Source organism: Agelaius phoeniceus, chromosome 1, assembly GCF_051311805.1.
Source record: "Agelaius phoeniceus isolate bAgePho1 chromosome 1, bAgePho1.hap1, whole genome shotgun sequence".
Lineage (NCBI taxonomy): Eukaryota > Metazoa > Chordata > Aves > Passeriformes > Icteridae > Agelaius > Agelaius phoeniceus.
Genome location: NC_135265.1, coordinates 10,346,383 through 10,403,178, shown reverse-complemented (window position 1 = coordinate 10,403,178; position 56,796 = coordinate 10,346,383). Strand labels below are relative to the sequence as shown.

The 56,796-nt window shown below is 39.3% G+C and overlaps 1 long non-coding RNA gene across 1 annotated transcript; it reads left to right on the top strand.

Annotated features, from left to right (window-relative positions):
• Positions 1 to 17,948: 17,948 nt before the first annotated feature.
• On the top strand, positions 17,949 to 40,713 carry LOC143695697 (uncharacterized). Its single transcript, XR_013185197.1, has 3 exons — positions 17,949 to 18,167; positions 38,279 to 38,342; positions 40,152 to 40,713. It is a non-coding gene; the product is annotated as an uncharacterized LOC143695697 (long non-coding RNA).
• The last annotated feature ends 16,083 nt before the right edge of the window (positions 40,714 to 56,796 follow it).

Sequence of the window (56,796 nt, the reverse complement as noted above, 5' to 3'; positions counted from 1 at the left end):
GGTGAGGCTGCTTCTGGCTTCCTATTGACTTTTAGCATCTGCTGGGTTTACACGTGGATTAGTTAAGCCTTCTCAATATTACTTGGTTTGTCTCTCACCAAACTGAGATGAAAGGGAATCACGACCTTGCCTAGTTAACATGTGGTGAGCATTATTTATAGCTGAAACAGGCAAAGGATTTTTTGCTAAGCAAACCTTGGCAGTGATCACCATCCGCTCTTAAATGTTCCACCTGCTTGGCAGGAGGAGATGATGAGCAGATGTAGTATTTGCCAGTTTGATGAAAGCATTAAAAAAACCCAAATACTTTATTGATCCAAACCATTTTATGCATGCATTTGTATATACTGCACAGTACACAGGGAATAGTTTTGCTTTTGGTTTCCAGTTGCAGTTTGCCGTATTTCTAACGTCATTTAGGTCTTGATCAGTTTACAAAGCTTTTAGGGCTTTGATAATAGCTTTTCAAAATCACATCCTTTACTTAAAGTCTTGAAACTTTTTGAACACCCAGATTAGGGTATCACATTCTAACCCACCAGTCTTGCTTCATTCAAAGCCATTCCTATTTCTGCTACACCTCTTCAGACCATGCAAATTTTTTCCTAGCTGCACTTCCCCAGTTAATACATCTTTGCACTCTATATTGTTTTCCTTTTGATTTCTTGCAGACATTTCCTGTTTTCTAGCTGTAAGCTGTTTTTGTTGAACTGTCCAATTTTTGTTGGTCCCTTAGAGGAACCTAATTCCTTTCAGTCATTGACCTTGGAAGGACTTGACTCTTCCCATTGCCTGCACAGAGCAACCTAAAAATCAACTTGGCTTTTTAAAATCAACCTCTGACACCAACCACTGAACATTTAGGGACTGCAGTGCCTGCATTTGAAGTACATAATTTTTCAGGAGACTTCTTGCCCTTTATAAATACCTATGTAATTCTTAGGACATTTAAAATGCTAACATGTTTATAAAGTTAATGTGTTAATATTTACAAAGTGCTTGTAGATATTTCAGAATAAATACAGAGAAAGCTGCTATATAGGGTGAGAATTTTGCAGTAAATTATTTAGCATTAAAATATTATATTGAATAATCTAGGTCATGGAAAGTGGTCTCTGTACTGGAGAAAGTTATTATTTGAAATTGTATTTACCACCCTGAATAAAAGTTGCACAATTTTCACTGTTTACTTCAGACATTCAGTAAAGGAGGAAAAATCTGGAGATGGAGAGTTTACTACTAGTGTGAAACACTCTGAGGAGACAATTTCTTTTAGAAGCTAACTTAGTATACTTTTGCATGGTTTATATTTGGCTGGAGCAAGTAACAGAAGCCATTTAGTCCTGAGAAATGCACATATTGCTCTGTAACTATGCAGAAGTTTTAGTTATGGGGAAAGTTATGAGAAAAAGCAGCTGTCTGGCACATGATAGCTTATCTTAAAGTGGGTGAATCAAAGTAAAACTTGCAGTGTTTGACATGCAGATGTATTAAGCATGCTGTTATCCAAAGGTCAAAAATATATTTGTAGATTAACTGGTGTTGAAGAAAATATTAACCATTTGCTAATGTAGAGTATACTTGGGGAAAAACCCCACACTTCGGTAGCTTCTTTCTAAAGGCATTATTTAATCCTTTGTTTAATGACAGGACGTAAGTTTACTTTTCCCCTCTTTTGTTATTTTCAATCGAAAGAGAAACTATGCACTTACCCAGAATACTAGTGTTTATGCAAGGGTGAAATCCCCACACAGTGAGTCTTCAAATGCAGTATTTAAAAGCTACCATTTACTGCATTAACACTCCTTCAGCTTTGGCCAAAAGATGTATCAGATTTGTTTCTTGCTAATTAAGGAGAAAACTGTAGTAATTTGAATACCATTATACAGGAGTTCCAGAATGATTGTGATTTTAAATAATTATGGAATAAATAAAACAATAAAATTTTTTATCCCATTCAGGCCTTTACTAGAGAAGTAACAACTTGCAGAACCTTTTTGAGTCAGAAGCTAGACAGATAATTCTTTGTTTAACTAGTTGTAAAATGAAAAGGGCCTTTTTTTGAAGTAGCTCTGTTGTGTACATCTACCATTTGATATATTTTGTCAGTAGCATAATCACAGGGAGGTAGGACTAAGTATACTAATCTGAAACACCCATATTTAGAATGTATCCATAAACCAGTTCCTTAATCTCTTATGACCTCTAAAAAAAAGAGCATTTCTGGAGATTTGGATGGTGCCTGAGAAAAAGCAGAATTCAGGGTTCAGCTCCCGGACTTCCTTGCAAAAAACACCCAAAATATCACAGTCATCCCAAGAAGTGTTGTATTCCAATAATACAACTGAACAGAAAGGTATTTGGGGTTTTATTTTACTTTATGCTACTTGATTTTATTTTATTTAAAAACATCCACAGATTTTTAGATTGTTAAGGCCATGAAGGTATGGAGAAGGGTTTCAGATTTCAAGCTTCTTGCCAGACAGTTTTGAAGTGAGAAGGCAGCTCTCCCAGCTTGCTCCAGGTACCTGGGAGGCACAGCAGCATTTCTCACTCTCTCATCCTCTGCTGCTCTCCCAACAGCTGCTGCATTCCTGCACTTCAGTAATACCCACATGATGGCAGAAGAGAACAGACAGCTGCAGACACAATCTGACAGGCAATTTCACTTCTGGTATTTCTGTAAAGTACTTTCTATAAATACCTATAAAAATATATAAGCATCTGGAAGTATTTAAATATAAATATATAGAATAAATGGACACATATAAATATATATATATATTTTATATATATATATAATTTATATATATATAAATTTTATATATATATATAAAATGCATTTATAAATACAGATTTCTGATAAGTATGACGAAAATGTGATTTTAGTTTTGGATGGACCTTAATGTTCCTAGGAATCAGAAAATAGTAGAGATATAAAAATAGTTGACTTAGATCCTCTTCTTACTTGTTGTTAGTACTTGTTTTGTCTGTACTAAAGGTACATATATAGGTAAAAATCTATGATTAAATGAGACTGACATCAGACTGTGAAAGGGAGAAAAACATACAATTTTAAATACTTCCATTGTCAGTGAAACTCCAATTTTACTAACTTAGAGCATGCTGTGCTCGGTAACTGGAAAAAACAACAAGAAAAAAGATTGTTTTTACCAATCCACACAGTTTTATGCATACATTGTGCATGCCAATGTTTAAAATCTCTCAGCCTCACTAATCCAAAGCAATCTCAAAAATGCAATGTATTTTTATAGGCAGTCTTGTAAAAATAATTTTTCTTGGTTGTATGTCTGGAAAGTGTTGACTACATTACAGACACTGCATCAGCTAATAATAATTACTGGAGTCAAAAGATGGAAAATTTAGACCAAAATTAGCAAATTAATTATATGTAGAAAGTTATTAGAAATTATGATTTTAGCACAGGACTAAGATGGTCTGTCTTCCTCAGAAATTCTTCTCCCAAATCTGCCATCTGATTCTTTGTATACCCCCCAAATAAATCTAACCTTTGTGTTTCTTATTGTCATGAAGATTAATTAGGGTTAGATTGTACAACACTTGTAAAAAACAAACCAGAAAATGCTGAGCATTGTTATGATGAGGTTGAAGCTCCTTGATTTGACATGGGTGTACAAGTGGATGGCCTTTTAATTGCAAACTCTGTAAGTGATCCTTGCACAGTGGTTGATTTCTGATTGCAGTTGTGTATCTAAGATAGGTAAAAAATTGTAGTTAATTTTTAAAATTAAATTGTAATTAAATGTTATAGGCATGGGTTGTGCCATTCAGTCATCTTCTCTTGGTTTGTGGAGCATGCCACTGTTCCAGATGTGTTACTGCAGGGCAACTGCAACAGAGAGGGCACCAACCCATTCCTGAGTTTGAAACTCTGTGATACCCACTCTGAGGGGGAGAAACAGTGGCTGCATCACTACCAATGCTTAATTATGCAAAAGAAGGAGGAAGGGTGGGGTGTGAACATCACCACCTTGCTAGGCTGTGCTTTCTGCACTGCTGCTCCACAGAGAGGCCAGCATGACATGGCTGTGCCCACCCTTTTGGCCAGAGTGAGGTCCAAGGCTCCGTTCTGGAGGACGCACAGGGTCAGAGCTGTGGGCCAGCCTTGTGCCTCTTCTCATACCAGGAGAGGCACAACCAGGACTCCAGTCATGGCCAGGCCAGGAAACTGGGATTGCAGAGTGTGCCCTTAAGCACTCCCCACCCTGAACCTAAAAGTAATCTGCAGTATTCAAAGCAATCCATCAAACAATTTGCTTTGCCATTTTTTCTAAGTTTCACTCTTCCTCAGACAAACAAACAAAACATTGCTTGAGCCAGCTTTGCTGGGGACCAGTAACCTTATTTAGGAGATGAATTTCTTTCTCTCCTTCTTACTTTCTGCACCAAGCACTTTCATACACTCATTTACATGCTTTGGTACTGGGAACTTGTGCTATAATGCAATTGGGCATTTCTTTCTGACTGCCTGAGTCGGAATATAGAGACTGAGGGATTTGAGGGCAGTGCTGGAGCACTGAGCCTTCTTGCAGTGCCCAGACTGTGGCTGAAGGTGGGCAGCCCTTGCATCACCCTGGGTGCAGGATGGCCCTTGAGTACCAAAAGCTGACTGTTTAGAGCAGGGGAAGAGAGCAGCAGATGAATAAGGGGAAAATGACAGAAAAAGAGGATCAGATGTGTAGCATATGTTGACATGAAAGTTAGATTTTGAGAAATAAATCTGCCTTATCCTGAAAAGAAAAATGAGTACATTCAGTTGTATTCAAAATGGACTTCTTCTGAAAGATCCATATGTCAGTGAAATAGGAGCTAATGACAGAAACTATTTACATTACCTACAAAGAAGTTTTTTCCTCCTTAATGTCTCCAAACTACTCTCTATCAGAACCTTCCTTCATTTTCTAGTGCTGGCACATCACCACATCATCCCTGGCTAAGTAGAATTTGCTTTGGTGGAATCAGGAACAAGAGCTATGTTGTAATCTGGTTGTTTAACACTAGATGAAAAGGAGTTCCAGATGGGTTTTTCTTTTTAAAGAATCTGATTCCCAGGACAAATCTGTGACAGGCTGGGGGTGGGGAAAGGAGAGGGAGGTATGAGGGATATTGGGGAGTATGGAGAAGAGAGTATGTGGTTACATTTTTGTTGCATAGCATCTGTTATTTCAAATAGAAGCTGCCTGTAGCACCACTGACAAACTTGACATGGTTGTTCCTTTTGACAGATATTTTTTTCTGGAAGTCAGTCAGTAGGATTGACTTCTTTAATTGCAATTAAGAATTCTTACTAAAATAGATTTCTAACATTCAGCTTTAACAAGTTAATGAACACAGAATAAAGAAAGTGGGGTGCTGGAAGGCTGTTTTAATTGAAAGAACAACATAAATGATTCTGTGGTTTTATAATTCGAAGGAGCTTTAATCAATTCCCAAGGTAGCTGGAAATCTTAAAGTTGTGTGATGACTTAGCAGATGAAAGAATATAATTTGAGTTCTAGGTCTGATATAATTTCTACACTAGGAGACATATGGCAACATTGGGTGGGGAAGATTCGTTTGTAAAATTAATGAAAATTAATTAATTCATTAATTATTGAATCCTGGAAAGGAAATATGGTCTGACTTGTTTCTTTGCTTCTTTATTTAAAAAATAGCCATATTTCTTCTGAGGCTCTTCAGTACTGCAGTATTCTTAATTAAATTGCCATTCTGAATGCTTTGGCAGGTCATATGAATATATTGTGCACCTTGAGGAAAAATATGGAAAAAAAAAATCTCAACTTTGATGGAAGCAATCACATTTAACCTGGACAGCTGTTTCGTTGCTGCTAACATAGAACGTGTTAGATGGCATAAGATTAAAGAAAGTATTCACTATCACTGACCAAAATATTAAACTTGACAGCTTCTGTAAAGATCCCCTGTCAGAATCTCTCCATGTCCCAGGGCACAACCCAGTAAATGGAAGAAACATAAAAAGACAAAAAGTGCTAAACCTAAAGTTAAAGACAGGCTTAGTGCTGACATCCTGGAGACTTTGTCCCTTCTGGATGGTTTTAATGCAATTATGCCTGAGCACAGTTTATCTGCCTGATAAAGGCAGGCATTGGTTTTGGTATCAAAAACGATATTCAGATTAAGCTTTATTTTCTGCCCTTCCAAGGAATCATTTACCATATTAAGCTGTTTCTCAATGTTTCTATGTATTTATTTTCTTCTATTAGTAAATTGATACAGTCTTTAAATTTATTCTGATTTTATAGCTCTTTTAACTGTCAGCTAATGCTAGTATTTTTTTTTTCTAATAACTCCAAATGTGGCTTAGCAGAAAACATGTTTTGTTCTAAGTTGCTAAGTTTTATTTAAATATTCTGTGAAATTTAGTTTCCATCTACAAGGATTTGAAAGAACAATTTATGGTCATACTCTTGCTGGTTGAGTCCCAGCAAGAAAAAGCCAAAATGGAAACCATTTTCCAAACAATTTGGAAAAGCCAAATGGTCAAAATATCAGCTTTGGTAGGTATTTCTGGATATGTGCTTGACTCAGGAGGTTCACATGTTTCCCAAAGAGCCTGCACTTCTTGTTGCAGTGGGACTGGACCTTTGAAAGCATCCAGCAGTGAATACTGTCATGACCCTTTGCGTCTTTAAATACAATCAAGTTCAACTTTCCACATAGTCAGCCTATGAATCCAATGAGGAAAATAACAAAATAAGGCCCAGTCAGCTGATCCCCAAAGCTGATTCTCCCTTTCTCAGCCCTGCAAAGGCAGAGGGGATACTCCCAGAGGGGTCACTGACCTCCTGGAAAGCAGATCAGGAGGCTGTCCATGGTTTGGCCTTTACTGAGTTCTTCACTGATTGTGGGCCAAACGTTATCCCTGATTGCAATTAGGAATGAAGTAACCTGGCTTGTGAGGCCAGTGGAGTTATTCCCAATTCAGTTCATGAGGGAAACCAGAGGTCTCTGATTTTTAAAAGATTTAGCTTTTGTTCTTTTAAAAGTGATCAGGACAGAGTGATATTGGAAGAACAGTGTCATGAGAAGAATGATGGACTGAAATTAAGATGTACACTGCTAGACTGTAAGTTTGGGGGATATTTACTTTGTGTTACCTTTTGCTTGAATAAGCAGTTATGCATGATGGATTTTGACAGAATCAGGGAGGATATTCTGTAAGGCAAAAATTATTTACATTTCACAGCTGACTGACTAATGGTCTGTCTCTCTGTGCTGAATTCGGCAGTGTGAGCTTTGTCTCCAGTACCTCTCATCTAGCTAGGAATGAAAACAACAATGTGACTTTCCAGCCCAAGTGATTTGGGCAGGGAACTCTTGGCAGGGCATTCTCTGGGAAATTCACTCCACCTCATCAAGCCTGTTTGGCAGAAGTGAAGTCTGCCATGCTCTGCTCTTTCTGCTGTCCCACCATGCCGTGAAAGGGAGCTCTCAGGAATGTCACTTTGGAAGACAAGATGGATACACTCTTCTTAATAGAGAAAGTGAGGTGATATATTTATTGCCATTTTTAAGATATAGTACACCAGTATTTTCATGCAAAGTTTCCAGTTAAGCTGGAAACCCCAAAATCCAGGTCAGTGAAATTACATAAATCCAAGCGTCTGGCACTGCTGGTTCCCAAGATGATTGTTGATACCACTGCTACACTTTTGACACTGGTTTCTTGGTGAAATATGCATCCTGGCCTGGAATATGCTGCTAATTTTACTATGTGTTGCATGCCTAACATTATTTCTTTATGCATCTGCAGGGAATTCATTTTGAGGAGTCAACTGTGTAGTACATTATACCATTACAAGATTAGTTTAACCAACATAGAGAGGTTAAAAAATAAAAACAGGGCAAGGGGGACTTCTTTTGATCATTCTATATGAAATTTGTTGACACTTCAAAATGAAGATTAATCTTTGCAAAGCAACAACTGTGAACTCCCCTAAAGTGACAGTGTGACTTTTTCTCACTTTTACAATCTAAGGAATACATTAACGTGTACCTGACACCATTGCTTACAGAGCAGAATTAAATCTGGCTGCTCTGGAACAGTATTGATACAGTAAGAACTGCACTTTCATAGCCACTAATAGCCAATAAATGCTACTTAATCCTATTAGCTATTTTTAAATACTCAATTTTATCTACCTGAGAAAGAAAAAGAGCTGACATACCTTCTGTATATCCGTTGCTGTATACTACAAGTTATCTTTATTCATAGTAACCTGAAATCACTTTGTTTGCATATGATTTAAATGGAAATAAATGCCTAAATGAACCCCTTGGAGTCAGGCCAGACTGACACTTTCTGTGTGGTATCATTTTGAGATCTGGATTTATGTGATGTATGATAACAGCATGAAAACAGCGGTGTGGCCACAATTTTTCAAAGGCAGTCAGTAATGCGCAAATTTTCAGGGCCTGAGTAATCTTGTGTTTCTTTAATGGTACCTGCTTTTTTAGGCCCTCTCTCTGGTTGTTTTCAGTGATGCAAATGTCCCCTGCTCAAATGTGCCTCACTCCCAGAATTCTGAGCACTCATTTTCAGACTGTCAAAATGATGATGGAAGAACCTGGACCTTGTTTTCAAACCTTAGGTTGTCTTGAAGAAAAAACTTGAGATACTAATCCACAGAGAGATTTTGACAACTTTCAGAAACCCTTCCCTTCTGCAAGGACAGTGCAGGTGCATCTCTGAGGGTCAGAGGGTATCTCCCTACAGCCAATGGCTCGTGTCCAAGCCTTACTTGGACTTCAGCGGGGTGTGCTGAAGGCTGTTTTCCAAAAGACCACTGTAACTTTTAGCTATTGGGGCTGGAGAGGTCCTCCTGACGGAATTTGAAGTTGCACCATTTCCTTGTGCTCTGCTGGTTGTTGGGATGTTGCAGCACCACAGCACCTGGGTGTTACTCTTACCTTTTAATGACTCCCTGTGCTGTTCACTGTGTTGCCTTCACACTCATTTGTTTCAGCCTGTCAAGCCCCCACAGGAAGGGGCTGGAAGAAACAAAGCTTTTCAAACTTGGGTCTAATGCACTTGGTTTCTCCTTCTGAAAAAGTAAATATTTGTGTAATAAGCTGCAGAACCCCTAAAGCAGCTGTGAAATGATCTAGCCATGAGATCTCATGAACAGATCCAGGATGGAGGAAGGCTGCCAGCAAGATCTTGTTTACCCTGCTTTGAAAATTTGACAGCCAGAATTATGGAAAAAACATCTGTCTGAGAGGACATTGCCAAGTAAGAAATGCAGTGGTAGAACACAGAGCTGTACCTGCTGTGCTGGTGGTAAGGGTGATCAGAGGGGAGCAAGGGAACCTTCCCATGAACAGCTCATTCCTGATATCAGGAATGTTGTGCTCCTGTGTTTACTCAAATTCAGCTTTCTGTGGTTTGCCAAATCTGGCCTTCTCTCAGCCTCAACCTGTCCTTGGATGGCTCCCATGATTTCTGACCTCCCACTACCTTTTCTATGCTATTTATAGCACAACAGCTGGGGAACATTGATGTGCATCTCTGTTGTATTTACAGTTTGAAGAGTGACTTTGGTTTTTATTCACATTCATGGTAGTTCAGTAAGTTGTTTGGCATCATGTGAACTTCCTAGTCAGGCTCCCTTTGCATTCATTTATCACATTGCCTCCTCCAGTTTTGTTTTTCTTTCCCCTGCCATAAGTGATTCTCTCTGTCCTCCAGCTTTCCATTAGCTGTCTCCTTTGTTTGGGGAAAAAGTAACTCAGGGTATATTCTTTCTTTCTTAAAAGGGTCATTTGTCACTAGGAAATAAGCATAGAGATCAGCTGGAAAGTAGACCCCAAGTCTCAGTCTGCTCATCTGGTTTCTGGTGACCTGTTTCTTGTAGATGCTGGTATCTTGTTTCAACACCTTGATCATTGTGCACTTTGTTCATCCCCAACCAAAGGGATGAACATTTCCAACCAAGCTGTTCTGCTTTGTTTCATGTGTCTTCATCTCCTGTATTTTCAGCTGCCCATTCAGATAAAGCCTTTCAGCTGCATCAGATTTTATCTCATGACTATTCCAACTTCTCAGACATAAGCTCCTGTAGTCTGGGTCCACATTGTGAAAACTGGATATATATGTATGGGGAAATACTCAGAGAAGAAGTTGATCTGCAAGGGGAGTGAAGAATTTAGCTCAGTTATTAACTTTTACTTTTTTTTTTATGCTTAGCAATAAAAATGGAAGAATAATCCTGTATATGAATATAGTATTAGTAACTTTATGTCATTATTATCTCAAGTGTTATTGTGCTCTTACAAAAGAGTAGATGCTTCTACACATGAGGCAGCATAATAGACCCAATATTCAGATCTTATTTTATAAAGCCTGTGGAGAGTACATAACACCTCTCTTCTCAGATAAGTGCATTTCATGGGCATTTAAGGGTTAGACTAGCAGATTCACTTGTACCATGCACAGACAGCATCCTGTTTGTACAGAAATAAAACTCAGTGATGCATGTGCCTATATTTAGAAAGTCACAAGAGAATATTTAACTGCTGTGACTGGCCTTACTTCTGCACCTGAAAATTTCTATTTAAAGAAAATATTTCTTGTACTGACCCAAAGAACTTGCTACCAACATCTGCAGGCACTGAAATGAAGGTTGTAATGGGGTGCCTGCTCTGATCTTCTCCTGGGACTTCCAAATGCCCTAAAAATGTAAACCCCAAGATTTTTCATTTCAGATACTCATAAATTATACTGATGACCACTAATTATTCCCTTACAGCCCATTTCACAGGTTTTAAGCATTTTTGCCTATTATTCAATGGAAATGCTAATGAAGAAATTAGGATGGTGAGTACCTGGAGCTCCATGGTTTTTGTGCATCTCCACAGACGCCAGTACATGTATTTCTGCAGAAATCAAATACTACACTGTGAGGCTAATCCATATATACCTCACAGACATGGCAGCACTGGACACAGGTAATAGTGTTTGCATGCAGCCAGGGTATCTGGCTAAGTCAAAACTGGCTCCATCAATTGGAATGGAAGGCTAAGTTGCACCTAGGAAGAGTCATAGCCTTGAATTTTCTTTAGATGTGTTGTAGTATGATGCTTGTGCCTTGCTTCTTTCCAAAATAGCACATTAAAATTCTGCCTTGCCTCTTTGCTCTACTATCTTTTTAAACGTTACAAAGATGCTAATATCTGAGCTGCAGACAGAAAGCACTCTAGGTTATGTTTACACCAGCAAATAGGGCAGATGTTGGGAGCAGACAGGTTAAACATTTGGTGTTGGTGTCCATACCATGCACGCTTCTGTGGGATTTGCTTTGGGTTAGCAGTGGCCAGGGCACTTGGACTGAGCTACCCTGTGCCTTTGGAGCCCACAAGGAATGTGCTTGCAGTTACCTTCTGGTTTTGCCCAAAGAAAACTCTTTATGCACTCTGAGACTTCCCTATGAAGTGAATTAAATCATGGGAAATTTGAACGAAGCGTCCTCCTACAACCCTAATAGTAGACATGATCTTAGATTAAGTTGCTGCAATTCACTGGAGCTTCTTGTAAAAGAAATCATCACAGACTATTCTTGGTGCAGTTTGGCCTATTTTCTATCAAATAGTATCTTGTTATTTAGTGTCTTGACAAGAAACTCTTACCTTTGTGAATTTAAATTACTGTTTTGTGGAAGATGTAAAATTTGCACGTTTTGTTCCTTCTCATCCCTCAGAATAAGCTTTAAATATTTACTTTCCCTGTGCAGCAGGAATGCTATCTGAAACGTTTCCTTTGAGCTATGAGAAATATTCATGAGTCCTCTTCGAAGCTTGGGGAGTACAATAAGTCCTGTCAGCAGTAATCCTTGGGCCATCAGTCTTCCAACCTAGGTAAATAAAAACTTGCACACTTATTATATCTGTATTATGACATTGATAGGCCTTGACTGCTGTTGGCAGATACTGGCCCATATTGGCCCATAGCAGTCCCCGCACTGGTGACAGGAGCCATTCCTTGGCCTTTCCTGTCCCCTGAGCTGTGTGACACCTTGCCCAGGAGAGCCACAACCATGGTAAGGATTTCATTGCCACTCTCTAGCCTTGTTAGCTCTGTCTCTACAAGTAAACAAAGGACCAGGGGACAGGATCCCAGCGCCACAACAGTCACAAACAACGGGGAGGACAGCTGGGTCACCAACCTAGGGCATGAGGGAGAGGCTGTGGGTATGTCTGCCTGGACTTCAGCAAAGCCTTTGACACTGCTAGAGCTAGAGATCTTTTCTACCTTTTTCTAACTTTTAGGATTCTCTGAAGATATTCTGTTATGAACTGTAAAGATTGGCCTGGCATGTGTGGAAACCCACAGCGTTCTCCTGCAGGAGCTCGCAGCCCGTGGCTTGGGCAGGTGTGATCCTCACAGGGAAAACCGGGATGGGTGGCCAGGCCCAGAGGGTGGTGGGGGTGAGTCACATCCAGCTGGAGGCCAGTCACAAGTGTGCTCCCCAGGGCTCAGTACTGGGACCAGTCCTGTTCAATGTCTTTAGTGATGATCTGGATGAAGGGAACAAAAGCACCCTCAGTCAGATCACAGAGGACACAAAGTTGGATGGGAGTGTTGAACTGCTGGAGGGTGGGAAGACTCCACAGAGGGACTTTCACTGGAGCCAAATGTATGACATTCAGTGAGGCAAAGTGCTGGGTCCTGCACTACTACAGGCTGGGGGTAGAGGTCTTTTCTAACTTTTAGGATTCTCTGAAGATATTCTATTATTAACTGTAAAGATTGGCCTGGCATGTGTGGAAACCCAGGGCACTGGGAATATTTCTCTGCCTGCTCTGGGGTGACCTGATCCCTAGAGGAGCACTGACTTTGACCCTCATTCATGGAGAAAGTTTCCTAGACTTCAAGATAGACTGGAATCCACAAAAGTGTGAAATAGATTATAGGGAGTAGTGTAGGTGTATCACTTGGTGAGAAATTGAGGTTTTGGGATTTGTAGTATGTTGTGTATGGAACAAGATGGAGGCACAGGGGGTTGTCCTGGGTTTCTTCTCCATGCTGCTTCTTCCTTCTTCTTCTTGGGTTTGGGTGGCATTTGTAACTGGGCAGAAAAGTCCCCATTGCAGGCTTTGTGGGATCAGTTATTGGGTTAAAAGGGAAAATAATCCAGGTGTCAGTTCTTAATTGGATAGTTTAGTCTTAAAAGACCTCGTAACAAGAGATTGTTGGCCATTTTGTGCCTTCTAATGAAAAGCTGCCAAACTCACAGTAGTGAGACTGTTTTACTGGTAAGAAATAATAAACACTTGAGTCTGAGCACAAATTACTGTCTCAAGTGCCTTCAATCCAGACCCAGAGAAACCAATAGCATGACTGCCTCTTTCTCCAAGTGGTTTTCTGCCATGAGATGCAGGACATGAAGCAAATGGGGGCATCTTGCTGCTAAGGGGGCTGGATGCAGCTGCTCACTGTGGGTGGGAGGGGACACTTGTACAGGTCCCATACAGCACTGGTCTGTATTATTTATCACTGCTATTTACAGGTTACTTTACTAATGTAGACATAACCTCAATGACCTGTCCTGTTAACACATAGTAGAAGACTACTATGGGATAGTAGGTCACTCACACACATGGAAATTCTTAAAAATAAAGCTTTCTTCTTCCCAAAGAGGGAAAAATACCATCCTCAGGTGTGTTATACACATATTTTCTCTTCTGGCTTATTTGTCCTCCTTTTACCACATCTTCCCCATCACAGGACTCGGGACTGGGATCAACCCATCACAGAAATGTTTTCCCACCATTGCAGCCACTATTTTAAGGTATATTGTCCTCAGCATGGACTGATGGATGGACAGCCACAGTCCAGACATGAAGATGGACGTGAATGGGGGATCACACAGCAGGGCCACAGGAGATGTGAATACAACAGAACACTCCTTTGACTTGCAGGGCTGCTACAACATTCCACATGGAATCCCTGTCCAGGAACAGGGATTCAGCCATATTTGCTGGCTGCAATGTTCACACTTCCCAGGGAGCTGTGTTTTCCAGCCAACAGGTCCATCAGAAGGAGGGCAACTGGGGCAGGACAAGGGAGTGCATATGCTTGCCTCTGCTCCAGCAGTGATAATCTCTTCTTAAATCTTATCATGGCTCCCTCAGTGTTTGTACCTCAAGGTGTGGAAAACACTCACCTGCACCACTGAGTAGAACAATCCCTCTTTCCAGCATGGAGTCTGTGTTTTCCATCTTATCTCAGAAAGAAAAGGACATCAGAAAAATCCAGGAAAATAATCGTGACTGAAATTTTGCAGATTTGCTGGGAAAAGTAAATATAACTCCAGACTATGATTGATATATTGTTTATCACTCTATAAATCTGAAGTTGATGAACTCTCAAGTTCCATCATCCTTAAAGTGTGTTGCTCAATTCCCCAGGGCTGACAGAAAATGGACAGAACGTGAGGAGTGTTGAAAAGCTCCCCAGAAGAGCATGTGTACTTCTCCAGGAGAACATGAAGTGCCCCATCCTCAGAGGGAAAAACTATCCTCCTGCTTAATCATGTCACATTCCGGACCTGCTGGAGGTTTCTTGGAAAGCAAGAAAGCAACATTTCTAGTTCTGTTTGTTCATAAAAGCAGTCATTATGCAACATTCTGGAAGCAGCATTTATATCCCATTTCTTTAATATTTTTATCTCCATGCTGTTTTCACTATTATCCTTTCTTTGGCTGTTTTACTTTTCCTCATCCTCCAAAATAAGGACATATGGGTTTTAGTTTTCTTTTATTTATTTATGTTCTCTGTATGAGAACTATGACTGTTATTCCAATTTGTTTTTCTGACAAACTAAAGTAGTGTTTCTGTATGTCTTCACTGCTATGTATTAAAATAACTGTTTTAAAATATTTTTTTCTATTTTATGCTTTGATTTGTATTTCAGATCAAACATTAGAGCCTACTTTTATCTCATTATAAAGCTTCTGAATCTTTAATAAGCCTAATTCTAATGACTAGGCTACATTTTTACATCTAAAATTCACTTAAAATTTAACTGAGATTAGTTGCTTCAGGTTTTTGTGTCTTCATTTTCTCCTTTCATTTAGTCCAGCATATGTCCCACAACTGACTTGTGGCATCAGTTATTTCTGTCTTCTGCTGTATCTCAACTCCTTCCACATGGTACTGTTTCATCTTACAAAGGAACATGTTCCAGAGTAAAGCAAATTTTAAATTTTCTTTTAAAGAAAAGCTTAAAGGTTAAACTTGACTTACAGAGCTCTATAGCTAACTCCCAGGGATATTAATGTGAGGTGTAACTATCCTTCAGGATTCCTTTGCTATTTTAAGTATTTGCCTGTCTTTGTAGGGGCAAAATATTTTCTCTGATTGGTTTGTTGGTTTCTTCCCCCATAAGGTGCAAGATGTTGATCACTTTGGCTGTGTTGGTGCCTCAGCTCTGGGTTTGGGACTGATTCACTGAATCAAACTCTCTTGATAAACTCTTTGGGGGGAAGTTTCAGGTCAGTTTACAATCAAGACAATACAAAACATCTGCTTCCCATCTTCTTCCTTTCATTCACTGTTAGAGACAATTTTGGCTAAAGTGGGAGAAATTGTAGGATGCCCATTAACATGTGTTACTTAATTTAGCATCTGTATTTTAATCCTCTTATATTTGTTTCTAAACTAATCTTCACCTACTGAGCCAAGAACAAATGACAAAAAACTAAAAAATCTGGTGAAGCAGTAAAGATCAACAAGTGACTGCAGGGGAGAAGTAGAGGGACTAATTTCAGTGAGATTTTCAGCTGACACCAGGAAAAGTGTGCAAGCAAGACTGTCAGTGCACTACTTAGAATTAACATATGTTGAATCCACATTAAAAATAAATTTAAAAATCTGATTTTCTGTAGTATCTAAAGCAGTAATGGTCAGTGTTTAATTCATTTGCCCACATATAGATGTGTAGAGACATCTGAGATCTTCAATGGCCTTGGGCTCCCTTGGCTCCAGAAGGACATGGGGTATCCTCCCTAAATTTCACCTAAATTTAGACTAGAAAAAAGTAATCAGTCATAGGATTAGGGCTTTTTTCTCTGACATTAGGAGATTCAGTTGGCATGGGTGCTGCTCAGGAGCACTTTGGCCCAGAGATTGTCAAAGTCACCTGTACTGTCCAGCCAAAGGAGTCCCAAGGGCTGCAAAGCCTGAGAGTGTCAACATCCCCTCTGCATAAAGCAGCACAGTCCCTTCTGCTGGGACTGGGGACTTCTGCTGGGGGAGAGGTCACCAGCACCTCCCCCCTGAACGTGGTGGCCTCAATGTCCCCCTCTTCCTTATCACCTGTAAATTAAATAATAAGGGTGTTAGAGAGGATGAGCCCCTATTCTAGGAAACACTGTGAGAATGGCTCTTTTACTTGCAAGATAAAGTGAAAAGATGAGAAATCTGTACTTTTGTTCTCTGTCACAAGCATCCAAGGTTTAAGCACCATCTATTCTGTGTTCCTATATCCTGCACAAAAAATGATTCTCAAAGAAGGTGAAAAACCTTCCTCATGAACTAAATCCTCCTCTTCCTTCTGATAAAAAGGCGAGTTTGCTTATCCTTGCACAATTACATTGTATAAAATCATTACCTCAAAAGAAATCTCTTGAATCAGTGCACTGAATGTGATCCATTTTCAAAGCTCATGTCAATACTGGCCTATGACATTTGAAATTGTTAGCATTCTTTCCAAAGAGGTCTAGGTCTATGAATGGCTTCTTGTAATAACAATCAGAAATAGCTGCATTTCTTTTGAAGTTATCATAGAACACCCTAAACTGCAGAGTGAATTTTCCCCACCAAAATATTTAACTAAAAAATGTCCCCATTTTTCAGCTGGAGACCAATGTATACACTTTTTAGACTATTTTTTAGACCACACATTTCTGTTATTGATCAAGACTTAGAATCCAGTTTATTTTAATCTTTCACATAAATAGGCTAAAAGCTCTGGATCATTAGTTCTTTCTGCTTTTATTTGCTGGAAAATATTTCACATCACTTTTAGAGATTAGGATTTGGTAACACTTTATTCTATCTGTCTTATTGTTTTAATTTATGTGGTCTTAAGAATAACAGAAATCATAACAAATTCTTTGGGTATTAAAGAGGGTGGTATGTGCACACAGATGCAGTCAGTGACAGACATTTTTTTCCTTTCCTTTAGAATCTATAACACTCATTTTGAAGACTCAGACAGCAAATGAATCTGAAGATGTTTATCTTTTGCTGAACAGTCAAATGTGTCATTTAAAAAACTGCACTGTAATGAGGTTATTTTAAAAGCTGAAATGGGAGAAAGTTTGAAGTCTAAGGATAAATAAAATATTGGCAGGACACGGATTCTTAAGCTATCTTGAAAAGTACAGACCACACTTAAGTATCAAATGTCTTGTCATTTTCTTTACCCTCCACATCTTCATGTAGGCTGGCAATGGGTCTGGAGTCTGAATTTGAGACTGTATCACAAGTGTAAGGCAGCAGAAATAGGGAACTCAGGAGAGTTTGATGTTTAGAAGAGTTGAAGACTGATTTTTCTAAGGAGACTGGAGGAATGAGATGCTCAGTTTTCCATGAATTTCACTGATACCTGTAATGAGCCAAGTGTGAGCACATCCTCAGAGCCTCTCTTTTGCTGAGGATACACCTTCTCACCAGAGCTGTTCAACTGGCTGGGGGAAAGGAGCAGAGGAAAGTGTTCTTGTTCAAAGGAGAAAGAGAAGGGGAGAAAGGCTACCCTGAGGTTAAATACTAGAGGAGTTCTGAAACTCTTGCCTAAAAGGGGAGGTAAAAAAAACTCAAAAAAACTGACTATAAATATCACAGGAATCCTTGTCTAAGAAACCTATTACATAACCATAAATCCTGGGAAGGAACAGTGAGCAAGAACTGTGTCCTGTAAAAGTGACTCAGTCTGAGTATAGAGAGTAACCTACTTTTATTTATGTCCAGGTAATGTTGTCATCCTTGACACCAGACACTGAGATTGAAGAGATTAATTCTGCACTTACCTGGACTTCCATGGGCAAATGGCAGCTCACAAGGACTGAGGGAGTTTCTCCAGAAACCTTTCCTTACTTTAATGGTAAATCTATTTTTGTTCTATTCTTGGTATATTTTTTAAAATGTGATGACCTAGGGATGGATATAAAATATTTTCTGGGACTGGGAGTTATTGCTGGAGGGCAAGGGGTGTCACCTGGGCTGTACCTGCATGGTGCCAGAATCCCTGGTTGCTTCCAGAATGATCTGAAGTGCAACTTCTCAATCTGGAGGTAACTTTGGCTTTTTCCCCTGTCCTCTCTGTGGGATATACACTGTCTGCAAGATCATTTAAGGTGATCTGGCCTAATTGGTTTTCTGCTTCTCTGGTCATTTTGGAGTTCCTCAGTAGGCCAAGTCTTTAGCAAAAGGCACTGTACCAGAATTTAGACTAATTTATATCACAGTTTCTTCTCGTCTGAAACTGCATGAAATGTTATGAGATTTCTAATGTAAACTGAATGATAAGTATTAGATTTAGTACCTTGAAGTCTTGCTGGAGACTTCTTTTACTCCTGCAACAGGACAAGGTTCAAACATAAGTCAGTAGCATAGTATAGGAATTCACTATGCATTAACACTCAATCATTTTAATAGAAACTTTCCTCTTATCCATGTTTTAGTCATCCCTAGTCCAAGGTGGTTGGAATGGGCATGGAGATGCATCACTTCTCCTGCATATGATCAGCAGCAACAAATAAATGTGCATTCCTGATCCATATTTAGGCAGCTAAATAAGTGGCTTCACTTGGAGCTACGCTGCACACTTGAAGACGTGCCCAGCAGTGTGAGACCCAAAACAGATGCTGATTATTATTGACATTTGCTTTCAGCCAGAACAAACCTCCCAGCTGACAGCTGCACTGGCAATTTGCTGTTGCCCTCCAAGAGGTCATGGAGCTGTGTAAAATGTGATAACCACCATTTTTCTTGGTCTGGCACACAGCCAAGGCACGCTGTGAAGTCCAGGATGCTTCAAAGAGAGACCAATAGGGTCATGGAATATATATATATATATATAGTGGATAATAAAGGCTCAGGAGCACAGTCTGGTTAGGTCACAGTTTTGTATAAGAGAAGCTGATGACTGCAGGAGGACTAATTATGGGGCTCCTGGTCACAGCATCCTGTAACTGTGATTTCTCTTGGGAAAAGAATCAAAAATCCAATTAAATATTCAGTGCTGCAGCTCCCAAATTTTAGCTGTCTGGCAATTCACAATGCTTTGATGGACACCTAAATTGCTATGCCAAAAGTAAGTATTAAGTGAGGCAAAAAAAAAAAAAAAGGATTTGAACCAACCATAAGCTAAATCAGCTGGTAGAAAAAACTAAGGTGAGGCCTGCAGATGAGAATATTTCTCTTTCTCTTCTCTCTCACAGGTTCCTAATTCAAAACTTTTTCCAATTTCTTCTGAGTTCTTTTCTATTGCACAGTGAATATTTATCCTCTGGTTATTGAAGTCTGGGCTTCCCATACCCTGGGTCCAGAATCAGTTCTGCCAGAAGGATTTTTTAATACCATTTTTAAATTCTGAATAATGGACCTGTAATGACTCAGATTCCAATAAATGTCTTATACAGACATTCTCATCAAGAGAACTGGGTCCAGAGTGTGCTGTAGGGTGATAAATTTTCAAATCAAAGTGCAATTTCTTTGCTTGGGACTTATAGCCCTTGGTATATTTTAGATAGATAGATACAGCTTTGTCAAAAATGCAGTTATATAAGGATAAAATGCTTTTTGTTTGGTTGTTGTTTTTTTGGGTTGCTTTGTTGCTGGTGGGTTTTTTTGTTTGTTTGGTTGGTTGGTTTGGGTTTTTTGGTTTTTTTTTTTGTCTAAGATGATGTGAGTTTTCATGCTTTGTTAAAAGGTGGCCTATAACACCAAACCAGTGCCAGGATACCTTTCTTTGTGCTCACAGCCTAGGAAGATTCATAAATTATCTCCATTTATATCTCTACCACACTATGTGATTTGATAATTTCTCCCTTTTAAGAAATAAGTTTATGGGTTCAGTTTGCTGAGATTTGTGATACTATTGTCAGCCATTTAGAAAATCATTGTATCATGCATCCAAATGGAGTGGTTACTTGGGAAAGGTGGCAATATTTGATAATGGAATAAGTAACTAGTATGAAAGAGTAGGAGCAGTAGAATTCTGTACAGTCAGGAATTCTGAATTGCTCTGAAAAGGGCAATGAGAGGAGTTCTGATTGAAAATGCTGAATTAAGAGTGAGTAATAAATAGTGAAAAGTAGTAGAAACTTCATATGGGCAGGAACTACAGACCTCTTGAGTCATCTTGAACTTAAAAGTCACTGCTAGGAAAATTGTGTGGGTTTCATACCTGCTCTGTAACATAGCTGTAGCAGGTAAGTTGTATTTTTATTGCTGAAATAAAACATGGGCTGAATTATCCCTTTGTCTTTTGAGTATTGGATTATTGTAGAAATGTGAAAAACAAGAAAATGTCTGCAGTGAATGGAACAAGACAAGTTTAAAACCATGTGGGAATAGATATTTTGACATTTCTACTCCCTTCTCTCTCTCTTGGGAAATATATCTATAGATATATTGGGAGAACTATTTTATATTAGCAGGTAAGTACTTTTAATTCCAGTTGAGTGTTTCAAGATAAGGTATTACAGTGGTACATATTAATGTCATGTTTAAAAAGAATTTTTGTCAGTCTGAATTTTACTGTCTAGAGGATTTTTATACTAAGACTTTGAAGATAATAATTAAAAAACCAACTGTGAGGTCAAAATAGATTTAATGGGTAAAAAAGAACGGTGATAAGCCTTAGGGACAGCTGCCCCTGGGTGCTTAATGAAGTAACCCCAGTTAATAATTTGTATTATGATTTGTGGAGTGCTTCAGGATCCTTCAGAGCTCAGATAATGGCAAACTGCCATTAAACAGAGTTGTGACAAAGCAAAAAAGGCAAAGCCTAAAATTTTATGTAGTAGATAGCTTAGTTCATTTGGCTAGAAAGGGCTTAAATAGTAGAGGGAGAGAACCAGTACTTGAGAGGAGGGGGTTTTATTGGCTCTCTTCTGCAGCTGAGCTGAAGGTTTGGCCATTTCAGATATTCACAGTATTGGCAGGCTCACAGTGAACCAACCTTTTGTAGTTCTGCACAGCCTGAACAATGCTGGACATTGCTCTTGCATGCCTGACTCTACTGCCAGTCCCAAGCACTTGGCTGTTCCTAAGGTTCTGCCCCAGAATTAGAACATAACCTAACACTGGTCAAACACAAACTGCAGCACCTGTAGTCCACAATGAGAATATTCCACATAATTAGAATAGAAATTTATTAAACTAAAGAAGTTGAAAAAACTCAGTCTTTTGTCTAGCTCTTGTGAATCATACTGGCAAAGGAAAAGAGCATCAGAAACTTGAGTTTGACAGGAAAGGAAAAGTCACTGTTGCATTTGCTTCCACATGTTAGCAAATGTTTTTAGCAGCACAAAGTACTTAGAAAATAAAAAGGTCTCCCACTGATTAATATTTTTATAGGAAATCCCTTCAAGTCCACTTAACAAATTAAAATAAATACATTCAAGTCCCATAATTTGTTTTTGTCCAATAAATATCTGTGTTTTGTGATGAGAAAATAGTCCAGTTCTCCCTGAGGGTTGCAAATGTGGTCACTTTATGCAGCTGACAGCATTTATTATACAATATGAAGAATAGTTGTGCTACTGCATGAGTGTGATGAATTTCTCTAGCTTTAAAGCATGTTCAAGGGTGGAGATTACCAGAAGCTTTATTATTTGGGCCTGGCTGTACCATTTGGTTTTTTTTCTCTCCTTCACTTGCCTCCTTTACCTATCCTGTGCTTTACTGCTTGACCTGGACCCTCAAAGGCTGTTCATCCCAATAATGCCATTTATCACAAAACTCAAAGGCATCTCATTTCTGCTCTTCAAGCAACTCCTGCTCTTCAGATTTCCCACCAGCACTGAGGCTGTGGGTCTCAGCAGAGCTAAGAAGTCCTCAGCAGGTTTTTAGCTTGCAATCCCCATTCTACCTCCTCAATGTTAGAGGCCCCTGTGACTAATAAGGAAGAAACTTCAAAAATAGTGAGATACTGATATCTTGGTGCAAACTGACCTAGGAAAAAAGAAAAAACATCTACAGGCAAACATCTACAGAAGGTATGACAATATTCTGGGTACAAAAACTACAGAACCACATTTCAAAAAGAAAGATAAAAAAGACAGAAAGCATTAATAAGTCAGATAAATAGTCTTGGAGTCACTGAAGGAAGATCTTGCTAGCATAAAGCCACAGCTATTCTATTTCCTCATTTTGCAGGAAAATGCATCTCTGCTGCCACTGCCTCCATTTAGTGAGATCCACCCACAAACTCGAGTAACTAATTTTCTCCTACTCTTAGTTTTCTGATGGAAAATGAGTAAATTCTCTTTCTTGTCAATGGGGAGAGGAAGAGGACCCTCAGTCCCCCAGAGGACTCAGTGTGCCTGACTGGCTTAGGTGCACATTGTCCATGCAGGGCAGAAGAGGAGAGTCCTGGCAGTGCAGCCTGCCCTGACAGAACAGTGTGCATCCCCTCTCTGTATCCTCAGCCTGAGACTCCTCTGGTCACACCTGAGACACCTTTCTTCTAGGACTGGCTTGGGTTGTTTGAGATTTTTCAGTTCAGAGTACTAAATGTGTCAAGACTACCATGTAAATAGGAGTCTCACCCACTTCTGTCCTCAGAACATTGTAAATATTTTGTATAAATATTTTATACTGATACATAATCTAAATAATATCCCAAAAATATCATCACATGCTTATCAGAAACTAATTTCCCACTCTGACTGAAAGGCTTTTTTATAATTTCATTTGTTAGTAGATAAATACGTATTTCTGCATATGCAATTAGACAAAAATATAAGCACTTGAATGATGTGAGTGGGATGTCCCTTTGCACAGGAGGCTTCAAAGGTGTCTCTTTCACCCTCTAGAGAAGGAAAATGTGCACACACACTGTGTCTGATTTACAGATACAAATTACTACATTTATTATGGATCATGAGCCACTTATGGCACATTATTTACAATGGAACCCTTGTAAGCCTATGGTACCTAAGGTAAAAAGAAAGATCCTTCGATTCTTTACACACAGCTGCAATAATCCTGCAGAAACTGTTTTCCCTTCTTAAGATCAGACCTCCAGAACTCAATTGATGTACAGAGGTGAAAACACCTCACAGTTTTAAAACATGCTGTAGAGAGGAGGCTGAAATCCTGCTGGATCCAGCTGTGTGTGCAGGGTCTATCACTGCTAAAGCAAAACAAGCCTGCAGAGATAGGGACAGTAATTTATTATTATTATTATTATTATTATTATTATTATTATTATTATTATTATTATTATTATTATTATTATTATTATTATTATTATTTCTTCAGTGGGCACACACCAGCACTACTCCCAGCTTGATCTAGCCATTACTACTAAAAGCTATTTGCAGAGTGGAACTGTTAGCAGCCTTTGACTTCATTTTGTGTAGTGTTTGTAGTTTTCCTACTAAAGAAAAAGTTTTATATGAAAGAAAGACAATCTGTCTTATGTTATTTAATAAGTTCCCGAAAATGCATGAGCTCAATTTTTGTTCAGCTTTCAAACAGATGTTATCTTCTTTAAAAATGATCACATCCCAAATGCAGCAATTTTAAGTGCACATTCACTGTGTATTCCAACACTTCTTGGGTTTAAAAACACATTTTTTACAAGCCAGAACATAAGATCTTGAAACAGATTGTGTATATATTCTTAGGAGCAGGGATTGAAAAGCAGATGCCCTTGGACCCAGATGAACCATGAGGGTGAAAAATAATTGTTCGCTTCTCACTTTACCCTTTTCTTAATCATATGCATGATGCATGTTTGTTTTTCCCATTCATCCAAGCACTGCTCCCACAAGCCAGGTCACAAAACCAATCTATCCTTTAACCTGGTGAATAAGGATTATCAATTAGAAAAGCTGGGTTGAGATGCCCTGGCAGATAATTTCTCTTTCACCTCCCATCCTGCAGTGTGGCCATCCCATCTCTACAGCCGAGCACTGCACAAGTCCAGCCCAGGTCAGGACATCTAAATCCAGCCTCAGAAGGGTTTCTGGATATTTTCAAAACTTTGGGATTATCTAAATGCCTAATTGCTCAGAACTATTGAGACATATTGTTCTGGGCATGGCCCAAGCACATGTGGACTTTGAGGCTATGGAGCTTTTGGAATCTAGGAGATTTCATTCCAAAATATCTTCATTTGGAACTGGGAAACTTAAGAAGCATGCTGCCTCTTTGGGATATATAAATGCTTTTCATTTCAGGAAGTGCACTGTTCTTTTTTGTAGATCTGCCTGAGAGGCTTCTATGTGATACTGGAATGTAAATTGTGCACAGGGCTTGAAAGCAGAGCAGGACCTTCTTTGCAGTGCCCTTGCGGTCCCAAGGCGGTGGGGGCTCTGCCAGGACAAGTCCCTTCTGTGCAGGTGGGGTGAGCCTCACCATGGGATAATTGATTGGTCCAGTTGTAAACACAGAGAGAAGCAGATTCTCTCTTTGTCCTTTTCTTTCTCTATTTTTTCCTACACTTTGTCATTCATCACTGACAATTCTGGCAGACAAGGATGAAACAGAATTTTTCTTTTCATCAGAATATAAATGTTCGCAATGCACTTGTGTTAATGCTGCGCAGCTGTTTGATGATCTGACTGTAAAGGACCAAGAAGACATTTAAAGCTTGGACTTTTTCAGACAATGTACTCCTGATTGCTTTTCAGTCAGCTCAGAAGCAGCCTGGTTGCAGGAATAGGCTGACTCTGCCATTCAGGCTGCTTTAAATTGAGACACAAGAATCAACACAGAATGGAAGCTGGTGTTTGGTGAAGAGCCCAAGTGTAGGGAGAGGGACCCAAGAGTAAGGGAGGACCCAGTCACCAGCAGCTTTAACTTCATGCTGCCTGTTACTAGAAAGGGGGAAGGGTCATGGGTAACATTTCTCAGAGTCTATGGCTCTAAGAAAAAGGGACAAGCAGTAAAACCACAAACAAGATCAAGGCTGCCCAGGGAAGGGGTGGAATCACCATTCTTGGAAGTCTTCAAAACCTGTGTGAGTGTGGTACTTGTAGATAGGATTTAGTGAACTGGCAGTGCTGGGTCAATGGTTGGACTTGATGATCTTGGAGATCTTTTCCAACCTTAATAAATCCACGCACATTAGAAATATTGTCAGGAACAAAGCACTGCTTGTCAAGTATGAAGCCACTTGAAGGAGCCACTTAAAGTCCTTGTACTTTAAAGAATCAGGAACTTCTTAATTCAGAATTACAGCATAAAAGTCGTTGAAGAAATCTGTTTTAAATAAAAGATTATGAAGCTGAAATAATTGAAAGAAGAATCAGTCTGGACTTCCAAGTGATAGAAAGGTCAGACCTCAATGGGATAAAAAAAGCATTTTAAATACTTATCAGTTATTAATACAGAGTTGGATAAGATTTAAAAAATTAGCCTGGCTAAAATTACCCTTTTTCCATCCTTCATTAATATACTGGTAGGTTTTGCTACCCATGTTTCTGAGATGACATTCACAGGTTTTCCCCATCCAAAGACTGCGGCCAGGTAGGTCCCACCTGTTTCCCATCCAGAAAATCTGAAGAGTCCAGCTGAATGTCCTACCTGTGAGAAATCTTCCTTTTGGAGCACACAGCTCTCTCCTGCATCCCCAGCCATGCTGGGCATCACTAATGCAGTCAGCATTAACTTAGGAGCTTTTTGGCCTGTTACAGGAAACTCTGATATGTGAATGGAGAATGTTGTTGTGAAAAGGGAGAATGACATTTAGTTTAAAAGAATATGATTTAAGTGGATTTACCTCTTTAGGTCATCTGTCAGATTTTAAAAATGCCATTTCCAAATTCTTCAAATGGTAGTTTTGTAGCATAAATACTGTTGCATTGAGTTTATTTCCACAGTTTAGGGGATTAAACAAGCCCTTCAATTTTCATTAGTTATCCAGGTTTGATGTTTTTCTAAACCTTTTTCCTGACACAATGCTGCAAAAGAAAATGCCAAAATTCTGATGTTAAAAATTGTAAAAAAATTCTATATTCTATTATTTTTCATAAGTTTGGATTGGAAGTGAAAAGATGGCAAGTAATGCACATTGTGCCCCATGTCAGCAGTTTCAGAAAAATTATGTCACTTTACAACAAAGCTGAATTATTTGGTTTCAAAGTGCAAAGTGTAATTAGACCTTTCCTTTTAACAGAAATTCCCAGTGTGTGTAGGCAAGATCAGCTGCTTGCTTTGTGTGAATTCTCAGATTGCAAAGCTACTTTCACTCCATCTGATTTCCTTTGAAAAAGCCTATTTCTTTAGACTGAATTCATCCATTTTCATTGTAAATGAGGTACAAAACATAATTACTTTATAAGAGTTGGAAAATCAGAATGGCCTTATTTAGAAGACAGAAGCCTTGGGATTATTGGCAATTTGTAAAAAGTTATGACTATGTTGCTGTGATCTGTCAAACTAGCAAATAGGAATATGATAATGCATGCTTTAAAAAATAACTCCAAGAAGTTAATCCTGGATTACCATAGTGCTCATTGCTCCCCAATTAAATCAGTAAAAGCTATTAATCTTCCCTCTTCATTTTCAGAAGTGACAAAGATATTTAAAAGTTTATTCATTTTCAGTGGTGGAGGGTAATGTGATGGAGATGAGGTGAAAGAGGTTTTTCATTTGTAGTTTTGAATTAGCAAGAATGGCATTTAAAGGATAGATTCTAAGGATGATAGAAATAGCTGTGGGGGTACTTGGAAGAGGAGAAAGAAGTCAGAGGGTGGTCTGAAGGATTAGAAGCAGAGGAGAAAACAGACAACAGAGAAATTGAAGGAGCACTCAAAGAGATGGAATATAATTAGAAGCAAAGAATGAATGCATAACCTTTTCCTCAAGTGATAGAAAAACATTAAAATATTTAGAAAAATGGGGGGAGAAAGGAAATGCAAGTCCAAGTGTGCAGATGACAAACCAAGGGAATGATAACTGCATTCTACAGACAGCAAGAAGTGTTGTCAGTGGAAAGGACCTCGGTGTGCTGGAATCAACGCTACAGAGGCGAGAGCAACTGCACAGGAGTCAGACAGAAGGGAGAATGATGGGAGCTGAAGGTAGAGCTGAGCAACAGCCAGCACAGACTTGGCAAGAAAAAAGAATGTCAGACTTTCAAACTTCCTCCTGCAGCTCTGTGGAAGGAAGACAAGCAGAAGATACCAGGGTGGTGTCTGTAAAAAGGCTTTTGACGTTGCTTTATAGAACATTCTCACAGGCAGGTCTTACAAATGTATTTCTAAATGGAACTACAAAGGGCTGAGGCATAAAACAGGCTGGAAATGTGTTCTCTGTAGTGATAATGAAGGGTGATGCTGTGGAGCCCATTATCATTAACTGTGGAAGGACAGAGAATGAGAATGCTCATTAAACAGGCACAGGACATGCAACTGAGAGGAGCTACCAGGAGAATGTATAATATGGTCAGAATCATAGAATAAAAACAAAAAAAAAATTGAGAAAAAGCATAGGAAAAAACCCCTAAAAATTGGGACACATTTCAATGAGAATAAATCCTGGTGCATGCTTCTTAGGTAGAATTAATGAGCCTACAGGAAAGATCTGATGTTGAGAGACAATCACAATCTTCTGAATAGTTCTTGCTAGCAAAGTACCTTCAGTATGTTTCTGCAAGGAGAAACTCTAGAATGAAGCCACTTTTTTTCTCTCCTTTCCTTTTGCAAAATAGACTCCCTTATAATTCCACTCCTTGATTTTTACCAGCATTTTTCAAATATAGTTGTTCTATCAACAACCTGTTGATGCAGCCTAATATCAGCTCATCTTTCCCTTACCATATTAGAGCTAGAAGGTCTGAAAGCAACTTTCAGTTATTTGCTCTTGCAAAATCCATTTCCTCTGGAAAACAAGAAAATAAATTATTAGTAATCCAAGAAGAAGCAAGGTCAAACTTTATTCTTAAGAATATGCATTTAACAGTTTAAGGGGTTTTTGTAAATTACATTGACGACTGGACTTGCCAGTGTATTTTTTCTTAAAAGTCCAGTCAATTTTTACACATTAAATTCTGTGAAAAAACCAATAACTGTAATGATCAGAAGACAGCTGCCTCTCTTTCCTAGCAGAGATTTTTAATGACTAACACCTCTTTAAATTCTGCTGGTCAGTTTTGGAAAAAAATAAGTTTAACATCTATTCATATATAATAATGGGCTTTACTCTCCAAGAAATAGATGGGTTTTTGGATCATTTCTTTCCAAAGAAAATCTGTGCCCAGAACACTTGGGAAGCATTATACACTCCTCCCAAGTGAGTTCATTCCCAGGATCTCACATCTTACTGTTGAAGTAAGGTTTGACTCGGATTAAAGTTGCAGCCAATTCTCTCTTGGAAAGTTTTTACAAACCAAATCTAAATGGGGATCCAGGTGCCACATCCAGAGCCCATCCTGGATCTGTGAGAGTCAGCAGAAGTGGATAATCCTGTTTAGTTTATTAGTTGCTGAGAGATACTTGCATTAAAGAATAACAAAACTAAATAATTTTAAACTATCAAAAATTATGAGGTCTACACATGTAATGAATTTTTATTGCCATAGTGTGGAAATAATTGTTCCTAAATGTAATGTTTCATCTTTTAAATGTGGAACTAAGCTAGTAATACAAGTCCATAAGGCAATTCCTCTGAGGGTTCTGTCCATTTCCTGCAGCTGTCTTTAATTTCTACAGACTCTCTACAGTTTCCATTATGCCTTGGGCTCCTGGGAAGTCTCCAAACATTTCCATAGATGCCATTGAAGCATGTAAATAAGTTGGTATTTCCCTGTGAGTTGGTTATTCCACAAAAAACCAACAAAACCACCAACCAAATCTCCAAACACCCACAAACCCCCCCCCCCCCAAAAAAAACCATTAAAAAACCCAACAAAAAACAACAATGTAAAGAAATCCATAATTATCTGTCTAAAAGTTTCATGCCAGCATTTGGCATTTTCCACAGGAAGAGGAGAAAGTACATTTAATGAACCACTGGTCTAACTTGACCGACCAGCTCTTAAGGATCCTTATTTTCTGCATTAATGGAATGAGGGACCAAAGATTTTAGGAAAAAAATCAGGAAACAAAACACTGAGTTATTTCCTTCCTATTGATCTGTAAATCCACTGATATAAATGATGTTCACAGAGCTATGGGTTGAGGTTTTTCCTCTTGCATGTTGGTAGACAATTCTATTTAAGTTTTAAAAATAGAACTTAAAAATAGCTGCATAAAAAATACTAAGTGCACTGAGAAATACGAAGTGCATTACAAAAAGTAGGAGTAGGAATACTTCACATAATCTGGTTGTTTGTTTCCAAAAGCCTTTTCACATTGTGCTCCCCTGGTGACTCTAAAAGCAGGAGCAGGAGAGGCGGCCGGAGGAGCTCCCACGAGTCGGTTGCACATTCCTCGCATGGGGGATTTACAGCTCCAAAGAACAGTGCTAAAAGCACCACTGGGTACAGATGCATGGGATTAATTCTGAGTTCTGTGATAACAAAATGACTGTTTCAAGCCCTTTCTTTCCACTGGGCTTTTACTGAACAAAAAACAGTTGACAAGTGTGGACAAAGAGCCCCGAGTGCTTTATGTTTGTCAAATTGCCTCTTTAGTGGGTGCATTAGGAATCAGAAGCATAAGAAAAATTCAAATTGCCTCAGGCTTTTCTGGTGAAACTTCTTTACCAGAGGTCTTATTTAACCTTCACAATGTACATATCTTTCATTAACCTGATGATCCAAAGATATACTGTCAGGTTTGTTTTAGGACAAAGAAACAATAAGAGGGAGGAATCAAGGGCATGTAACCCATTCAACTCATCTCTTATTAGACTTCTTTTCTCTCTGGGTAACATTTAACTTTTTCCACAGTGACTCACCCCATGTTTTCACAACTGAGAAAATTTATATTCTCTGTGCAACTTTAATAGATATAGATGGCTTTCTTCTTGTAGTTGTTCTTTATTTTCTCATAATCCATTATCTTCATTAGTTAAAATAATTGCTTTATTTATATGAGATGAAGGAATAAGTTAATAGAAATACTGATCAAATTCCAGGTTACAATTTAAATCTTTAAGTGAAATGGATGTGATTGAAAAATTTGTAGTGGATAAACCTTTTTCTATTTATTCTTTGGGAATTGACTTGCCTTTCATGAAAGTCACAGATGGCTCCTGGACTAGAGGCACTGGTCTAAATAAACTGTGTTGGAAATAAATACATTTTTTAAAAGAAAAATACTTCACTAAAACATTTAATCATGCACTGGGGATGAAAGCCAGGGTTTTCAGCTTCCACAGGAAAAAAAAAAATGGCTTACTCATTTGGGCACTGATATCCAGGTTATGGTAGGCCAGGAATCCAGAAATACAGGTTAATTTTTCCAGTGTATGAATGAAAGCTGGAGCAGTGAAGAAAAAAAGCAATCCCTCTTTCTCCCTCCATCCTGAGACTTTTTGAACCAAGTTTCTCTAATCTTACAGGCAACAGGGAGGAAAGTTCCTCTCCAGCCCTGAGAAAGACAAATATATAAAATCATACAGCATATTGCTATATTATAATATTGTATTGCACATACAGCACATACACTATGCATGTGTATGCAAATGCTGATCTATAAACTACATCTCTAATTTCACATGTAAATACTACATGTGAAATTAGAAGTTCCCTTATTTGATGTAAAGGAGTTCTGTTGGTTTTCATCCAAGAAATGAATGAATGTGTGAAAGCAAGAGGTGGCTGTGAGCAAAGGACCATTAAACACATACAGGAACAAAAGTACAATGCCATAGAGCTGCCTGGCCATAAAACCAAAACTAGAACATTTCACAGGTATTTGAGGAAATAAAAAGTAAGGATAATTTACCATCTTGAGACTAATATCTCAGTTACTCCTTTTGATTAGATGCCTAAAGAAAAAATTTAATTAGACCAGTTCCTGAAAGGTGTATGTCATAATGCATTAATTAAAGCTTAAGCTGTAGTGAAGTATCCAAGTCCTTGTGCAGGCCATGTGGAAATCACAGCAAAGCCAGTTTGCTCCGCTGGGCAAGGGTAAGAGAACATGAATATCAGCAGCCCAGCTCTGTAAAACTCCTGGGGCCATTTCAAACCCTGAGTGAAGCTGAGAAAAAAGGCATCCAGTATTCCTCTCTGTGTCTGCCTTACACACTACCCTAAAATGGATGGGAGAGACTTTAAAACCAGAGCTTTTCTTCAAGGCAAAGGGCTGGAGGTTTCAAAAGAGGGTAAAGGCTCTTTGTCAGCATTTTCAGCATCCAGAAGTTGCCACTGTCAGCTGAATGTGGCTGCCCTGAAGCCTAGGCATGAAGGCTGCCTGTGTAGAAATGGATCCCACTGCAGTGAAAATAAAATAATTTTACTGACTGTCTTCACTTGTGCAGTGGAACTTTCTGCAATGGTTTAAGCAAGGGTATTTTAGTTCACATTATCAGAAAACCATGTGCAGTTACTCCAGCTCATCTGGGAGAGGCTGACCTCACCACATGTGCCACTTAGTTCCTTGCAGTTGATCAACCTTAGAGGCTGGCCTCAGTTTTACTGAGTTCTGGGTCAACAGCAAGTGTTTAATTCCTTGTAAAAGAGATAATAGAAGAAAATTTCTCAAAAGAAACTTGTCTGGTCGTTACCTGTACAAGTGTTTATCTTACTCCTTTGGCAGGTACCAACTACTGGGACCTATAATGCTATATCCAAGGGCATAGTGCTGGAGATTAAAGACTAAGAAATCTTCTTTCTCAAGGCTGAATCTTAAACATCTTGTCCACCTTTTTTTCTCTTTAAAGGGCTGTGAGCAAACTGAAAGAAGCCCTGTTAGTTCAGGCTGGCTGTTTGAGCCGTGGTGGTGCAAGGTGTACCAGGGGAAGAGAGATGAGTTTGGGGTCTGAAATGCTGAAACCAAGAGATTGTCTGCCTGGTTTGGGTCATGAGAGGAGATAAGGCGATGCTGTCCAAGCAGAAAACCAGCAGAAATAGAGAGGTTTTCATAGTTGATTTAGTATTTCTCCTTTCTGCAATACCTTGAGCATCATTTCCTGTTGTGTTAACGTGGAAGTGCCTAAGCCAGCTCAGGATCTGGATTACAAGAGGCACAATGTGTAGGGGGCAGTGAATTTTTGGATGTTGACCTACAGCCCCTGGTCTGGCTGGGCAGGCTCAGGAAGGGCCAGAGTTGCACTGTTGTAACCTCTGGGAAATATCTGCTGTGTCCCTCCCAGTGCCTGGCTCAGGAGGGCTATGGACACATCAGGGCACAAACCAGGAGGAAATATCACAACCTGGTCTGTGCTTTCCTGCCTGTCTTTATGGCCTTATCTCTGTGTAATGAGCTGGACTCATGCTGGGGACTGAACTGGAACACTGGAACCTGTGGCAGAAGGCAGAGTTTCTTCAGAGCCAGCTGCAGAAAGCAGCTCAGATCAAGAGAGCAGTGAACTCCTGTCACTGAGCAGGGAACAAAGCTGTGCTGGCACCTGGGGTCCTGGGCTCACCTCCAGCTGGGAGAACTGGAGCCCCCATAGCCCTCAGGCTGCCACAGCCCCAGGCAGCAGAGCAGAACCTCTCCCTGTGGTCACATCTGGCCCATCACCTCCTGCTGTGAGCAGGGACACTCAGAGGCCCACACCCTCCTAGGAGAACAGGGCAATCCCCTGTTGGCTGATGCACACAGCAGAAGCCAAGGCCTTGTGACCTGCTAGGCTGAGCACTGCTGTGTCTCACTGCCTCTAGTGAGAAACCCTGAGGGAAGGGTTGTCCTCTGCTGGTCCTTGTGCTGGTGAGCTGCCATCTTCCTACACCCTGCTTTCCCCCTTTGGGTTTTATACCTTGTCATCCCAGTATTTACCTTGTCATATCACTATTTATCCTCCTGGCTCACTGAGCTGCCACTCTCAGCAAAAATACCTCTCTGCTCCTGCTGCTCTTCTTACCTGGCATGGATTCAGCCTACAACTCTGCTCACACCTCCACAACCATTTTTTTGGCTAAACCAAGCCAAGGAGGCCTCCTGAAAGGCGGCTGTAGCAAGGTTGAAGCTTAAAGAGTTTATTTTTTATATTTTTCTGATCCTGGACTGCATTAGTGCATAACTCTGAACTCCATATCTCTCCCCACATTTTGGTCAGACAAAACATTCCTTCCAGGCCTGAGAACCAAGGTCACCATCCCAGCCTCAGGCCAAAAAGCATAAACAGAAGTGAATTGGGAAGGGGCAAACTGGGGAAATATGACTTCATTATCTGAAGCTGTAATTGCAGAATTAATGCCTGATATGCAAAGAGACCAAACTTATATCTGTCTGAAAAACTCGTGCCCACTGTTCATCTTGGGTGTAGCCTCTCTGAGGCTTTGGCTGCCCAAGGTGTATCTAGTGAAGGCCTTTAATAAACACCCACTTTATCCTCCTAACTGTGTCTAGCCTCTGTTCTAGGTAGCCATTCCCAGGCATCAAGGCAGATGTCCATCTCTCCTCCCAAGAAACAATGGTAGAACAAGAAGAAATGGCCTCAAGTTGCACCTGGGGAGGTCTAGATTGGGTATTAGGAAAAATTTCATCACCAAAAAGGTGGTGAAGCACTGGAACAGGCTGCCCAGGGAAGTGATAGGGTCGTTATCCCTGAAGGCATTTCAAAAGAGTAATGTAAAATCAGTGTAAAATCAGAATCTGAATGCAGGTCCTTCAGCCCAAGTACATGCTTGGGGTGTCTGTGGGCCTCAGGGCTGCCTTCAGTTCCCTCCACTCCCCTCTGGGTGCAAGGGGCCATCCATCAGTTCACTGTGCAGGGACAGGAGGATCTAAGCTTTTGAGAGCTCTTTGGAGAGGAAAGGGAGGCCAATACAGCTTTGTAGATGTCCTTTTATGTTTTAGGATTAGAGAGACAAAAAATAGGATAACATAGATTGTGGAAACTATTAAAAAAAATGAATTCTTCTCCAGCCCATCAGAACTTTAATGATGAAATGTGCCATCCATGTAGATTAAAACCAGAAACTCTGTACTTTTAAAATGTTGTGAAACAGGCAGTTGTTATATGCCAAGACCAGCTTATTAATTGAAGGAGGGTGAAGTCCTGAGTGCTCAGTGGTGCTGCTGAGAGCTATGTTACCTCTGAATTCTGGTTTTTTTTCTAGAAGAGCTCCCAGCATGACAGCTACTTCTTCATTTGATTCACACAGGTTTGAATCCTGGGAAAAACTAAAAAATAGTCATATTCCATTTATCAGATGTTGTGTAATCTGTGTTTTTGCTAGTGTGTGGGATTGCTTTTTGCTTTTCTGTGAATATAACAAAAACACTGAAAAAATTTGTGGATCTTTTGGATGTTCCTGTCAAAGTAGTTTTATTAAACAATTCAAAGTTAAAATTCTTGTCATTAGGTGGCCTTTGGCAGGTACACATAGTTCCACAAAGTTAAATGAGTGAGCCATTTGTAGCTTTCTTACCATGGATGTGAGAGGCTGAATTCCTTTTGCAAGGTGCTGCACATACAGCTCGTATCTGCTGAGATTTCTTGGCAGCATCTTTGAGAAACAACCCTTCTTCCCCTTCCCCATCTCCTGCCAAGTGAATGCTCCTGACTTGTGGCCCTGGCATCCTGCTGAGGCTGTGGCACAGCCATGTGCATGGGTCTCTGGCCATATACGAATCAAAAGGTGCACAGTCATTACTGCAGTAAATTTAAAACAATTTTTTTCCAATAATCAGTAAGCAACATAAAATCCTCTGTAGGTATGTAAGCCATACATGCACACACTGACAAATAGTCAGCAAACTATTTATTAGAGAGTCTTGGCTACAAGAAGATGGGTTAAATGTAGCCCTGTTTGGACATAATTCACCAAAAGTGTGCAATGCTCTAAGAAAAGGCATTGAGAAAAGGTCATTAATGGTCAGTATAGGTGCTGTCTGCCACCTGCTCACACCTAACACAGGTTATAGAGCCTGAAATGCAGATTTTTAATAGTGTCTCAAGGTATGTTTAACACCAAAAGCTTATTCACCTCCCCTTTCTTCTAAGATTTAGGTAATCTTCAGTGCAACCCAGAGCAGGCACAGAGGACAAGGTCTCTTGCCCCAGCACGTCCCAGCAGGTGGCACAGTGTGACAGGACAGTGCAACACACAAAGCTGCAGTGGTGGCCAGAGGTCCCAGCACTGCATGGGGGAAACAGGGAAACTGTGCCTTCCCTAATAGGGGTGGCTGCACTTTGACAGGATAAAAGATTTCATCTAACAGAAACCAGACATAGCAGCATCAGTCCCCAGATGGAACAAAACCAGGTTTTCCTGAGGATTCCCACAGCACTGAGAAGCAATCACATCCTAGGCTACTCCAGAAAATACTTTCTCACTCTGCAGTGATGAAATCTTGGAGCCCAAGCCTGCTCTGCTAAGGTGAACAGCAAGGTGAAATTATTCTGATAGTTCCTACAGCAATTGCTAAGCATGGTACTGTGCCCAGTGAAGAATTTGTGGTTTAGTTACATCTTTTATAAATTCCAATATAACATCTAGAACATGAGTTAATTTGTACTGCTTTCTGCTAGAGGCACATTCAACAACAGATGTTTAAGAGCAGCTGTTTGACTCAGTCTTGGTGGGAAACTTCTCATGGGTTAGAGATTAATATTCAGCTTCTCTGTAAAAGGGTTTTCAGGCCTATATTTTTAATTTTAATTAAAGAGTATATATTTTTCAAGATTTTCTAAACAGAAGGCCAGCCTGTGTAAGCTGAGGAAGCATTTCTGACCTCAGTGGGGTTGTGACCATTTACCAGGGCCTGGTTCTTGGCCTCCAGGCTGGACCTACAACCCTTGCAAATGCTACATCAGAGAAATTTTGCAACTGCTTTTTTGACTAATGCTAGACATAGCTCCCATGGTTATGACCTATTTAATGATCTTCTAATTTACTCTTTTTCAGTACAAATCTTTGTGTTATCAGAACAGCAGATGAAAACCACCACTTTTAACCTTTTGAAATCAGCCCACAAGAACTAGGCATCACCTCTTGCATTGTTTTTCCCTCTATTTTATTTTAAATTTCTAAAGGAAGGTATATCCTTATTTCCAATGTTATTTCTGAAAAAGAAAGTAAAATGCAGAAAATCAAAATCTGTATAGTGTCTGCTTTTTATCATCCTTTCTGCACTTTAGCTCCTTTTCTGAATGGGAGTCAGCAGAATGAAAATAAAATGTAAAACCATGTACATAAATGCAGCATGGGAAAAAAAGAAAATAGCTCCCAAATATTTAGAATCATGTTTCTTTTATGGCTTTAATACTTGGTAAAAATAGCCCCAAAACTGATTGCACATGGAAAAAAAGAAACTCTGCTCTGTGTCTTCAAAATGCAAATGTGTTAAAGGCACATACAAAACCAGAGCAGCACTGCAAAAAAGGATTTCCATGTGTAATCAGAGTGGATAGCACACAGCACACACAACACACAGGATAGTTCACATATGAACCTTTACCATAAAATAAATGTTGGCATTTCAGGTCCAATTTTCACTTTCTTCTGGCACCATAACATGCCCAACAGTTGTCTGCTGTGTTTGCCACTGGTATTTTGTTCCCAATTGCCCACTCTTTTTCGCTTCTGCAATTACCAGGGTAATACATTTTGTGAAAATCTGCCTTGGATTCTGTTTGCCAAGGCCTCCATATAAACACCAGCATCCACTTAGCTTTTCTCACTCAGCCATGTCTCTAAAGATAATGGCAAGCTCAACATCTCCTTGGAAGAGCTCTCAGATTTGAGAAGCTTTGAGGCTGTGAGGGGGAATATGCTGCAAATACAAGACTCAGGGTGTAATTACATCTGTAATAGTCTGTCACTCATGTAAGTGGGCCATCACCATCTTTTTCTCTTGGGTAAATGTAATTCTGAACACATGGAGGAGGCTTTGAGAAATGAAAAAAAAGCAATCTTCAAACTAACTTGTGAAATAAATACATTGGTGTGCAAAGAGGAGTGAGGAGATGCCCTGAGTGGGGTGGACAGTGGCCAGGCAGAAAGAGACCTGGGGCTGCTACTCAACAGCAGCTGAACATGAGCCAGGTGTGCCCCGGTGGCCAAGAACGCCACGGGCATCCAGGCCTGGATCAGGAATGGTGTGGCCAGCAGGGGCAGGGAGGTCCCACCTTGAGTGCTGCCTCCAGCTCTGGCCCCTCAGTTTAGGAGGGACTTTGAGATGCTCAAACACATCCAGATAAGGGCAATGAGGCTGTTGAAGGGCCTGGAACACAAGCCCTGTGAAGAACAGCTGAGGGAGCTGGGGTTGTTTTGTCTGGAGGAAAGGAGGCTCAGGGGAGACCTTATCCCTCCCTACAGCTGCCTGAAAGGAGGTTTGGCCAGGTGGGGTCAGTCTCTTCTCCCCAGCAACCAGTGACAGGACAAGAGGACACAGCCTTAAGCTGTGCCAGGGGAAGTCCAGGCCAGACATTAGAAAAAAGTTCTTCACAGAAAGAGTGGTTGGGCTGCCCAGAGAGATGGTGGAATCACTGTCCCTGGAGGTATTTTAAAAACGACTGGATGTGGGACTCAGTGCCATGGCTTAGTTACTCAGGTGGTGTTAGGTCATGGGATGGACTTGGTGATCTTCAAGGTCGTTTCTAACCTAGCTGATTCTGTGATTCTGTGATTGATTCTGTGATTCTGTGATTGATTCTGTGATTCTGTAATTCTGTGGTTCTGTGATTCTGTGATTCTGTGGGTGAGCTCTGCCCAGCTTGCCCATGGTAAGACCTGTAACTGTTGACACATGAGAAACATTTGCAAAGGGAAGAGAAACCCGCCACCATTTACTGAAATATTGGTTATGTTCTGTTTAATCCTTTTGTCATTCTTTTTTTGGGCTTTCTTTTTTTTTCCTTTGCTGCCTTTCCATGGAAACATAACACAGCCTATTGTTTTGTTTAATTTTTGTCATTTGCTTCTCCTCTATCGACCTCTTCTAATATGTGTGTAATTCTATTTTTTTTCAGACAAGCTAATGATCCAGGAAGAGGAAAGACATTTTCAGGGCAACACGAATATAAATGATAAACTGTAAGTCACATTTGTTTGCACATGGATAGCATTTGTGGTTTCACACTGTTCCAAAGCAGAGGCTCTGCTTCCAAGAACTGGCTGAGTAGTTTGCCTGTTATTTATCACACTGTCCCAAGTAGATGATTTCTGGATGATTAACAGAGCTATCATTGCATTCTTACATGCAGGCTGGACTTAACTTGCTGCTTTTGAAACACTTAGTAATTGTCAAAAAGAACAATAAAAAATGAACAGAACCCCGCAGGAATACTCCTCTGCTAGCCTTGCTGTTAAATGTCTCCTAAATGTTAGCATTATTTCAGCTGTAATTAAAGCCTAGATGAACTTTTTCAGCCTTCCCATTGTCCATGGCTTGCAATCAGTTGCAAACCCAAGCTTTCTTTAAATCACAGTGAGGAGGTTACACTAATGAGTACTGACTTCTCAGAGTGGGAAAGAGTCTCAGAGACCATGCTGGCTTCCAAAGAGCACAGGGAAGTTTACTCTCAGCATCTCAAAGAGGTTAATTTGAACAGTAGCTGGAACTACAAAGTATTTCAGGTAGTTTTCCTCTCTCAGTTTAGGAACAAGATAAGCAGAGCCCTCAATTAAGGATGATGCTACCAGGGAAATACTTTCTTCTATTAGCCAGGAAAACATCTGCCAGTCCTCCTGTTCACTTCATGGAAGTGAAAGGCATAATCTGAGGCTGCCCTTGGAAATGCAAATTCAACATAAAACCTACTGAGTTGTCTGTCTTCTTACCACACATGTTTAACAAATCCCATTTACAAGGCTTGCTCTGTACTATGTTGGGGGAGTTATCTGTGCTCTGTTTAGGAACATTTCATGATTAAAGGATAGGAAATGATTATTTTTACTTCAATTGGTTAAACTGCTCACATTGCATTGTGGTAGCAAACTCTGTGACCTGAGAAAATTTGCCAAGTTCCATGACACATGTGTCAATACAAGCAAGCAGTTTATAAACCCATCTTGGGTTACTTTATTTTCCGTTTCTCATCTGTGGGAAGCTAAAGGAGAATCTATGAATGTTATTATTATCATTAGGTTCACTTGTTTCATATTGCTGAGCCTGAGCATCAGCTCCGTGGAAGTAGAAAAGAGTCAAAAATATTCTTTAAATCTCTTGTCATAGCTTCTAAGCTGTATTTATCTCTGTATTTCCTGCTTATTATTGTGATTCATCTATTTAAATATTTTAAAGAGGATTCAATCTTGGAGTATGCAGATATACACTTAAATTCCTAAAGACCTACTGGAAACACAAGGGATTTTTCAGAAGTAACTAAGCTGCTTTCTTATCAATTTCTTCATGGCTTTTTATTTTCTATAAGTAATGTGGGTACTGGCCCAAGGGAGGATGGAAAAGAGAAAAGGCTTCATGTTACCCAGAAGGGAATGGGCCAAGGTCAGCCCTCTGCCCCTGCACTGACAGGCCTTTGCCAAGAACAAAGTACCTCCTTTTAACTTCTTTTATCTTTGAATACCTCATAGGAACTCATCAGAAATGCCCTCCAAAAGGTCTTGTTTTTCTCAATGAAGACTGTCCTTTTGCCTTGTCGTTAGATTTGGAATCCAGTTCTGTTGGGAAAGTGTTTAATCCAGTGTCTGTTACAGAGAAAAACAAATCCAGCAGTTTCCCCATTCTTTATCTAGATATAGCAGTAGCTTGAAAAATGTAAATTATGAAACTTCATGGTACCTCCTCTCTGGTGGAGGTCTATTTTGATTCTGTTTTCTTAAGAACAGGACTCTTAACCTGACCTGCAGCATGTTTTTTCTCTTTTTTGCTCTTTTTTCCAGATGCTGTCTTCTGCTCTGGCAGTATGGCCATTTTCCTGCCAGAGAAGCCCAGCAAAAGGAGGAAAACAAATGCAAAATTTCCTATTGAATGATTCAATTCACCTGGAATAGCATTTGAAATAATGAAAGCTGATTCCCATTAGCAAAGTCCTGTGCCCACTATTGAAACTAAATTGTGTGCTGTGGAATTGCAGTCCTGTCTTCAAAAAAAAATTATTTTTCCTGCTGGGAGAGCACTGAATGACAAAATACACTCTGCTTAAAATAACACAGGGATTTATATCACTCATGTCAACACAAGAAAAGACTAATTTACAGGTTATTAATTAGAAAATTTTGAAACAGTTTCAGTGCCAAATGTTAATGCATTATGCAGTAACGTCTCTAGATTGTGATAAATTTTGAATTATTCTGAAATGGTTTTGAAAGTTATATCGAATCCTGTGATTGGCTCTTGATTTCTAAATGCATAGAAGATGCCATAAGCCTGTAAACATCCATATCCTGAATCAGACTTACTGAATACTGTTTCCTCCAAAACCTCTGATTCATGTTCCAAAATTTAAATGTTCATAAGCACATTATTTGGTGAAATGTTGTAAGGTCAGTTACATATGACTGCTGGCCTGAACAGTAGCTAAAGTGGTGAATGTACATTAATTCCTATTCTTTTTCCATATAAATGGCCTCAGCTAGTTATTCTCATAGGTTTAGTTCAGCAAACAGTCCTCTGCACTCAGTGGATTAGCTGATTTAAAATACTTTTATGCATGACAAGAATCTGATCACCAAAACATACTGAATGTTACTTCTGGAATTCCTGCTGTTTTCTATTTTACTCTGTTAATGGAAAGTGGTACAAATGTCCCTCAGGAGGCCTTGAGAGAGGACTCAAGATAGCAAGATTTGTCTAGTTGCAAGTGTCTGATGAAAGCTGGTGGATCCTTCTGGAGAAACCTTAGTGGTATAGAGAGACCACTTGTTCTCTTCCTAATGTTTAAATTAAAGTGGTGTATTTCAACATTACTACACTCAAGAAGTATTTCATATGTTTAATAAAAGAACCTTTTGTGCCTCTGATGTGTAAATGTAAGAACGGTTGACGTGTGCCAAGCTCATTTTACAACAGACAGTGGGAAGCAGGGTCAGATCTGCATACTTAGAATAAATTTTGAGAAAACTCTACTGTATCTTAAGAGTGATCTTAGTTGTTAGTTAGCCCCACAATTCGTGTTGAGACCTCAGGGGATATGAAATTTATCTGACATTTCTTTGTCTCAAAAAAGTCCTACAGAGCTCCGTCTAGCAGCCCATCTCTGATTTTTCCAAGTTTGGCAGCACCAGCTGAGAAAGGGTCATTTGTGTTTGAAGACCAGCTGAGAAAGGGTCATTTGAATACAATGTGTTAATCTTTAAAACCTGAAAGATTTTCATGAGAAGGGCCATTTGAATACAATGTGTTAATCTTGAAAACCTGAAAGATTTTCATGAGAAGTCTCCAGGAGAGTTCAGGAGAGTTTTCTTGGGTAAGAAAAATCCAGAATAGCAGTTTGGTTTAGGTGGCTCTTGGCTGCTACACCAGAGCAGGAGACCAGAGCTGACAGAAGCCTGTGAGCTGGTGCTCCAGGAGCTGCCTTGGAAAGGATCTTGTTATACTCCAACTTTTCACTGTTCAGAGCAGACTGAATTGAAATGAAATTCAGGATGGGAGTCAGCCATTAATGAAAGAGAAATTTTTGCTGTCTGGTGACTGTTCAGATGCAGTTAGCAATAATTAGTTTTATTGTTCCCCAATTAGCAATAGTTGGCCTTCTGCCACCCTGCTTCATAATGGTAATACTAAAGAACTGAATTCACATCTAGCCTGTTACAATTTCAAGGATGCCAGAGTGGCCTCTGCTTATCTATTCTTTTAATAATATACATTTTAAAAATATACATTGTCATTTCACAAGAAAGCTGAAAGAATTGAGCACAACAAACTTGAGACTTGCCACCTGCTACATCTTACTGTTACATTTTGGTATACTTTTACAGTTCCAGGCTCTGCTTTTCATGCTGGGAAGATTTCTACCACTTAGATCTGACAGCTGGCATTCCATCTATGCATCATTTCATCTTTTGGTTCCTTGCTTCAGTGAGATTGCATTTCCAAAAGCAGCTTTGGTGCAATTCATGTGTCTGTGCATAACAGGGTGGTCCACCAAGAAAACATCTACCTCCTTGGTTCTTTTGGTTCCTCAAGGCATCATTGATTTTACCCTCAAACTGGTTCTCAGCATCCAGGGAATTTCATTAGATTTCAGTATTTCACATGAATAATGTGAAAAACAAAAAGGGCACTAAGAAAATGTGTAAGGTTGTAATTATTTCACTTTACAAAAATCGAATTAAATCTCCGCTTTCTGAGCTACTACATTCAGAAGATGGCCTTTAATTTCAAACAGTTGAAACTGAGTACCCTCTTTAAGAATTATTATTTTCTATTCAAAGAATCATAGAATCATTAAGGTCAGAGAAGACCTCAAACACAAAATCAGCAAGCCCACTCTTTGACTGAACACATTTCAGTTCTGTTAATTTTTTATTGTTCTTTTTGACAATTACGAAGGGTTTCAAAAGCAGCAAGATAAGTTCAGCCTGCATGTAAGAATGCAATGATAGTTCTGTTTATCATCCAGAAATCATCTACTTGGGACAGTGTGATAAATAACAGGCAAATTACTAAACCATATCCCAGTGTACCACATCCACTCATTTTTTAAACACTTCCAGGGATGGTGACTCCACCACCTGGAACAGCCTGTCCCAATGCTTAACCATTCCTTCAGGGAAGAAATTTTTCCTAGTATCTAACATGAACTTCCCCAGGTGCAGCCAGTCTGCACCCTCCTTTCAGGCAGCTGTGGAGAGCAAGGGCTCCCCTGAACTCTTTTCCTCCAGGCTGAACAAGCCCACCTCTGTCAGATATTCCTCATAAGACTTCTCACAAGCCTTGCTGCCCTTTGTCAGACTCACTCCAGCACTTCAATGTCCTTCTTGAAGTGAATGGCCCACAGCTGGGCACAGTGGCACTCAAGGTGGTCTGTCCCATGATTTTCCCCAGCACTGAGGTCTGACAGACCTGCAGTGCCCTGGGTTCTCCTTCCAGCCCTTCTGATGCATGGGTGCCACACTGGCCGGGACCTCCCCAGTTAACCAGGACTGCTTCATATCAGAGCAAATTTAATCTTCCCATTCAGTTCTCTTTGAACTTACAAATTACGTGCTTTTTAAAATCTCTTGTAAGACTCTTAAAGCACTGATGCTCACATTATTACTCATGTTCAAACTGCACATTAAATAGTGTTGAATTTGAGAACAATTGACCGTTCATGTGTGACAAAACCACACATCACTATTTAGCCAGTCTTAAAAAAAGCTCAGAAAACTAAGAATTACTGTGAGAAAAAATAAAAAAAATGAAATCAGAAAATGCTATCTATTGTACTAGGGCAACTGTAAACCTATACCACTGTGACAACATGCAGTGACTCTATTCTCATGACTAAAGTATATTATTAGTCTTATTGCTACATTAACTTAAACCTTTTAAAAAGAATGGATATTTCCTCTTTGTGATTTCCCTCACAGATACACATATGGCTCTTATAGTACTACATTTTGTTGCCTTATGTTTGCTGCTTTAATATGCTCTGATTCCTTTTACAAGGAACATTATTTAATTTCTGCTCTGTAGCAGCCTTCATCTTATAATCACTTCAGTTTATCTTCTGTTTTTCCTTTGTAGAGGAGAGCAGGATGCCTTTCTTTTGAATTTATCTTGTTTTGAATCTCTTGTAATAAAGTGGAAATAATGAGGTTGAAAGCATCACTATACCTGTATAGAACAAAAGGAAAGAGAAATCATTAACAAACACTTGGTGTACTTGGTCATTAGGTCCATCCAAGCAGCACAGGAGGAGAAATACACCAGTTTAACAAGGTGTAGTGCTTTTGAAGTAGATGGATTAGGGAATGAAGCACAGTGTTTTCCTTGTGCTAATACGACTTCCTTTTAGTCTCCTACAATTTTTTTAAATTGTTTGAACCAGCATTTTGACTAGTTGAAGCTAGCTAAGCAAGTGGTAGTTGAATTTTTCACATTGTTTGGTTCATCTTTAATTAGCCCATTCTACTGGACTTTTCAGCAATTGTTGTTAATCTTTAATGTAGCACCTTAATGATCTTGTGTAAGGACTGCACGTTTCAGAACAAACTGCTGTCTTAAAACAGAAGAGGAAAGTGGGACTCCAGCTCCACAAGATAAAGTTGAATGTCAGCTTTTACAGAGCTTCTGATAAATAACACTATGAGTCTCTCTTGTGTTATAAAGGCCATTTGTCCACTTAAGAAACACTTTGAGAGCATCTGTTGCTCTTGTTGTTTTGCCTTGGTGCACTATGCACTAAAAGCTTTATTTCCACAAGGGAAATTAGAAAATCCACATGCAGTATTATCCCCATAGCTCCATGCCAGCTGGAGAATATTCACAGCAGCTTCTTCTTGTTATTTGATTTAGTTAATCAAGAATGCAAAATAAATCCAAATAAAAATAATGAAATAAACTTGTGGGGTTTTCTTTCCTTCCTCTCTGACTGACAGTTGAAATAACACTTGAACTTCCTTTAATGCCTTTTACATTGGGACAAGTCATGTATACTTTTATAAATGTGCTCTAAATTGACAATCTCTTCTGCTCTGTAAGTGAAACTTATTTTCTGCTGGGAAAAGAAATAGCTACTAAAAAATCAATTCTGGAATAGAGTAGATACTTCATGAACATATTGTTAAAAATCCCCATAACTGCTGGATCTTTCCAGTATGACAATTTTCTGAAATCTGGTATATTTGCTCATCTAGAGGAGATATATTCTACTTGAACACATGTCCTGGGAACTTGGTGTTTCAGGAGCTGCACAGAAAATGGGAGAAAAACATAGTCAAAACACTGACAAGTTGGATTTGATATGGAAGAAGAAGTAGCAGATCAATAGAAGTCTCACAAGTGCTTATCAACAGGAGAGGGGACAGTTGCTGCAGGAAACTATCAAATAAGCAAAGGGGCTGTTGAAATATTATGGAAAAAAGTTTTAAGAAAGAGTTTGGAGACACACTGGGAAGTTTTGCACATACTTTAAGAGGTTGTTCTTGAACATTAGCAGAGGCTGGAAAGAAAGAATAAAGTTGCTTTTTGAAAATCTAGCCAGGTACAAGCAAGCCATTGATCTGAACAAAACCCAAAGCTGGCTTCAGAGCCAAATCAGAAGCAAATGCTGTTGTTGGCTGGGAAAATTCTAAGAAGCCTTTCTTTCATATGAAAGAGAGGAGCAACCTCAGAGAGAAAATTATCCTTGCAAAGGTCTTCTGGGTGTAGAGGGGAGGCATGGGATTCACTTGGTCCCAAGAAAGCATGCCACATGCAGGACAGCAGAGCCTGGATAAGTCTGAGAGTGAGTGAATCAGAACCTGTATTTTAGAGATGTCAGAAGGGAATAAAGGCCTCAGGTTATGGCCCTGTGTGATCAGCGGCTTAATAGTTCTGTCCACAAGAAATGAGAAAAAATATGATGAAAAAATTACTTGTATAGTGGCTATGTTGAGCTGAAATGTCTACAAAGTGTTAGAGAGGGTCTAGAATTCTAGTTTAGACAAAAGTATAGGATTTATTCTATCTAACATTCAATAGCTGCAATGTAGATATTACCCTTCATAGTGAAAGATGCACAGTTAGATCATCACTCAGCTGCCAGAGATATTGTTCTTTAGCACATGGATTAATTGAACTATACAGTTCTTTAAATATCATTGGCTTGCTTTTCAGACTATCCATATACCCTACAATGGGTTCCTCAGAAATAAACACCTACATCAGATTAATGAACACCTGAATCCCAATTGCAGGCACAGAATACGGGGTAGACACAAGGGAGAACTTTTGTTTGTAGATGACATTTACTTTAAAAAGACACACAGAAAAGACAGAGCTGTAGGAGATCCCCAAAGGGGGATGGAAAAAGACAAGGACACACTGAAGAACATATAAAAAGAATGGTTTGAGAGATAGGAGTATTTATTTACTTTGGGTTAGTAACTAGAAACTGTGCAGCAGCAAAGGAAAGGGGGCTAAGGATGGTGAGTTGAGCAAACATGGAAAAACACACCAGAATTTGTCAGTTTTATCTTGGAATAAATAAATCAGGCTTTTTGGGGAAGTAAGGAGCAGAGACAGGCAAAGGAACATTTTGAGGAATGTGTCAATTTGCTGATAAATTCTCTTTTTCCCCCCCGCAAAACTTAGTCTCCAAAACTCATTTTTTTCCACAACTCTTCCAAATCCACCTGTGAAATGGGACCATAGCAAATACTGCATCTTGAATCATCAAGCAGAGCATGCAGGTACTGTTCCTGGAGGTGACCAACAGCAGGAGCCAGAGCCACTCTGAGTCCTCAGCAGAACTTTCTAATTTGTTTTGTTTCTCATTGCACTGCCCCAGGTACTCTCTTGCAGTGAATCCAGGTACTCTCTTTCCTCCAAGGCCACACTTTCTAGAGTGTCCTGCTCCTCCATGAAGTGAAATCTGGCAAAACAAAATCTGGTTCATTCACTTTATGCCACAGTTCACATGAGTAATGGTGTTTCTGTGAAACTCCTCTCTTTGTTTCTTTTCCATCTTTTCCTGTCCTGCATATCTTCCATTTCTGTCTTTAGGAAAAACAGCCTGGAAAGGGAAAGGTACAAGGTGTGGTATTGCTGAACTCTTCATTGAATGCAGTTAAAAAATCATGCAAAGGGTGATCTGGTATTACAGATACCCCAGGAATAAATGCTCAGGACAAACTGTTGCCTGTATATTGCAGCTCCGGAACGTGGATGTCACAAGCAATAAGGAAAGATTTTCCAGCAGGAAAAAATACAGTGCTCAGCTCAAAACAGGCAGCACAGATTACAAATCAGGATTCTCTATTTTCAGTTTAATAATTAATAATTTGAGATTAAGTTTTGCAGCAATGGCAGTTGATGATTCAAAGAAATATCCATTAGTCTCTGAGTTTTCTGGGGTGGGAGGGCTTGGTGGTTTTCCTTGATTTTTAACAGACATCACTAATATCTCCTAACACTGGCGTCTTCATCACTGCAAGGTGATGAAATCGTTTTGTTTCAGTTTGATCCAGGCAAACTGGTCTTTTGTACTGCAGCAAGAATGAAGAATCCAGAGGAAAATTACTCCTTCTCAGCTTGGGGAAAACTCAAGGCTTGTGTTGATTCTTGTCTTCTAAAAATACTCTGTAGCTGGCTGTAAGCCTACTTGGCAGAGGACTTGTGGGGGTTTTCAGGTTTGAAACTCTGCTTCAGGTGTTGAGTGTCACCTGTTGACCTTTTGGCAAAAAAACAGATGGAATTTGGATTTTAGGAGAATGGGGCTTGATGGAATTCCAGTAACAGTAATTTATTGTATGTGCAGCTCCATTGAAAATTCAGAAAACCATTTAAAAGACTTCTGCCACTTCAGGGGTTACATTTCCAGTGTATTTTAATTCCAACAAGGTTTATGTGTCTCTTAAAATAGAAATACTCATTTTTCTTCTTTAGTTCACCAGTGACCTCTCTAGTCAGATTACCGCCTGTAACATGGACATAAAAAAGTTTTCAGGCAATGTAAGAACCAGAGCTTTAGATTTTCCCCTAAAATGGACTAATCAGGATAGGAAAACTTCCAAGGTTTTGAAAATGTGAATGAAAACAATAATATTTTTTTAAATTAGACCTGTTTCTGCCATGCTGGATACACATACCTCAGAGTATCACACAAGTGCATGAGAACTAACTGATTTACGTCACTTTGTGTTCTGAAACGAGGGCAAAATTTGCTTAAAAAGACAAAATGCATCTATTTTTATACTTATGACTGCCCATGTTATAAATGAAGCTAATTTCAAAATGCTTTTCTAATTATAAAGGAACAGATTATTTTGCTGCATTACAATAGCACTTTCCTCCGAATATTCTGCATGTTATTTATTATATAACACTGAATTACTTGTATTTCTAAGGAAAATGTTTGAACACGTTTGAATCCAGTTTTGTGGATTTCCAATATTAAGATTTATCGCAGTAATTTTTTTTGCTCTCTTGTGATTTATTTATATTAAGATGTCTTTGTGCAGTTATGAATACATTATGTTATTACATGTACACGAGGGTACAACACCATAATAAGGTGCATGTTGTGATTTTCTCTATAATAACATTCCTTGTTTTACCCTCTTGAGCTCAGTTCTCCCCATTAGTCTGCTTTGGAGTTCTAGGTCACTTGGCTGCAGTCACCCTCATGATCCTCAGGGTTTTAACTGTTTTCTTTCAGGATGAAACAGCAAATCTGGGGGCTGATGCAATGCACACTGTACACAGATGAGAGGGATGATACAAACTGGCTCAGTGGCTGGAGCTGCTTATTTCCTCTTTGCACTGGAATAAAAAAGAAATCTGGCTAGCTTAGGTCACAGAATGATCTTGGTCCATTGTTATTTGCAACCATCAGAAATGAAAGGCAGGATTGCTGCAGGCTGAGTCCTTTCTTTAGAGGAAGAGTGGTTTTATTGATCTGGTAGAAGGCAGGGCTGGACCCTGATGGATTATTACAAGCAAATTTAATCACCTGTATTCAAGTCTCCATGAAAAAAATGCAGGCAACCCAGAGGAAAAAAAACGGTGCAAGACTCATCTTTAACTACATGAAGCAAATACTGAGAGGGAACATCATGGGATTGGAAATATATCAAAACAGAGTAAAAAACAAGTGCTCTTGTACTACTTACTATAACTAACAAGAGAAATAAGGAATCCAGACTGTCTAGGAACACAGGTGGGCTGAAGTCAGGGTTAGTTTTACCCATCAAAGCAGTGTGGTCTGGAACAACTTTCCAGCACAATAAATACAGCAAAAGCCATAGAGAGCTTAATCGTGATCCGTTTTTTAAAAATCATACTATAAAATCTGAGGTCTCCAAGTGATATTTTATGCAAAGTTTTGAATCTTTAAAATGTCAGTTGAGGCCACTACACTCAACTGTAGCTCCAGACAATGTTTACTGAAGGTTTTTGAGTTGGAAGAAGCATCAGTGTTTTAGCTCTGGCTCAGAAAGCCTTTCCAGTGTTTAGGAGACAATGATGTTTTATCACAAACTAAATAACTTAGGAGCAGAAAATATATAGCAGAATGTAGGTTTTGTACAATCCTATGGCTACACATTTATAGTATCACAGGATTCATAAAAATTCTGCATTAATTTTTCAAACACTGAGCAGTTGCTCATTTCTACCTACATTTATAATATTTATAATTGGAAAACCTTTGCCAAACAAATACTTCTGAAATTATCTGCGTTACTAGAAGTCTCTAAGATTTTTCTTTTCTTGTCATGGAACACTAGTTTCTAAGTGAAACCCATAAATCCTTTTCTCTGAAGCTTCTTTTTATTCTCAGTAGTCAAATGTGTATCACTGTTGATACTTTCTTAAAATATTACTTATATGCCAAAGTACCTCTAACATGAAGATGTATGGAATGGACAAAACAGGCTGAAATAGGGGTTTCCACATTAAAAAAATCCTCATTATTTGAGTGGTATTATCCTGAGCATTCTCCTCTCCTGGAGGCAAAGAGAGGTGGAGGCTCTCCAGCCATTTGAAGACTTTCCCAGTGTCTGAAACCTGTCTTGTAGTTCAACCCCACTGTGGTTTCTTTTAGTGTCTGTAATGGGCATTCTGCTTCATAATTTTGAATATAATCACCTTGACTGTCCCAGGTGCCTCCCTCTCTCTCACCACAGAGGTTTTACAGTGTAGTCCCAACCACTCTCATATATTTTGCAGTTAGAATGCTCTCTCTTCTACGTGGCAAAACTGAATCTCTCAAGAATGCATTGCATACTTCAGGGTGAGCTTTCCTAAGCTAGTTCTCCCTGCACTGCCATTGCATAATAGTCTCAGATTAAACTTTAAACATGCTGATGTTGCTTTAATTTGAAATAAATAGATTTTATTTACATCTTTCAGTTCCTTAATTTATTTGATCTCAGAGGAATCAGTTATTTTTGGTCATTGATTCATACTTAAATTATCTATGAGAAACACATTAATGAGTATTATGATAATAACACTATTACTCTGATTAAGATGGTAGTTTTAAAACATGAATATAAATTGCCTTCAGCCTGAGGTTCCATGCATTAACTTTTGGGAGAATATGCACTTAGCACAGCCAGATTGGCTGTGTATCAAAAAAAGATATTAGTATAGAAAATCTAAAGTGAAAGCCCTAAGTATTTTTTAAACAGTATTGATGGGGGTTTGCATCCAAGAAATATCACAATGTTGGATGTGTTCAGTGTTTAAGTTCACTAATGCATGTGATTTGACACAAGTATATGCTTATAATAGAATCTTGCTGCAGAGCTGGGGAAGTGTGTTTGTCTGCATGCACAACAGTTTAAATTATTCAAGAGCAGAGGAAAATGTTGTTACTTGAATAATAGATAGGTCAGAAGACTGAGGAAGAGATATGAAATAAATTTTCAGTTATCTGAGAATCCCTGTTCAGTGACAATGAAGATAGTTTTGATGACTCAAAGATTCTCTATCTTCAGAAATTAAGTGAAATGGTTGTCTTAGTAAACAGTGAGCATTTGAGGATTTATAATGGAACAGTTATTCTGGCTACTTCACCACTTTTCCAAATGGGAACAAGCCTTGACTACTGATGTATTTATAAGTTAGCTGCTGGTGTTATTTAAGGTTGATGTTTGTAAAAGTTGGATGATTTAAATGATTTATAGTAAAGTCAAGGATGAAACAGCTACAGCCATCCCAAATGTTTCTGCATAGTCCATTTACCTTATTAGCACCATGCTTTCCACAGCTGAGGTGTCAGCACTATCTCAGACCAGATAGTAAAAATATTCTCATCATAAAGAAGGTAAAAGAGCTTTTTTTATCATAGACATTACTAGCAGGCATCTAATTCAATCACACATGCTAACACAGCTGAAAAAAGTTGCCACTACACACTGAGCTACCTGACCATGGGGAAGGATCTTGTGTGTTCCTCAATGCCTTGCTGGACATCAGCCCAGGGACCCACAGCTCTGGGGGGGTTATTATCTGCTATGCTGCTACTTGGTGGGGTTGCTGTTAAAGGAAATACTGGAAAATGTAGATCTAAATGTGAGAAAATTGTGACTGAAGGATCTTTGGATTCTCCCTCCAAGGAGAGGCCCAGTTCTCAGACCTTTATCCTTATTCTGCTGGCAGCAGACATGTAAAATCAGGCTTATCTACAGAAAGCTTCCACTGACAGATGAAAGCCCAAAGTGTTTGGGTTGGGAAGGCTGGAGAATTTGGTCATGTATTTTAATAAGCACCCACATACTCACTTCACTGCATTTAGTACTGGGATACAAATTAGTTATTCCCTACTTTGGTGAATCATTCCAAATTGTTCTCTCTTCTACTTGTATCTTGAATAACTCACTGTTCCTTATAGAATTTTGTAGATCTCTTTATCCAAACTTTAAACAGGTAGCTCAATACTGATTCTTGTTGGTATCACCAGCCAATTTCTCTCTTCTTATATTATTTATAATTTTTCACTGTCAGTAGCTCACAAGCCTGCTTTTGATTGAACCAATTTTCTTGTTGAACAAGACAAACTGATTTAATTTTCTATCAAGACTATCATATGCTTCCTTAGCAAATGCCTGTCTAAAATCCAAGCATATCCATGACAGTCTCTGACTCCAGTTTTCTGCCTGAAAACTATCAAGTTTGTCTGGCCAGCTTTATTTTTAGTATTTCAATGCAGTTTTGTTTCCATGACAACAGTCCCCTCTATGGTTTGGTGACAACCTGTCACATGGGATCTAGAGGGCTCTGGGACATCTCATGGCATTGGCATTGCCCAGCCTCACTTGGATTCCCACCCAGGCCTTGGGAGGGGGCCCAAGGACTGCTCCTAAAGTCCTCTGGAAGGCAAGCACCAAGAATCAACAAAATCCCTCATTGGCTACAGCTCCTGAGCCCCAGTGGATGGTGAATGGCTCTGCTGGAACAGACACAAAAGGACATTGTCTCCAAACATGGGGAAAGCAGTTAGAGAGTTAGGACTGGGAATACCAGAGGGACATTGCTGCAGTCAGGACCTGAGGGATGCACTGGGAACAGCCCGTAGAGAGCAGGTTGTGTTAGACCTGCTGGCATCCAAGGTGCTCTGCCTATGTGGGGTTTGCCCCAAGATTGTTGGAACCCAGGAGGACTCGAGACCCTGACAGGGGGCTCAGAGACCTTGGCACAGAGTCAAAGACACCTGTGCCTTTGATTTTAACCCATGGAAAAAACAATTACCAACTTTGTGTGAGGAGTTACAAGCCGCAAGAGTTTGAACAGAATGATAGTGAATTTATCACTGGGTGAAAATATAGAATTTTGGGGTTTTTAGAATGGGGGTTCAAGAGGCAAGATGGAGGAATCTGGGCATGTTCTTTCTCCTTGTCCTTCTTAGTCTCCATCTTCTGCTCTGATGGTGGCACTTTTGGATTGATTTAGAGCAGAGACAGACTGTCTAACATAGGTGATAGGTATTGGAAAATTATTGTAAATAAAGTACACGCAATTTTTAGTATAAAAAGTTAACACCACCCCAAGGGTGAGCCGTGTGCCTCAACCTGACCTGCTGGACAGACCTCAGCAGGTTGGAGAGAGACAATGTATGAGATAGGAGCAAATAAACAACCTTGAGAATGAGAGCCAAGGAATCCTGTCTTCTTCTTCGGTCTTGAGGCTGGGAAAAAGAGACTTTCCAACACCTCGGGGTCATCTCGACACCAGAGACCTCATCACAAGATGAACTGAAACCTTACCCCAGAACCAGGATGCCAGATGAGGCTGGATGATTGCAACGTGGTCTTTCAAGGAATTCAGGTTTGGCTGAGGTAAAGCAAAGGTTTCTTCATGACATATTATGTATTTGGGAAAAATAATGAGTACTTTTGTGGTATATTTTGTATCATGATTGCTCAAATATGATAGGTTGTCACTCCACAGTGAGGGAGAGTGTGTTTATCAGATTAGTGCAAAGTAATTTAAAACTGCATCCTAGTATGTTTTCTGAGTTTCAAATCTCTCTCACAAAGTTCTCTTTCCTTTTAAAGAGGAACCAAACTCTGTTTAAATCATATTCAAAAACTATGAGGGGTATTGAAGCATGTTAAAACTTTCTGTGTTAATGGATTAAATATAATGAACTAGCTGTTCTGCAACAACTGCTTTTCTTCATTGAAAAAACTTCAGATTTTCCTTTTACCTGCCCTGTCAACACCATTCTGTGTCAAACACACATACTGAAGTGAAATTCAAAATAAGAATAACAACAAAAAATAAATAAAATATAAGATGCTTTTAAAACAGCTTGAACAGCTCCTGCTACTTCTCCTGAGGAAGAATGAAGGGATATTTCTTACCATGCATTAGAGAAAGAAGCTTTTCTCTTGAGCACAGGTCCTTAATGCCTAGCTCTAGTCATACGAGCATGGGCCATTATATTTTAGTGATTTTTTTCCAAGTTGTTGAAGCCTTCAGAGGAATTTTAGGTGCAATGTTGACCTAATCTGAGTATTTCATAGTCATAGGCCACCTTGTACACAGGAAAGCCAACTCTACCAGGTTAGTAGGCATGATGGCCTCCCTGATTGGTGAAAAGACAAATTATAACAGCAAAAAAAGTTTGAGCCCAGTAGAGTCTCTTAAAAACTAAGGAGAAGTGCATTGTAAACTGGAGGGGAAAACATTCTGGGAGGGCAAAAGTAGTGAGGTCACTCTTAATTTAATGCATTTTTTTAAAGCAAAGCACAAGTCCCTTGTTTTCTACCTCACATATAATCATCCTGTGGAATTGTCAGGAGCTCTCTTGAAATTCAGCTCATTCTCAAGCCCTCTCTGTCCATCATTTATGTGTTTTGCATTTCAGTGTGACAAAACCAAATAGATCAGTTTTTATGGTACAGACCTGCAGGATGGAAGACATTGTTTCAAGTTTCCATTGTTTCCAGAGAGCCAACTGAGGTCTCCCGTTTATCCATGCTGCTGTGCCAGCCTCAGCCTCAGCTGGGGTCTGTGTTATGAGAAAGGACTGAACAGATGCAGGTGGTTAACTTGGTGAACTGCAGAAAAGGTGCTGGTTGTGAGCCCCAAAGTAGCTGTGGTGCTTCACAGTGTTGGGGAACAGCACAGCCAAACAGGAGAACTTTGCCTGTGCATCCTAAAGGGAATTCTGAATTTTGAATTTCCCTGTAATCAGGGTCCTCACAAGAGTAAGCTGTAAGATTTAGCTGTAATACTTGAATAGTGAAACCAAAGGTGAATCCCATTAAATATCTTATTTCCACAGAGAGTCCTTAGATGCATCAGCCTTTTATGAAAATGAAATGTTTGAGGTGTAGAATAGTCTAGCAAGAGCTAACTTATATGATATATTTACAAGAATCATTTCCACTGAAGAGTAATCAGGTATGGTCTCATAATGCTTCTCTTACTCAGCTTCTATTTATCAAATTTGTTGTGTCCAAGCTATGTCTTTTTATCTGTACTTGCTGTTATTAGCTTGTACCTTTTTATGTTTGGAAGATACTTTTTCCAGGCTACTAGTGAGAAGACACATTTATATACAAAACCACCACGTGTGGGATGGATAATGGCAATGAAATTACCATGAAAATCATTTAGTCTGAAAGAGTGAAATTACATCTATTGTGCTCCCAAGGAAACAATACATGAAGTGCTAAGGGAAGTGTTCTAATCAGATACTTTGATTAAGCTTACCAAGAGAAATATGAAAAGCTGCTATTATGAGTGCCCATTCCCACAGCCACTGGCAATTTTCATATATGTTTTCAAACAAACAAACAAAATAAATAGGAACCCCCTCAATTCCTCCTCTAAATTAGGAGAACAAGTAGTACCAGTTTAGGTCAAAAATAATGTTTGTTTCCAGTACTTATAATGAGTTAGGTATCAAAATTTTGGCTGTTGGTTTTGTCTTAGACTAAACATGGAAAATCTCAGTGGCTTCACTGAGCTTCTTAAACCTTTAAAGCAGATCTGGAAAGACTAAAATAAAATTATTGTATTCATGTTGTTCTTTTTTTTTCTCTGTAATTCTGTCTCTTTCTAATCAAATTGAGAATGTGGCTAGGTCATAAACATTTATCTAACTCTGGCTATTCATTATCTGGTTTTTCTTTATGTGAAAGACCTTCTCATTCCCAGGCTGCCCCAAAATGCCACTGAGTTATTTTAAAAACAAATGTTCCTCTTTCCTGAGAACTATTTTTTCCCAAAAGGGTGAAGCTGTGTTATCTCATGGGCCTACTAAATCTCTTTCTGGATGAAAATTCAGGAATAAGTCATGACAGACTTTCTTGTCCTTATTCTTTCAACATGTCCAGAGAACAAATACAGCTGGATGGTGCCAGTGAAAGTGGCAGCACTCATTTCTGGGGCACAGCAGGCTCTCCTCAGAGCACTGTGGAACATGGGAAACCTCTGCCTGGCACAGAAAAGTCAATTTTACATTGAAATTGAAAAGCTGGAGTGGAGCAGTCAGGATCAAACAGGGAGTTGCTTGATGAATTCTGTAGTTTAAAGACCTACTGGAGTGTTATCTTAAAAATGGATTGTGTTTCCCTTCCAAATTCTACTTTGGTGTCTGGCTACTTAGTAAACATATATGTGATTTGTCTAATAATCCAGCCTTAGAATTCCCCCTAGTTTGAAAAAGTCAAGTCCCCTAAGTAAACTGCCTTGAAGATAAAATGAGAAATTGCAAACTTTCTAATAACTTCTAATATTTTATTTTCATCGTTGTATAACACAAAAAAAAATCATCTTTCTGCTTTTGCACTGTATAGAATAAAACCACTTGCTAGCTTATTGCAGGTCTGGCTGAAATCAGGATTCTAAAATTATTTTTTTAAATTATTTTTTATGTATAATACTCAGCTGAGCTCAGTAAATCTGTTTTCCAGGCAATTCAAATAAAATGAAATCCCCCTTTTTCTGCCTTTCAGAGGAATGAACCTATCAGAGCAACAGGAAGGTGAAATTACACTGGATAGGTTGACTGCAAAGAGACTCCCAGCCCACTGCTCTCAGCTTTGCAAGGCCTTTTACTGCTGGGAGCCCACAACCAAATTTACATTCCACATACAAATTTACATTCCACATACAAATTTACATTCCACATACAAATTTACATGTTTCAAATGCTGGGTAAGTACCAGATGAAAATTCAGCAACCATGGACTGGTTATTCCTTTGCAGGTTCTTCCATTCTACAAGTGGAAAGTCACATTAGCAAGATATTGATAAAATTCTTACATAAATTATGCTAAAAAAAAGGCCTGCTTGAGTCAAGTGTTTGATGCAATAATTTTGCTTAATATAGAGCTAATCAAGGCTCCATCTTGATGTGAGCCAAGAAAATGACTGTCTTCTAACCATCAGCTCCAATGGCATTAGATAATTATGCTTTCTCTCTTGCACAATGTGTAT